This window comes from Cololabis saira, chromosome 18 (assembly GCF_033807715.1).
Source record: "Cololabis saira isolate AMF1-May2022 chromosome 18, fColSai1.1, whole genome shotgun sequence".
NCBI lineage: Eukaryota > Metazoa > Chordata > Actinopteri > Beloniformes > Belonidae > Cololabis > Cololabis saira.
Genome location: NC_084604.1, coordinates 9,874,915 through 9,947,003, shown reverse-complemented (window position 1 = coordinate 9,947,003; position 72,089 = coordinate 9,874,915).

Below are 72,089 nucleotides of genomic sequence, written 5' to 3'. Positions count from 1 at the left end.
GGAAAGTAAATTCGCTATCCCATTTTTAGAGATATTTAAACGAAGTCTTTGCTTTTTTGGCAGAAATGCCACCTCTCTCGTTAAAATCAATCCATCTCTTTGACTTGTTGTTAAGATAAGATAAGATAAGAAATCCTTTAATAGTCCCCCAGAGGGGAAATTTCAATATTTTTAACAATATTTTGTTACGAGTTTGTTTCCGTTGTTCCCTATAACCTTGCGAGAACTGCCCCCAGGCTACAGCAGGTGGCACTTCTCGGGAAGCCAGTGACAATTCAGTGAGGAGAGGCACAGGAATGCTTCTTAAAAAATTATATTATAAAAAGGCAAATTTATGGTAAAATACTAATATTGGAGGATGGCGGGAAGAGGGGTAAAATACAGTAGTTTCCTGGCCAAAACAGGAGACTTGACAGGTATGTACAAGAGTAGTACAAAGCACATGTATCTGTAGAAGGAAAATCTCAATTTACTATGATGCACCTTGATATAACAACAGCTATTGCACATATGCAAGAGAAGGCTTGGCAACAGTGCACATGTGTTAACCATCACTATCAGCTGACTTCAGTTTGCCTGCGATGAACCCTCCTCCAGGGCTGTCTACCCTGCATGCACACCAAAGTGCTGGGTGAGAGCGTGGGAACTGATAGCGTGATATTGCTTCCTTAAATAACAACTACTGAGACAGCAGTTAGTACTGCAGATTTACGGCTCTGCCAGAACCACATTTCACTGTGTTGTCTGCTGTCACATTTTAATTAAATTAAACAGTGTACAGTATATTTTAAAGATGACTGGATAATGGTGGATATAAATCTAAATAATCATGGCATAAAACCATTAGAAAGGCATTAGTTATTTAGAATATAAATGTAAACAGAAATTAGTTATCATTCCAAGTAGCAGAAATGAACACAGTTCAATTCTGAGGTATATTGACATTTCCGCTCTCTGCTATAATCTCATTGACCCAACTTCATTCCAAATGGAGGTATTTTACCGTAGAAAGTAAGATTGTACGGAAAATTATAAGCTAATCTAAAACCATCCATCTATTTAGTCTGCCAACTTAAAGGTGACTGGGGGGCCCAGGGGACATTGGGTACAGGCTGAACACACTGGACTATTCTCTTTTTTTTTTAAGATGCTGTTAGAAACTCTTTCAATGTGTAAGAAGTTGGTTGACATATGTCTGACTATGTTGCACATACAGTCAGGATTGATTTTTCTTTAAAAATTCTTAAAGGGGTTCAGAAATGGGTTGGAACCCAGTGGCAAAACGCAGCTGAAAACTCTGTTCTTTTCACGGTTTTAAGCATGTTTTGGTTTTCACTGAGCTCACAGACATAAGCCATTGATTAAAGGCATTAATTTGTGTGAACTCCTTGAAGATGTATCAAAGAAACTCAGTGACACATTATTAAACCATCTCTGATACCAGATAGGTTGTTTAATGTATGTAAACCAAAGACAGTAAAAACCAATAGATGAAGTATGAGGTCACATTACCAATTGGTCTCTCCAGTGCAGTTTTGAAGCCTATTTTGCTTCGAACAGGGTGCAGCCATGTTGCTCAGGAAGCCAATGAGAACACACCCACCGTATGTCAATCAAAGTTGGCTTTTGCTGCCAGCTCCTTCTGCGGAAAGAAAATGATCCCTAATGCATATATATATATATATATATATATATATATATATATATATATATATATATATATATATATATATATATATATATATATATATATATATATATATATATATATATATATATATATATATATGCAATTATCCACCTTTTTATGTAGTCCCAAAAGGTCTCCCGGCCCCCTGAAATTTCTAAGTTTGTTCAACATACATTCATAGGATACAGTTTCAGTCATTGTGCAGACCTGTTCTTTCGCCTGTGGAATTTATGATGCCTTCCAATGTCGTAGTATAACAAGCTGTTATTTTACCCACGGAAATTACAGAAAAGTCACATTTGGAATGAAATGGAATGAAAACTAAATAAATAAATAAATCAAAAACCAGAATGTATATTCTTACATATATGTTACTTTTCTTCGCATATCCCACGCTTTCTCCAAATAGTCAGCAAGTGCAAATATTTTATGATCAAAAATCCATTTGAGTCTCTCAGCATCGCTTACCCACATCAAATCCAGATTCTTACATCTATCAAATAATTTTTGACGCAGCTCATGATACAGAGGACAATAAAATAAAACTGGAACTCATTTTCAATGTCATTAATCTTACAGTAAGGACAAATCCTCTCTTCTTCTGGGACCCCTCGATAATGTCCTGTCTCAAGGTGCAGAGGCAAGATTCCACAACGGATTTAGGCACATAATGATCGTTGTCTTTTAGAGAGGGAGGCACAAACATACTTTTCACAGCTATAACAACTTTTTATAAAACAAAATATTCTTAATTTTGGTTTATACAATATGTCCTGTGACCATTTGATCCAAAAAGCCAAAAAGACATTCACAACGCTCCCATTCTGAAATGCATGCAATGCGCCAATCCTCATAAATATATCCTCTACTTCACTTGCCCATGCACCTTTTATTGTAACATCCCATTTTAATATTTTCTTAGCGATTCTATTCTCTGGCATCTTCACTATTCTGTTCCATAAAGCTAACATAGCACCTTTCCAACATACCTCACATGGTGTTGGGGGTCATATGTTGGGTAACCGAGTTTTATCCCCCAGCAAACAGAGCTCCAGGTTTGAAGGGATGTTGGATCCGAGCCAATTACTTAAAATATTTAAAATCTGAGTCCAGAACCAAAGATTATACTCATTGAAACATCGCTGAGCCATCCATAGATAGCTGGCATGCTAATTACCAGGAGCTGTTGATGCCTAAGAAGAGAAAATTACAAAGTTGACACAGCTAACAAATCATTATGGAAACAATATGACAACTCCTTTTTCTTTATCATTTTGTGTCATTTTGCATCAGTCTTTCATGTGTTCTGTCAACAAAGTCTGGAATGCAGATTGTTGTTGTTGAGCAACTGAGTTGTTGTCTGGTCATGTACCTGCCACTGATCAGTCACTCAGTGTGACCACTACGACTGAAAGACACTAGTTTACTAGGCATCAAGTGGCGTAATCTGCACAGCATTGTTTGAATCTGTATTACCTGTAAATAATGGAAGTTACTTCACTTCAAGCACCTTGTTAAGGGTTGTCTTATCTAGGAACCTGGTTAAGGGTCCTGTTGTGTTGCCTTATTGGGACAGGGCTTTAGTCCATATGAGGACGTGGTGCTGACAAAGTTGGTGATTACTCAAGGAAAGGTGATGTAGTGCACACACATATAGACCCTGTGGAGAGGCCAAATGGAAACTCCACTCAACACTATGTTCCTGAAACTGAATGAGCTGACATCTGGTTCATTTCAGGAGTGTATCCACCAAAGCTCAACCTGCTGCTGGTTATGTAATACTTACACACTCAGATTATGTAATAATCACCTTATTGCCACAAATGAATGGACATGTTATTCTGGCGAAAAAGTTTTAATATGCGAAGTATGGACCATGTGAACAGTGAAAATTGGATTAAATCACAATCAAGAAGTCCTTTGAATCACTGACAGGGGACTCAATAAAGCATACTACAATTATTAAATAACCTAGTCTGGAAATGTCTCAGGCTTCCCCAATGGTGGAATGAGCTACCAAACTCTGTCCAATCTGCAGGGTCCGTACCTACTTTTAAAAGCAAGCTAATGACTCAGCGTATTTAGTTAACTTCTCTGCTCATCTGAATGACTTAGGAGATTCGTCCAGCTCTTTGCAGGACTCAGCACCGGAAAAGTTGCATGCACTTATGCCAAGTTGATATTATGATGGGGAATTTAAGACCTAGTTTTGCTGAATAAAGGGACTGTTGTAGGAAGGGAAGTGGGGGGAGAACCTGTGTCCAACTGGACTCTGAGCAGTCTGACCAGCACTGATCCAGCTGTACCCTCTTATGTGGTTTCTTGCTTGTGTAGTTCTCTCAGATGTAAGTCGCTTTGGATGAAAGAGTCTACTAAATGACAGTAGTAGTAGAAGGCAGCACCCCTAGTTTTGTTGTTTTATCAACGTTTTAATGACTTATCTTTGAGTGCCTCTGAGCTACAAAGAGGAAATACAGGAACCTGGCTTTCTTAAACCTAAAAATAATTGAATCCTAACTAAGATCATTGCAAAAATGTGTGCATCATTCTGAGAGAGGTCAAAATACTTCCTTTGCTTGTAGAATCATTTTATCCTTAACACTGTGTGGTTTAATTTTGTGAAGATATTTTTGAGGTTTTTTCTATAACTGATGCAGATTATTCTGTGGCCGATGCCAATTATATATATATATATAAAAAAAAAGACCAACAATCGTCTAACTGATTCATTAGCCAACTGATTAAATTGGTCTAATATCATCACTGCATTATCTGTTTGTATCTTGATAAAGACACAAATAGATGGTCAGTTAACCTAGAATAAAAGACATGGGGGGGCCTAAAACTTCTGCACAATATTTTATGTGCCACAATTATATTATAAATGGATGCACATGTATCTCTTTCTGGAAATGACAGTGAAATGAAATTGCTTTATTATCAAATGCCAAATATTTTAATTTGAAGTCAAGTTATCAAAAATAGGTATCGCTTCAACCAGATCCGGGGAACCAGTCAATCCAGGAGATGATGTGAATAGTGAACAGCTCTATAGTGTAATAGAGCTGTTTTAGTCGGTGGAAATGCTGGGGCCTTAAAAGTTATTTTCGGGTTTGATTTCTTTTAACTATCAACATAAGAGCATGAAAATCATTGTTGAAGGGCCAATAGTACCCTTCTATTTCAGAAGTGCTATGATGACTGCTGGTGCAAGATTGAGGCTAATTATCTGACGGTAACTGCTGGTCTGCAAAGCCTCTGGAAATACTGAATCATCAATTGATGCACAGAGAGTAGATTCCTACAAATTTAACCTGTGCACTGTGTTTTACATAACAAACTGAGTACAATTAGCTAAAATTGACGAGACCCTGCACTCTAGAGACTGAAGTTATTTTCTCAAAGACTGAGATGAGACACACCGGCTGACAAAGTTGAATCTTTTTGGTGATTTAGCCCTTTCCTTCAGAGAGAATAACAAATTTGGAAGACTAGTATCAAGTGTTTTACTGTAAATGGGATCAATAACAGCATAAGATCATTGGCATAAGGCTGCATTTTATCCTTTAAGCTTGATTTTGTACCGGTAGTAATGTAGTGGATCTTATCAAGTCTCACAATTAGTGTGTCAAAGTGCAATTTTATTATTTTCCATGTTTTCTGATGTATCTACAATGTTATGATGAATCAAAATCTTAGACATGATAAAAAAAAACATGGTAAACTTATGTTAAATGCTCAATGTCCAGGGTGCTGAGACGATTTTATTCCCTAACACCGGTTCTCTGATACGTCACAGGGGGGAGAATTCCATTGTACGATCCTATTTTTCAAACAGTAAATGTTGGTGGATCTGCATTTACTTTAACCATTTACTTTTGTTTTCAAGATGTGGCCAAAGATGTGTGTTTTTGGCTGCAAGGGACAAATAGGTTGATCATGGTTCTGTGGATGTTGCTTTTCTGGGTCAACAATGGAACAAATGTATTTGGATTGGGGGTTTTTTCACATTTCACAGAGGGCCATTTACAATGTCTAGAAGCTCTAAGGCCATACAATGTGCAACACTTTTAAAAAACCCTGTTTTTTGAACCCTGAATTATACACATTTTAAAAGCCATTAGGTCTGCTTATTGGAAAGCCTCCAGAAATTCGAACAATCAAAACACACTTGAGCCAAATCTGCTAGTGATTCCTGGTCTTTTCCATTATGAAATAATTTAAGGCTTTTGGAGTTATGCTTGGTGCAAAGTTACATCTAAAAGCACCAGAAAAAATAAAGTGAGATGGGTGAAAAGGAGCAAAACATGGCCATTTCAAATGTTTTTCAGCTCGGCCTTACAGGTGCGGAGCTGACTGAATTTGAGGGTGTTGTCTAGGTGGAAATTTAACAGGAGAGCAGCTTCAGAGGTTAGGTAACATCTTCCTGCAAAACACAAAGTTCTGCCAACATTTAAACTTTGTGTTTTGGATTGTTCTTCATGTACAAAAAGTGATGCAAAAGCCACAATTTCTTTCTGAGTTTAGCTCCCAGCTGAGTCTTCGGTTTCACCATAAAAGGTAATTAAGGGACTGGGTTACTCTTTTATAGACTCAAATGTCTCGGCGGCTGTTTTGCTTAACAGACATCAATGTTGTGCTGTGTAGCCACACACAGTCTGTACCAAGGTTTATCCAGGATAATCCTTCTGTGGAATTCATGAACTTTGCTGCGGCCAAAACAGTAGCAAGGTAGTGGCCTTTTGGACCAGTACCAACTCTGGGACAGTACAAAAATGTAACTAAATTTAGCTCTGTGAAAAAGAAGTCACGCAGTCACACTGTTCTCTCAGGGTAAATTGGGACGTTCTAAGGTAAAAAATGAAGTGAATTTGTAAATACATACATTTTAAATACCCTATTATCTATTTACAGTGTCACAGATGCACTAATTATGGGTATATTAAAAAAAAAAGCTGAAATTAAAGCTGCAAGCAGCGATGAACAGGCCCTCGCACTCACGGCCACCGCCCCCCATAAGCATATCAAAAATGACACCACCCACGACTTCCTATGTCAAACCATTCAAAAGTTATAGCAGAAAAAAGGGACAGCCAATCAGAAGAAGGGGCGGGGCTAATTCAGGCCAATGAAGGTCAAGGACTCCATACAGAATCTGATGACACCACCCACGACTCTCTATGTCAAACCATTCAAAAGTTATAGCAGAAAATCGGGACAACCAATCAGAAGAAGGGGCGGGGCTAATTTTCGCCAATTATGGTCAAGGACTCTATACCGAGTCCCATGACACCACCCACGACTCTTTATGTCAAACCATTCAAAAGTTATAGCAGAAAATCGGGACAACCAATCAGAAGAAGGGGCGGGGCTAATTTTCGCCAATTATGGTCAAGGACTCTATACCGAGTCCCATGACACCACCCACGACTCTTTATGTCAAACCTTTCAAAAGTTATAGCAGAAAAAAGGGACAACCAATCAGAAGAAGGGGCGGGGCTAATTCAGGCCAATGAAGGTCAAGGACTCCATGAAGAATCTGATGACCCCACCCACGACTCCCTATGTCAAACCATTCCAAAGTTATAGCAGAAAATTGGGACACCCAATCAGAGGAAGGGGCGGGGCTAATTCAGGCCAATGAAGGTCAAGGACTCATTACAGAGTCCCATGACACCACCCACGACTTCCTATGTCAAACAATTAAAATGTTATAGCAGAAAAAAGGGACAACCAATGACAAGAAGGGGCGGGGCTAATTCAGGCCAATGAAGGTCAAGGACTCCATACAGAATCTGATGACACCACCCACGACTCTCTATGTCAAACCATTCCAAAGTTATAGCAGAAAATCGGGACAACCAATCAGAAGAAGGGGCGGGACTAATTCAGGCCAATGAAGGTCAAGGAGTCCATACAGAATCTGATGACACCAACCACGACTCTCTATGTTAAACCATTCCAAAGTTATAGCAGAAAATCGGGACAACCAATCAGAAGAAGGGGCGGGGCTAATTAAGGCCAACAAAGCTTAAGAACTTAGTACAAAGTCCCATGACACCACCCACGACTTCCTATGTCAAACCATTAATAAGTTATAGCAGAAAAAAGGGACAACCAATCAGAAGAAGAGGCGGGGCTAATTCTGGCCAATGAAGGTCAATGACTCCATAAAGAATCTGATGACACCACCCAGGACTCTCTATGTCAAACCTTTCCAATGTTATAGCAGAAAATCGGGACAACCAATCAGAAGAAGGGGCGGGGCTAATTAAGGCCAACGAAGCTTAAGGACTCATTACAGAGTCCCATGACACCACCCACAACTTCCTATGTCAAACCATTCAAAAGTTATGGCAGATAAAAGTATTCTAGGGGGCGCTGTTGAGCCGTTAGGCCACGCCCATTAATGCAAACCATGAAATATCAAATTTATCGCCACGTCTGACTTGCATGCAAAATTTGGTGACTTTTGGAGAACTATCAAATATGGACCAATCACATGAAGGGGGGGCGCACCTTTTGGCGTCTAGCGTCGCCATGGTAACACTTTTGAAAGAGAAAAGTAATGCGTGGTGTCGCAGGATGTAGACGCACATTTTGATGTATAACACACCTGGGTGCATGTTACGGTTCGGGCTGAATTAACTGCCGAAGGAATGGCAAAAATTTTGCCAAAATGACACAATTTATTCAAAATGGCCGACATCCTGTTCGGTTTCGGCCATGGCTCCGAGAGACTTTTCTTTAAGTTGTGCCATGATACAGGTGTGTAGCGATTTTCGTGCATGTACGTCAAACCGTATTGTGGGGCTTGAGGCACAAAGTTTTCCGGGGGGCGCTGTTGAGCCATTTTGCCACGCCCATTGATGCAAACCATGAAATATCAAATTTTTCGCCAGGCCTGCCTTGCATTCCAAATTTGGTGACTTTTGGGGAACTATCAAATATGGACCAATCAGATGAAGGGGGGGCGCGCTTTTTGGCGTCTAGTGTCGCCACAGTAACACTTTTGAAAGAGAAAAGTAATGCGTGTAGTCGCAGGATGGAGACGCACATTTTGATGTATAACACACCTGGGTGCACGTTACGGTTCGGGCCGTATTAATTCTCGAAGGAATGGCATATCTTGCTCCAAAATTACGTGATTAATTCAGAATGTTCAAAATGGTCGACTTCCTGTTCGGTTTCGGCCATGGCGCCAAGAGACTTTTCTTTAAGTTGCGATATGATACAGGTGTGTACCGATTTTCGTTCATGTACGTCAAACCGTATTATGGGGCTTGAGGCACAAAGTTTTTTCTGTCTGAAACAAACAGATGAAGGGTGGGCGCGCTTTTTGGCGTCTAGCGTCGCCACAGTAACGCTTTTGAAAGAGAAAAGTAATGCGTGGTGTCGCAGGATGGAGACGCACATTTTGATGTATAACACAACTGGGTGCACGTTACGGTTCGGGCCATATTAACTGCCGAAGGAATGGCATGAATTTAGCCAAAATGACACGATTAATTCAAAATGGCCGACATCCTGTTCGGTTTCGGCCATGACTCCAAGAGACTTTTCTTTAAGTTGCGACATGATACAGGTGTGTACCGATTTTCGTGCATGTACGTCAAACCGTATCGTGGGGCTTGAGGCACAAAGTTTTCCGGGGGGCGCTGTTGAGCCATTTTGCCACGCCCATTAATGCAAACCATTAAATATCAAATTTTTCGCCAGGCCTGGTTTGCGTGCAAAATTTGGTGACTTTTTGGGCACGTTTAGGGGGGCAAAAAGGCCCTCCTTTCGTCAGAAGAAAGAAAGAAAGAAAAATTCCTACAGATACAATAGGGCCTTCGCACTGAAGGTGCTCGGGCCCTAATAATAGAGCAAACGAGATAACACACAATACTGAGTGGACCTCGATAACTGCCATCACATATTTTATGATTTGCCCAAATCTATCTTTAGTCCAAACCATTTAGTTACCATATTGTGCTTTAAATTCCTATTGCTCATTTTTACAAGAAAAATTAGTAACTTTAACTCGGCATTGTGGTTAAAATTTATTTTGTTACTGAGTGTAAATCCCCAAGGAATGTGAGCTGGCAGATTTAACGCTTGCTTTTTTTCTTCTTTTGAATAAAAACTTATAAAAGCAGTTTTTAAACCAGCGCCCACTCTCAATGTGTGGATCTAACATTCCTTGTTGTGTGATTTCATTATAAACCAATTTAAGCTAATGAAAGCATATTTAGAACGAGTTGGAGGAATAAAAGAAATCCTGCTCTGTGACGGCTCCTGCACTGGTAGATGTTTTGGTTTTGATGGAAATCGCTCTGAGAGTGTTGAAAAGGCACACATTCCATCCCATTTTTCGTAGGCAGCCTCATTGAGGGCTGTCATGATTTGTTTTATGCCTTTTGTCATTAGTTTTATCAACATTGGCCCTGCCACTGAAATATGTTGTGCTTCTGCGATCTCATTTGCAGATATAATCTAGACTAAAGTGACCCCGCATCTACAGGCCTGCTGCATCATACCAACCACAGCCTGGCATCCCAGGCTAATGTGGGAGCCGTCATTTTTGCTCCTGGGTTAAATGCAAAATTATTAAGATGCTGTAGATTTCTTATTTCTACTGTAGCAACGACAGCAACAAGCAAAGTCAGTCCTTCAGTAAAGTGTGTTGTGGTATGAAATGAGCGACTATGAATACATTTATAGTGCAATGAAGTAACAGGTGGTTTTATTCAACAACTGGTTAGCTTGGACCGCTCTCCTCTGAGGGATCCACATCCCAACCCCACAAGCCGCAAAATCTACGAAGCCACTTCAAGTTCCACTTAAACCAACAGGAGTTGCACAATAAACCTCCAGTAGCACTTTGTCCTCACAGTCTAAAAAGGCTATTTCATTGTGTACTAAGAAAAAATTGCAGTATTTGTCTGGTTAACAGATGTGTATTTGAAAGAAAAATGTTTAAACCATCTAATATTTTCATTTTTAATCACACAATGAATCATGTTCTGTTCTGCATGCAAACCTCAGTACGTTCTGCTCGCCGTGTTTGCTCCCTTTGATGGACTGTTTTCTGAAAGAAAGATGAAAGAGTCCCAAGTGTAGCAGGAAAACATAATTCTAATGTGGTTTTAAATATTTATGTTCTGTGCTGGCACAACTGCGGGAGGTTGTAACAGCTAAGTGCTTTCAGTTACAGTAAATTACGAGCGGGCAGAAATAGCGTGAGTCTGTGCCGTGTCTTGTGGCCTGTCTTGTTAGCCTTCATTTATCCAGCCTATACAAAAAGATTTCGTTTTATCTAACGTGATTTTAAGTTGTTTTACTGGGATTAACCCTCTTAAGTACGGTACTAATAACTAATTTTGAGTCGTGTGTGCAGACACATCTGACAGCGTTTTTGATTTGTGCTGATCAGACATTCACAGATGGTTAATGAATGCAAGACAAGCGCAAACAAGCTTGTAAAATTCAAAGTTTGAGCTTTTACAGTGAATCAGGATGGATTAAAAGTTGTGATATAAACCACGGCAGTGATCCCAGGGTCATCTTTTACAAAACCTGTTTGATTGAATTGTTGAGCAGTTTGTGCATTTGTTATAAGTCTAAGCATTTAGTGGAACAGTGATTCATTTACCCCTGGGTCCAAAAGCATTTGGAGATTTTTATGATTTTTGCCTTTACACACCAACACAGTGAATGTGGACTAAAACAATCCAAATGAGATTGAAGTGTAGCCGTTCAGCTTTAATTTAAGCTGCGTCAAAAAAACAAAAACATGCCATTTAACATTTAGGAACTGGAGCAATTATAAGCAAAGTACCGGCATTATTGGGATTTCAAAATGATTTGTACAAAGTGACAACAGTAAATACTGAAGCTGGTAGCCAATGGACATCACCGAAATCAGAGGGTTTTTTAACTGTGTACTGTAGATAATTTTCCAGACCTTCATTGCAGTCAGCTGCTGGTTTGTGGGCCTCTTTAGTAAAGAACGCTCTGTTGGGCTAAAAATCATCATATTTTATTTATTTTTTTTTTTTTACTTTAAAATTCTTGAGCCGCTTTTTTCAGTATGTTTAGGGCAGGGATATGCAATTGGCGGCCCGCGGGCCACATGCGGCCCGCCAGGAGCTTTTATGTGGCCCCTGGTCATATTTCAAAAAAGGGGGTGTTTGTTGAAAAAGAAAAAAAAAAAGATTTTTTTTTTTTTTTATAATATTTTTATAACTGGCTACTATGGACTAAAATGGTTGTGCTCAATGCTTAATATAATATTCAAATAAGGAAATCTTGGTGGAAAGTGGTGCTTTGTCATTATGGCATGTTTTATTAAAAGTAGGTAATTATCAATTTCATTAAGTTTGCACAATGCATGGTTTCAAAATGAACTTGCATTCAAAATAATATTTCTTTATCTGAATATTATATTTAACATTCACAATTACTAAATCTGGAGACAATTAATACATAATTCATATGTAAACTAGATATATTCAAATGTATAATACAAATGTATTATATTTACATAAGTCTTCGTCTTTGAGTGCAAAATACATTTTGAAAACCCCCACATTTTCAAATTGTGCTGCCCTCTCTATACAGTCCTTTTGCAGATGTGGCCCCCGGCCGAATCTAGTTGAATACCCCTGGTTTAGGGTCATTATTCATCTGCACCGTAAAGCCCTGTTGTATCTGTTTTGCAGCAGTTGGGCAGGTGAGCAGAGACTATAACCCTAAACACCACTGAATTCCTCCGTCAACATCTGTCAGAAATCACGTCATCAATAAATACCAGGGAGCTTGATCCATACTCATAACAAGTCTGAACGAGCCTTATGAATCATGAGGCGTCTCCTACCTTCTAAATACTTTTTCCAAAGAGTAAGAGCATTCTGTGACTGTCCACATTAGTTGTCTTCTGATCTTCAGATGTTGTTGAGCTCACCAGTGCTTTAGTTCTTTACACAAATGTACCCAATTATTGATTTGGCTGCATGTAATGTTCTTTCTATCTCTGTTATGGATTTATGATGTTTATTTCATCGTAATGATTCCTTTACTTGCATTGAGAGCTCCTTGGACTTTGTCCCTCCATTCAAACAGCTGCCAAATAATTAATCAATACCTGACATCATCTCCTTTGATTTACTTCATTTGTCTAGAAGTAATGAGGGAATAAATGATAGGGTGACGCATTAATTATTTTCAGGTCATTGTCCAAATACTCTTGATCCCATGATGATTGATGTGTCTTTCTGTTGTTCACACATAAAATCAGATACTAATTGGCAGGCACAGATGACTTGCCAATTTCAATTTCACTTCCTAACAAAAGGTTTTTGTCCACATCTTACAAATCAGGTTTAAACTCATGCAGTATGAAGTCAGTGTAGAATTTTGCTTCTTTTTGGTATTATTCATCCTCTCGTCTACTTGTAGTGCAACCAAAGGTTTTAATATGCAAATGATTAAGTAAAGGAGCGTCTGCGTAACTCTGTGGCTAAACATTACAACTAAAAACCAGCTCATGCATGTGCGTACCATTCCAAAGCAATTCAGTTTATAAAAAGAAGGACCCATGTGTAATTTATAAATACGGCAAAAAAAGTGTCCACATTTTTGACTTTGTTTGTACTCACAGTTAATCTTAAAACTACAAAGAGTTACAAAGAAACTGAAACACATCCGGCTGTCAGTGTTTAAAGAAAACATTAATCCCCGTTAAAATTGTGTGAAAAAAGGCGCTTCACCCCGATATTTACACCTGGAAATGCAGTTCTCAGTGCTCATGGGACTGTAATACTGAGACGTAACAGAATTTGTCCTTGACACCCGTTTCTATCCATTTCTTTTTAAGTTATCCTGCTACACACGCACGCACGCACGCACGCACGCACGCACGCACGCACGCACGCACGCACGCACGCACGCACGCACGCACGCACGCACTTTCTGTTCTTGTTGCTTTGGCTAAATTCTGGTGCAGCTCTTCAGTAAAAAAAGAAATCTCAAAATCACAGAGCATTTGATCACTGTTGTCTGGTCGTAACAAGTAGCAGCATCTTCTTTGTAATTAAAAGCAGTGAATGCAAAGACAAAGACAAAGAGTTTACAATATCCAGCCCCGATGTACTGCAGTGATTGAAGCTAAGACAAAAATGCTACAAGATAATGTTTAACAGCTACAACTTCTTTGTGTCATTATGGTGTAGCATGTTTGTGAGCTTATCATGAATCATGGGTCTTAAAGGCAAAATACAAATCAGTTTATTTTAGCTTGGCGTCTTAACACTGTCCCTCAAAACAGTTACCTGATCCATTGTTTTTTCAATAATAAACTGCAGACCATTATGACAGGGTTTGCCAGATCTGACACCACCATTCCTATCACCGGAGCCCCTCAAGGCTGTGTTCTCAGTCACTTCCTCTACACACTATAAACAAATTACTATCAGCACCTCACCCATCAAAACATACTATACAAATTCCATTGACACTGCAATCCTGGCTCTCTTCAACAACCACAACTCCATCATTGCTTATCAAAACACAGTCTCTCCTTTTACCAAAAGGTGTATGGATAATTACCTCCATATCAGTAGAGAGAAAATGATGGAACCTATTTTCAACATACCCACCTTCAGTCTGAATCAGGTCTCCATCAACAGTAACACAATAGAACAGGCCAACAAATTCCAATACCATGGAGTCACCCATGGACTCATCTAACCTAACCTTTGACTGTCACATAACTGACATCCATAAACGCTAACAGCAAAGATTACATATTATCCATTCAGTCATTGCTCTTTCCATTGACCCCCCCCCCAGCTTCTTTTGCTACTGCTGTTTGTTTGTTTTTTTAGTTTAGTTTATTCTCAATCAAAATATCAAAATAGCTTTTACAAAATTAAAAATAAAATAAAAATGACAAGGAAACGAATACACTGTTCAAAGAAAACATCACAAAAGAGTTTCCAATATAATAACATCTAGACCGAAAAAGGTGTAGGCTGAAGCAAAGCTTATTGATTGCCTACCCTCAAAAGGATTATTTAAAGTAATGAAATAAAAGCAAGAAGTAAGAGATAAGACTGCCAGTAAAACAAATTGCCTCAATGGGGATAACAAAGTTTCCTTGAAAAATAAGAAAGAGAAAAAAAAAAAAAAAAAAAGAGGTGCTGTCTACATGTTTCCTTTATCCTTGAATAATCAAATCAAATCACCAATTAAACGAATACCCAAATCAACATAGTAAGCATCACCACTCATTACTTTGGTAAAATCATCCTTCTTTTCAATGTTTTATTAAATAAGGTTAAGGTTCTACATGATTTCAAATCTCTCTCCAACCTATTCTATACATCCACCGCTGCCACTGTAGCATCTCAGTTTGGTGTTGGTTCTGATTTTTGATTTCCTGTATCTGCTCTCCCCTATGAGGTTTTAATGGCTTTGTCTTAAATTAAACATATTTTGGATACAGTCTGGCAGCATGTTCTTGTTGATTTTGAACATAATCCGTGCAGTTTTGAAGTCGGTTGGTTCATTAATTGGTTGGTTGGGTGCTTGTTTCCAACTTTGTTTATGAGTCGCATTGCTTTTTTTGGAGTAAGAATATTGGTTTCGTGATTGTCTTAAATGTGTGTCCCCATACTTCTATACAGTATGTTATATATGGTTTTATTAAAGATTGATACAGGAGTTTTAGTGAGTTTAATGTTCATAATTACAACAACATAGTTTTAATGTTCTTATCAATAGTGATTTGTACATTTTGATTAGGTCGATTTCCAAAAATAATACATTTAGTTTTACTAATATTTAATGATAACACAAACCACCTTTTTATTTTTTTAAGTTCAGTTTCTAATGTACTTAGGAACTTTTCTAGGTGTTTACCTGAACAAAAAAGGTTTGCATCATCAGCAAATAAAATACAATTTAATTTACAGGAAACATTGCAAATATCATTAATATACAGTATGAAGAGCTTTGGGCCTAATACTGAGCCTTGTGGTACTCCGCATGTCACCATCCTTTGCTCAGACTTTTCATTATTTATCTGAACATATTGATAACGGTCTTCTAAATAATTTTTAATCCATGCCTTTGCGACTCCCCGAAACCCATATCTTTTAAGCTTATTTAATAATATTGTGTGATCAAGGGTGTCAAAAACCTTCTTTAAATCAATGAAAACCCCAACTGTATATTCATTATTACCAGTATTTGTTGAAATATTGTCAATCAGTTCCATTACTGCCGTTGTGGTAGAACGATTTGTTCTAAAACCATATTGCTGGTCACTCAGAAGGTGATGTTTTTCTATGAAATTCTCCAGTCTGTGTGCAAATAATGTCTCAAGTATTTTAGAAAATTGAGTAAGTAGAGAAATTGGTCGATAATTAGAGAAGTTGTGTCTATTTCCATTTTTAAAGATAGAGATGACCTTTGCAATTTTCCTTTTTTTGGGAAATATGCCTTTTTGAAGTGACTGATTACAGATATATGTTAATAGTTTTGCAATGGAAGAAATTATATTTTTTATTAAGTTCATATCGATGTCATTATGATCAGTTGACTTTTTATTTTTTTAATTATTTACTACTTCAATCAATTCATTCTCATCCACTTTAGTCAAAATATAGAATTTGGGTTAATATCAATATTCTTTTCACTGACATCTTTAATTTTTGGGTCAGAAATTTGCATCGCCAAATTGTGACCAACATTTATAAAATAATCATTAAATTCATTAACAATATCCTTAAGTGTATTTAGGTTTTGTTTATTGTTAGCAACAAAATAATTTGGTCATACTTGTTTTTGCTTTTATTTATGATGTTATTTAATTAGGGGTGTAACGGTACACAAAAATCTCGGTTCGGTACGTACCTCGGTTTGGAGGTCACGGTTCGGTTCATAAGAAAACAAAATGCAAAATATAAACGTGCTAGTTGTTTATTACACACACACAAAATAACATTGGCTCTACGTGTGCCAGCTAGGACCCCGCGGACGCATGGTGTGTCGTCGGGCGGTTTTTTCCTTCATGCTTCCCTGCAGCGTCACATGCAAACACACGTACCTGGCAGAAACATTTCTTTATATAATGTTGTCTGTCGCCCGCCGCCCGCGATATTTTTTCTTTTTTTGGCCGGCGCCATAGTTGGCTGGCTACAAACTCTATACACCCCATAATGTATAATAATATGCCCGCGCTCTCAGCAGCGGTACTCGCATCGTTAAGGCTGATTTATGGTGCCGCGTTACACCAACGCAGAGCCTACGGCGTAGGGTACGCAGCGAGCGGCCGTACGGTGCACGTCGCTGCGTACCCTACGGCGTAGGCTCTACGTCGATTTAACGCCGAACCAAAATTCAGGCTTTACTAGGCAACGAAGCAGGTTGACTCACGTTGCAGAAAAGCGCTGCAGAGGCGCTCATAAACGTAAATGATCATTGTTTTTTTGTTTTTTTTTTAGGCCCCACCAGGCCTAAACAATGGTAGGGGAAACACTGGACTTGTCACAATTATGTGCTTAGCTCTTTAGTTCTTCATTAGTTAGTGTTTTTTTCTTTAATCTTAATACTTTCTCGGTGTGAGCGCAACTGCAGCAGCGCTCTGCTCCACAACGTGCGGTCCTCTACTTAATATGTCTGTGTGGAAACTCGAACACGCTATACCGAACGGTTCAATACAAATACATGTACCGTTACACCCCTATATTTAATACTTTCCATGTCCTTTGCATGTTGCTTTTATGTCATTCTAACAGTTTATTATAAAAATTCTTCTTACTAGCTTGCATGATTGTGGTTAATTTTTTTTTTTTATATTTGTTTTCTGCATCCTTAGTTCTATGTTTTAGAAATTGCTTGTACCATGCATTTTTGTTTTTACAGGCATTGTCTTACCCTTTGGTGATCCAGGGCTTCTCAGCATATTTATAAATTCTCTGTCGTTGTAAAGGACCATGTTTGTCAAATAACAACATAAAGATATTGATGAATTCATCACTGTATATGTGGCAGTGTGCATTATCCTGGTTTCTCAGGTGCCATTGTCACAGCAATTTTGTTCTTAATTAGTGGCACCTGGTGGTGATTACTTTTTTGGCAGTATTTGCCTCTGTTTTCCTCTCCTCTGATGCAACATGTGGTGTTGGGTGTGTGCTGTTTATCCATTCTAGCTAGGTGTTTACAGCTGACAAGTATCCTGCTGGCCATTCCAGACATGTTTGGCGCTCTGGGTCCTCCATGCCATTAATGTTAGAGAACCATAAATTGGAAAGCGCCTAGAGACAACATTTGTTGTATTAGATGCTATACAAATAAAATTGAATTGAATTGAATTAATGACTGCTTTGCTGGACACTGCTTAATGGGTTACATCACACATCCTAATCTCAAACAGGCTTGGTGTCAGTCCAACTTTCAGGGTGCCATCATCATTGGGCCTGTTACCCTTCCACTACTGATTACCCCTACTTGAATTGGGTGGTATAATTGATGCAGTGTTTCCCCTAGAATTTTTTTCAGGCCCGGTGGTACCCACCGAAAAAATCCTAAACAGACGAGGCGCGTGGGACGGCATATTGGACATGTGATATGCAGCAATATAACAAAGTTTTACATTAAAAATCATTGTAGGCCTATATTGCTGAATGATATCACTTCAATGAAATAATAAGATTTAGTCTAACCTTTAACCAAAGTGTCATGGGCCAGAAAGGTCTGACCCCATATGAGCATTGAGCATTTTTTCTAGATATTTCAGAGGGATCTCTATGAAAACCCTCTGGGATGATCCTCTTTTAACGGCTGCTTGTGCTGACGGCATATGTGACAAAACATCCCTATTCACAATTGAGATTATATCAGTTATAAATAATTTACACATTGTAGAAGATTTTTTTTCCCGTTTTGTTATAACAGAGTTACATGCATTTGACTGGGGGAAAAATGAACCTTTAGTGGTTCTACTGGAAAGAAAATCTATTGTCTGTGTTATTTTCGTCATTATTGCTTACCAAAAAAAGAAGCTCAATCAGAACAAAAATGTAAGCTAAACAACAAATTGGAAATTTACCATGGGGAGTGTGGTACAACAAAGGGCTGTATTTATGGTTATTAAGCAATTTGGGATCCCAGCCAGATGTTTAAATGCGTTGTTTTTTACTGGGTCACCAGTCGGACCGGTTCAGGCTCATACATGGCTGGCGCTAGGACCCCGCGGACGCCTGGTGTGTCGTCGGGCTGTGTTTTCCTTCATGCTTCCCTGCAGCGTATCATGCAAACACAAACACACGGACCTGCAGAAACATTTCTTTATATCACGTTGTCTGTCGCCCGCGATATTTTTTCTTTTTTTTTTGGCTAGCTACAAACTCTATACATCCCATAATATATAATAATATGGCCGCGTTCTCAGCAGCGTTACTAGGCAACGAAGCAGGTTGACTCCCGTTGCAGAACAGCGCTGCAGAGGCTCCTAAACGTAAATGATCATTGATTTATTTTTTTTTAGGCCTGGCGGGGGGTCTCGTTGGCCTGGCGGCCCCGCCAGGCCTATATAATGGTAGGGGAAACACTGTGATGGTTGACTAGACTAAGCTGGATAAGACAAATTGAGGCAATACCAACTTATGTTGGCGGGTGAACACTTGGTGTATATACTTTTACTGATCCTAGGGTGGTGTTTCCATTGGACAATGTTTTGAGGCCAATTCTCATGTAATGTCCTGTGAGCCTTTTTTTGTGTGTGTGTGTGTGTGTGTGTGTGTGTGTGTGTGTGTGTGTGTGTGTGTATGAATGTACAGTACAGACCAAAAGTTTGGACACACTTCCCCATTTGTTTGAATGAGAAGGTGTGTCCAAACTTTTGGTCTGTACTGTATCTCTCCAAGAACCTTGTCCTGCGAGACTGCTTATCAAAAGAAAGTTGATCTTGACTTAGAAGCTGGACAGATGCAGTATATCTTTAGTTTCACACAAATTATTGCAGCTGGTGCTAGCGCTGTTGCAAAAAATGATAAAACGAAAAACGAAGGTAGCAGATGATCATTTAAAAGGTTATGGTCTGGTCATATGACAAACTACATAACATCCAGTGACGCTGAAGACATATTTAGGTTTTAGGCATTTTTATTGGTAATGGAAACTCACTAATTGACTTAAATTCACTCGGCTTTGCCAGTAACTTAAATGTCTGCGTGGAACATTTACAGTATGAAATGTCTGACAATCCTTGACAACATATTTCCTGTTAGGACAATAAAGTATTTCTTTTTTAAATTTATTAAAGGGGACCTATTATGGCATCTAATCCCTATTTTAAACAGGCCTTAAATGTCTTTAACAAGCTTTTGATTGTTTTTGCTAAATAAATTAGAAATTCAGCCTCTGAGCCATGTCTTTATCATCCCAGTGTCTAACCGCATTCTCTATGCTGGATTCGCTATGATGGACAGAGAGCGTCCGATGTCACGCAGTGCTACGCGATAGTCGGATGCTCGCATGCAGTTACACGGCTTTATAGTTGTGGGCGTGGTTTGCATTTTGGTTACGTAACGAAAATGCGCAAATCTGAATGGCTCGTAGATCCACAACACACTGGACGGCTCATCCGGGCGGCTGTACAGACACTGCAGGATTTGGTTGCTTTCCTCCTTCTCTGAGTTGGCAGGCAGAGGGGAGACCACTTTATATATGTTAAAGGAGCTTGAGGCTCCTTTTAAGAAATGAGACTCTCTAGCGCCACCCTTCACCACGACGGCCGTTGGGGGTACTGCAGCCAACAGTGAAGCACGGGAGAACGGGGAGAACGCGCATGCAGCGTCATGTGACGTCACATCCGCAGCCCAGCGCGGGAAATTCGGGACCGAATTGCAGCACATTTTGCAGCACACAGCCTGTTCAAGGCAAAGGAGAGATACACTAGAGGGCTCATTCTTTTGGGTTTGGAACGCTTCATCTGACATTACTAGAAAACTTAAAATGTATACGGATTTTTTTCATAAATCTTGCCACAATCCGGCCTCAAGCTCCTTTAAAGCAAGAAAAAACATGTTTTTCATAATAGGTCCCCTTTAAATTTATTTGTAAAGCACAATAAAATAAGGCAATTAAAGGTGCTTATCATATTAAAAAGTTGGAAAGTAAAGAGAAAAAGACGAAAAAAATTACGAGCGTGCTTGAATTAAAAGTTATACTTAAACTGGAATTAAAATGTAGTACTAAAATTAACATTGTTTAAAATTTGATTCAGAATGGTTTAAATAATTCAGTCAAAGTCAGCCGGAACTGAGGGTGCAGCATTGCTGCAGTTTTCTGGAGGTTTGTTCCAGATCTGTGGAGTGTAAAAACTGAATGCTGCTTCTCCATGTTTGGTTCTGATTCTGGGGAGACAGAGTAGACCTGGGGTCCATTTCACAAAGCAGGTTTAGTGAAAACTCTGAGTCTGTTAACCCTGAAATGAGGGAAACTCTGAGTTTTCCGTTTCACAAAGGTAGGTAACTCAAACCAGAGAAAGAGAGGTAACTCTAGCCTGTTTCAGAAAGAGAGGTAACTTAAGCTCTCGGTCAGTTACCGTAGTAACAGACTCTCTGAACCTAACCTGGTCGGGACCAGGTTTATCTCAATGAACCTCGAGTTTCTCTGCGTCTCCGCCTCTTTCAGAGCCGCACACACATTTGATTTCCTCATTCATTCAGTCAGCAGGCGAGTTTTGGCGAAGTTCTGCCATCTGTCATTAAAAACAGAGTCAGTATATATATTAGAAGTCCATTGTCACCAACATGGCAAGTCTTTTTGATGAAGACACAATTGATGAAGGTGCAGCATTAATGCGCAGAGAATATTTGTCGGGAGATCAGACCGCGTAATACATGTATATTACAGTACATAGTCTCATTACAGGCAAAGCAATATATGTTAATCCATTATTTGTTATAATTTTGATGATTGAATTGTTTAATGATTTCATAATATATTCAAATTTTTTGAGATTTTTTATTTGGGGTTTTCATAAACTGTGAGCCATAGGCTAATCATCAAAATAATAACAAATAAAGGCTTGAAATATCTCACTTTGTATGTAGTGGGAAATAATATTTGTTTCACTTTAAGTTGAATTTACTACAAATGAAGTTTTGCAATATATTCAAATGTTCCGACCTCCACCTGTATATTATTACATGAATAAATAAGAGCATAATACAGGGGTCTCCAACTCCGGTCCTGGAGAGACCTATCCAGCATGTTTTAGGTGTCTCCCTGCATGAACACACCTGATTCTAATCAATGGTCGTCATTAACTCGTCATTAAGGTCTGGACAGTTCTGTTGTTGACACAGCTCCTTGTATCATGGTGTGCTGAAGCAGGGAAAGATGTAAAACATGCTGGATAGGTGCTCTCCAGGACCAGGGTTGGAGCCCCCTGCTGGCATAATATGTGTCTGTATGGGTTCAATACGGAACGCAACTTTTAATTCCCAATTACGGAATAATTCCGTATTTCAAGGGACGGGTGGCAAGCCTACATAAACCTGTCCAAGCCATCAAGGAGTTCCACAGGATTGCAGGTGAATGATGTACAGATCTGTTAAATTAATTTTATATTACATTCTGTGCTTTTTTTTTGAAAAACATGTTCAAATTCGCCGTATGCGCGCATTAAAATCTCTAATTCCATTCGGGTGAAAAAGGACACGGCGTGAAGTATGTGGATCCTCAGATGCAATGTTTCCTCAAAGGGATTTTGTAAATTGAAATGTTAAAGTTTAAAAAAAAAAAAGAAAAAGTATGTGGATCTTTTGTTGTCGCTGGTTGCCATGGTGAATCGTTGTATCAGGGCTCCATAGATGCTGGCTTTTGATAGTTGTGGCGCACGCGCTTAACTCCAGGTGAAACTTCTCAGAGTTTCCGATCTCAGAGTAGATCAACTAAGAGTTCAGGACTAGACTCAGAGTTTGTTGAACCTGCTTTGTGAAACGGACAGCTGAACCAGAAGACGTGAGGGGTCTGAATGGTTGATGTGGCAACAACAAATCTGTGTTTTGGTCCTAAACCATTCAATGATTTCTAAACTAACAGAAGTATTTTAAAGTCTCATTTCTGAAGTACAGGGAGCCAGTATAAGGACCTCAGAACTGGAGTGATGTTGACTAAAGGGATGAGATTACTATTTTAATGAGATCAGAGGCCATGACGGATAAAACTCTGTGTAAAAAAAAAAAAAGCTGTGGGTAAAATATTGAGACAGCAGGGGGATGTGTATAGCTGATCCCAAATATCCTCCAGGGGCCTGATGTACAAAACGTGTGGCGCACAAAAAACGTCCGTTCGCCACTTTCAACGCTCACGGTCGCATGTACAAAGAATGACACGACAGTCCCCACATCACCAGATAAGTTACACAAGAATGGAGCTGCAACAATCTCACAATCAACCACATGATCTGAACAAACAACTAAAGGCAGGAGCTCAACGAACCCGCAAATCCCGATGGAGCTTTGGCTCCGTTAGAGGAACCTGCTGATGGCAGGATCAGGAGCGAGTCTTCAGGGACCAGACTGACCTGCTGGTCCAGGACTAAGACTGGACCATCAGCTGGTTCAGGTACCAAGAGGATCCTCCTGGATCGCTGCCTGAACTGGACCAGCTGCTCCGGTTAAGACCAACATGATGCTTTCAGCTGGAGCTGCTGACAGGTCGGACATCTCTGTCACCATGACGACCGTATGGGACGAGGACTGGAGATTAAAGCCAGATCCTAAAACATCCCATAACTGTGTCTGGACAGAAAAACATTAAAATACATTTTGCAGCGAAAAACCGGTTCTCTAAAGTTGTCTTTTAAAAATAAAACTAAGATGTCACGGAAAGGTTGGTTGGTACGAACTGATGTAATTCAGCAATGATGAATAAAGTTTTTATTGAATGTTTAGGCAACTTTAAGAGTCTGATATCGAGTCAGCTGCAGGTGCTGCAGGATCCAGAAAGTGTTTCTCCGGTGATGGACCGGGATCTACCTCAACACTCCGAGTTAAATAAATTTTGCTCTTTATTTCTCACGTTTGCACCTCGATAATCCCGTGGCACAAGTTGTCTTTATTTCTGCAGCAGAGGAATCAGATCGTGATGCTTCATGTTTTAAATATAAATGTATATTGTTCACATTGTTATACTTATGAGAGAGGTGATCGCGGACATCCACAATGTGTAAAACTCAATAAACGTGTACATTGGTCTTAATCCGTTAGTATATAATACGCGTGACAATAAAGCGGAACAAGGAGCCGTTTTTCATCCACCAACTTAAGTTCTGGTGTCGGTTCTTAAATTACAAACAAGAAAAGCAGGGTGTAATGATGCACTGACGCTGCCCATAAACATTCACAAACCCGTACGATCATAATAAAACCAAAACTCTTCACGGAACGCAACGCACCTTTCGTTTCGTTCACCTTTTGTTTGGCTTTTCAACACTCTTTTTTTCACTTCTTACCAGTAGACCATTTCTCCACTGAGATTTCTTCTTACCAAGGACACTTTTCACCTTAATGGGGGCCAGGAAATCAATGATGATAAGTATGATTTTAGAATGGAAGTTGTCTGGTAGTTCACTTACTGAGTTACAGGACAGAGTGGGGGTGGAATAGAAGACTTGGTTAAAGGTTTCAGTTGAGGTTTACAAAAAAAAAGCTTTTTTAATTACTTCTCCTTAGCTACTTGAGTTACAGTGCTTTCAAATAAAACAAAAAAGTGGTCCGACAGGGACATATCAGTCACAAAGACTTTGAAAATGTTAAGACCCTTACTGATAATCAAGTCCAAAGTATGCCCCTATTTATGCATTGCCTGTTTCAGACATTGAATATTCTTGATATGCTGAGGAGACGGATCATGACGCCACCTTGGAAGGAGGAGGAGGTGGGGGAGTTCTTCGACTTTTGGTGGATGCACGTTTAGGGCGAGTGGCTGGATGATGGATGTTATGAGGAGAAAACATAAGATTTGAGGCGTGGTGTGAGTTGGAGTCCAATCCCAACAACATTTTTCATGTTGAACTGGGCTGAGCGGACAGAGTGAAGCTGTGGATGGGGTCCAGGGAGAAGGTTTTTTTTACATTTAGATAGTTGCTGAGCCTTTCTCTTTAACACTGTTGGCATACATCCAAATCCTCCAAACCCAGCAAACTACCAAAAATCCTGCTTTTATAGAGTTTCCTGTACTTGTTGATGATCAGTTAAGTTTATCTGATTAGAAGCACCTGGCCATAGCCTACTCTTTCTTAAGTCAGGACCAAAGGATATTTTTTTTCCTTATTCATATGAATGCAAAATATGAATAAGCCTTTTAGGCACTGATCATGCATTAGTCTTTTGGAACAATATGTGTGAGCTATTCCTATAGTAATCCATCGTCATTGCCAAGTTGTTTGTCTTCCCTTCTCTCCTTAAGCTTGGTCTGCCCCCCACTGCATGCCTTCATTATCTGATCTCCTTCTTTCTCTATCTTATGGCTGAGATGTTTTACAGAATAAAACTAAAGTATTTTGCATACTACAGATGAGTGGTTGGCTCACATCTGATCTGATTTTATTATTAGTAGTAGTGCTGGGCGGTATACCGGTTCATACCGAATACCAGTGTTTATTTTTCTTATGATATGAATTTTTCATATACCGTAATACCGGTGAGTATGTACAGTAGCGTACACAATGTTGGGAACGCCGCGCAGCGGAACGTAGTGCCGCTGGACACTGTTTATGAGGGGACTGATTAGCAGTTGCATTGTTTACAGTGGACACATATGGGTGAAGATGGCTGAAAACGAAAGTCCCACAACTGTTCCAGAACATGACACAAGGGAACTTGTTCCGAAAAGAGGAGCCGTGTCGGCTGTGTGGAAATTCTTTGGCTTTAAAAAAGACGACGTCAAACAAACAACAATCATCTGCAAGTGTTGCAAAGCTAAAGTTGTAGCCGCGGGAGGCAACACTAGCAACTTGCTCCACCACCTCAGCCGCAAACATGTGATAAAATATCAAGAATGCATGAAGCTGACATCTGCCTCCACCACGTCTACAGGTAACACTAGAAGTGCGGGAGAAAAGTCAAGTCAGACAACACTTAAAGACGTCTTTGCTAGGGGGACTGCCTATGATAATAAGAGCAAACGGTGGATTGAGATTACAAACGCGATCACGGTCCACCTAGCCAAAGACATGGTACCACTTAGTACCGTAGATAAACACGGCTTCAGGGAGTTGATCAAAACTCTGGATCCAAGATACGAGATACTGAGTCGAAAACATTTTAGCCAAACGGCAATCCCCAACTTATACGAAAAGCACAGAGCTAAGCTACAAGCAGACGTAGCTACCGCTCCCCACTTCTCCGCAACGACTGATTTGTGGTCCAGTCCCAGCATGGAGCCATACTTAACTCTGACCGTTCACTTTATAAGTGACGACTGGGTGTTGCGAAGCCATTGTCTGCAAACCAGTTATTTTCCTGAAGACCACACCGGGGAGTTACTCGCAGCAGGCCTGAAAGAGGCACTTGATTCCTGGGGGCTTTCAGAGCAGAGGCTAGTGGCCATCACAACTGACAGTGGAGCCAACAATTGGACAAGACTCCAGTGCTTTGGACACAGGCTTCATCTTGCCATAGGTAAGCAATAGTTATTTTATTAATATCAAACTATAATAATTAATAGCTGTCAAATTATATTAATAAATATTATGTGTGCGCCTCTTCCCAGTTTTCTGTTATCTATATTATTATTATCAATGCATGACTTTTCATGATGACATTTATTTTCAACTTACCATGTGTGGGTTTATTAGAATCTTTATTTTTTTTTGGGGGGGGGGGCATTAAAAATTTGTATTTTGGGGCTATACATGAATCTGTTGTAATCAATTTAACATGATTATTACCAAACTAATAACGTTGTTTTTACAGAGAGAGGTGTGAAAGATGACCGCATTCAACGCGCAGCTGGAGTCTGCAAAAAAATTGTGGCAGCCTTTTCATATTCTTGGAAAAAAGGAAGGACCTGGCCATGGCTCAGGATGAACTGGGTCTTCCAAAGCACATGCTCACTACTGAGACTCCCACCAGGTGGGGGTCATGTCAGATGATGATTCAGAGAGTACTTGAGCAGGAAAGAGCCATCAGTCAGGTTCTAAGAGCTGACAAAAAAATCCAGACACTTGGTCCTCAGTTGGCAAGATGTAGATGTCCTGGAGGCTGTCAACATGGTGTGTGGATGTTTTTTTCTTTTATTATGTGCTCTTCATTTTTACAGATATAGCTATGTTCAACATAGCTCTTTTTTCTCTTCCTTATTTACTCTGCAGAGGATTCACATTTTTAATTTTCATGTTACGGAAATGACAATAATCTCTCTCTCTCAGGTGTTGAGCCCACTCCAGGACTTCACAGATGCCTTGTCTGGAGAGCAATATGTCAGCGTGTCCTAGGTCAAGCCGGTAATTCATGAGGAAGACAACAATCCTCAACTGACCAAGGATGTCAAGAGAAACATTCTCGCCTACTTGAACGAGAAATTCTCAGATACAGACACAGATGACCTGCTCGATATTGCATCATTCCTTGATGCACGATTCAGAACCACCTACATAAGGAAAGAAAAGGTGAAACATGTCATTTCCAGAGCAGTGGAAGAAATCAAGGCACTTAAGGATCAACAGCAAGACCCTCTCCCAGGGCCTTCTGGTGCAGCAGCAGCAGGGCCTGCTCCGCCTGAGGAAAAAAGAAAAAAGACTTTGTCCAGCTTTTTCAAAAAGCAGAGCACCATCGGCATGGGCTGCAGCAGAGACATACTCTCAGCGGAGGAAAGCATCGAGATGGAGCTGAGAGCCTACTTGCAGACCACAGAGGTTGACAGTGATGCAGACCCTTTGGAGTGGTGGAGATGCCATCAGGCAATTTTCCCCCGTGTTGCAAAGCTAGCTCGCCAGTATTTATGCATACCTGCCACCAGTGCTCCATCTGAGAGAGTATTCAGCACTGGTGGCAACATTGTCACGTGCCACAGGGCTGCACTCAAACCAGATGCTGTGGACCGTCTGGTTTTCCTCGCACAAAATTTGTAGTGGTTGCCAGAGATGCCTTATTTATGGAGCTTGTCCATAAAGTTGAAACATGTCAATTAGGGTTGTGTTGAAAAAAATCGATTTTCCAATTCTTGATCGATTTGCATATTAATTCTTTAAGATCGATTCGCACTTTCAAAGATCGATTTAATTCATTAAAATTATTTTTTAGTACATTTCCCTCGGTGAACTTTAACCCCAGTCGCCATTCAAATCACGCATGCGCACGAAGTCTGACTATATCAAACAAACATGGCGTCGGACAGTGGAAACGTATGCAAAGTCACAGATTTGAAAACGCCCGAATCACTCAAGGCTCCCATCTGGCGCAATTTCGGTTTCAAAAAGCAAAAAGAGACAGATGCGCTTGACAAAAACAAAGCAATTTGCAAGTCATGCCAAATGGAGGTGAAGTATTGCGGAAATACGACCAACCTCAGGAACCACTTGTCGCAACATCACCCAGAGCTCATGTCCAAGCCGTCCACCGGGCTGCAGCAGATGAAGCTCAAGGAAACTCTACAACTACCAGTCAGTTCTGCACGATCTCTCAAAATAACCGAGGCGATTGCAGGCTTCATTTGTAAAGATATGCGGCCGTACTCCATTGTTTCAGACAGCTAATGAAAGTCGCGGAACCCCACTACGTTATGGTGTCTCGCAAACGTTTGTCTGAAGAAGTCATCCCAAACATGTATCGGTCAGTAAAAGAAAATGTGAAAAGTCAGCTTCAGTCAGCAGAGAGGGTGGGCATTATAAGTGATTCATTGACATCAGTGGCTACGCAGTCTTAAATGAGTGTGACAGCACACTTCATAGACGATGAGTGGAACCTTGTCTCGTATGTACTACAAACCACAGAAATTGAAGTTTACCATCGTTCTGCCAGTGTAGCTGAAATGTTGATGGCTGCAATAGAAGAGTGGGGGCTGATGAGCAAAAACCACGCCATTGTGACGGACAATGCCGCAAATATGGTGCGCGCCATTGAGATCATGGGGCTAACTCACGTCGGATGCTTTGCACATAATTAATCTTGCCTCGCAAGCCGGTCTAAAACTCCCGAATATTGCACGCCTGCTTGCCAGAGTGAGGCACATTGCAAAGTTTTTTCATCGCAGCACCACAGCCACCCCCTCAAGGAAAAGCAGAAGCTACTGGAGCTGAAAGCGCACAAACTCACAATTGATGTCGTGACTTGGTGGAATAGTGCTCTGGAAATGTTTGAACGCTTTCTCGAGCAGCAACCTGCAATATCTGCCGCGCTGCTCTCTCCCGAAGTCTGCCGCAATGAAAAAGATTTGTGCAGCCTGAAGGAGGACATCACGGATGCAGAAGATGTGGTCAGAACTCTAAGGCCAATGAAGACAGCAACTCAAGTCGTGTCAGAGGAAAAGTCCCCAACTCTCTCAGTGATCGCACCCCTGCATTCCCTGTTGCTGAAGGAGATGACCAGCCTCCCAGACGACTCCAAAGTTGTAAAGGACATGAAGGATGAGATCAAGAAAAACCTGAGCATGAGGTAAGCCTGTGCTATGAATGTGGGAGAGGGAAACAGCTGCATTGCTTGTGTGTGTATAACTGTACATTAAGGGAAACATAATTAAAGAAAACATTATTATCCTATTGTGATGGCATAGATTGATTTTTAATGTGTGAAATTTAAATTTCAGGTATGTGAAACAGAAGGACTTGCTGCATGTCGCCTCAGCTATTGATCCACGCTTCAAAGCCCTCCCATTCCTCAGTGAGGAGGAGCAAGAAAGGACCTTTTCCAGGCTCTAGACTGAAGCAATCAGTGAGGTGGAGGAAGAAGCATCTAATGTAAGTAATGAGAAGAATTTAATTGAATAATTTTTGTGCTATTTGTATACTGCTGTAGTCTATATTCCACCTTACTCAGTATTTTGCTATGTATGTCCTGTAAGTGTCTGCTAAATGTAATGTAAAAGAACCCCTGTGGAATAAATATCAAGCAACTCCTCTCACTGTGACACACATACAGCTCTGTATATAATGCACTTTTTCTCTCTACTCTGTCACACAGCAAGATCATGCTGATGGAGAGGAGGAGGATGTAGGACCCCAACCCACTGCACCTGACCCCATGCCATCCAGTGCCTTGGAGTGTCTACTTGGGGCAGCCTACAAACCAAGAGAGGATGCAGCAGCACAGAAATCACGAGCAGATGAGGCAGAAGATGAGATCAGAAGGTACAGGGCGAGGAGAACTGCTCGACTGCAGGACAATCCTCTGGCCTGGTGGACGGAGAATAAGAATGAGTATCCTCTTTTGGCTCGTATGGCAAACTGATATCGCTGTGTCCCTGGGACCAGTGTGGCATCCGAGAGGGTTTTTTCAACCGCAGGTGATGATATCACTGCAAAAAGAAGCTGCCTTACTCCTGGGCATGCAAATGAACTCCTTTTCCTTCAGAAGAATTCTATTCCCAAGTGATGGCAGTTGACAGGACAGTTTACTCAGTCCGTCTCAAGTCAAGTTTAAGCTCCAGTCTGAGTTTACAGTATTTTTGTGTGCACTTTAACAGGCAACAGTTTTCAATTTTCTGTTTACATGTTTGCACTTTAAAGACAAGTGAATGTTTTATACTTTGTGTATTTAAAGATTTTACACAAAACTGTGAGACACTTATGTTTCATAAGGTGCTGTACCTTTGGTTCTTATATAGAAGTATAATGTCAATTGGGTTACTTTGAAGCCAGTAACCAGCACTCTGTTTGTTTACATTTACATTGGCTGAGAACTTTTTTCATATTGATAATTAAAATAAACTTGCATTTGGTTCCAACAGCAACAGCTTTTGGGTGAATTCTTAATAATGCACCGGAGTCGAGCCGCTGCTCCTTCACATTGAGAGGAGTCAGCTGAGGTGGCTTGGGCATCTGTACCGGATGCCTCCTGGACGCCTCCCTAGGGAGGTGTTCCAGGCATGTCCCTCCGGGAGGAGACCCCGGGGAAGACCCAGGACACGCTGGAGATACTATGTCTCTCGGCTGGCCTGGGAACGCCTCGGACTCCCCCCGGAAGAGCTGGAGGAAGTGTCTGGGGTGAAGGAAGTCTGGGCATCCCTGCTGAGACTGCTGCCCCCGCGACCCGGGAACGGATAAGCGGAAGAAGATGAGTTGAGTTGAGAATGCACCAGGTTAGTTAATTTGCTGTTGAATGTAAATATAATACTAGTTTTAATATGTTAATGCTTAACTACACAGTCATGTAATTCAGGAAACAGCTCAGAAATGTTTTTAATAACACTAACCCGAATTGAGATCGGATCGAATCGATTCTTGGAATTTGAATCGATACCCAGCTCTAATGTCAATATTGTGTTTCTATGCTACAGGATAATCCTGCAAGCCAAATTGCACTTTTTTTATTTTAAAACTTGAATATTGTGCCTGGGCTTGAGCAATATTATTATGCAAGTTGCATACTTTTAGTTTAGTATCATTTGTTTACCTCAAGAGAAGACCATATTGATGCAAGTTTCCTTCATTAATGATCACTGTTTTTTATTCATTTTCAAAACTTGAATAATGTGCCTGGGCTTGAGCAATATTATTATTAATGCAAGTTGCATATTTTTAGTTTACCATGTATTTGTTTACCTCAACATTAATGTTCACTGGTTGTTTACATTGTGTAGTTCATTTTTACAAAATGTTTTTTTCAAGTTGTTTGCAAATTTTGATAAATAAAAGGGTTCTGTATTTTGACTACAACTGTCATGCATTCTGATTCCTTCAATTCATTAGAATCATAAGTGCCGCCACCTCATTGTAAACGGCATCATTTTGTGAGGCCATGCAAACCTGTATTTATACTAGTGTGGACATTAATGTTTTTCTACAATAATTCCTCCTCATGACAGTAAAATAGGCCATTCTAAGCCAATTTACTGCAGCAATTTCTTTCCAAATCATTAGAAAATGTGGTTAACACCCAGTTGTGCATGAAAAAAAAAATACCGTGATATACCGTGAAACCGATATAATTTTGAAAAATACCGTGATATAAATTTTTGGTCATACCACCCAAGCACTAATTAGTAGACAGAATGGTTTTTGGGGGCAAAAAGATGTAAACAGAATTAAAGCTGCAAGCAGCGATGAACGGGCCCTTGCACCCTTGTGCACGTTCAGGCGTGCTGCAGTGGAAGCGCTTGTATGACTTGCATGTAGATTCTTCAGGCCTGGACATTTAGCGGATAACACCACCCACGACTCTCCATATCAAACCATTCAAAAGTTATGGCAGAAAGTAGAAACTATCAGATATCGACCAATCAGATGAAGGGGCGGGGCGAATTTGCACCAATTACAGTATGTTCAAGGACTCAAAACCATGTCAGATGACACCACCCACGAGTCTTTATGTGAAACCATTCAAAAGTTATTGCAGAAAATAGGAACTATCACATATCGACCAATCAGAAGACGGGGCGGGGCTAATTTGCACCAATTAAGATGAAGGAGTAAAAACAGAGTCCGATGACACCAGAAAAGAAAATAGGATCTATCAAATATCGACCAATCAGAAAAAGGGGCAGGGCTAATTCATGCCAATGAATGTCAAGTACTCAAAACCGAGTCCGATGACACCACCTACGACTATTTATGTCAAACCATTCAAAAGTTATGGCAGAAAGTAGGAACTATCAAATATGGACCAATCAGATGAAGGGGGGGGGGGGGCGCGCTTTTTGGCGTCTATAGTCGCCACGGTAACGCTTTTGACTGAGAAAAGCCCATCTTTCATCGTCGCAGGACCGAGACGCACATTTTGATGTATAACACACCTGGGTGCACGTTACGGTTCGGCCGAAGAATTGGCCGAAGAAATGGCATAAATTGCGCCAAAATTGCAGACTTCCTGTTCGGTTTCGCCATGGCGCCAGGAGACTTTTCTTTAAGTTGTGAGGGGGCGTTGTTGAGCCATTAGGCCACGCCCATTAATGCAAACTTTAAATATCAAATTTCTTCGCCAGGCCTGGCTTGCGTGCAAAATTTGGTGACTTTTGGGGCATGTTTAGGGGGGTAAAAAGGCCCTCATTTCGTCGGAAAAATAAAAATAACGAGAAAAAAAAAATCCTACAGATACAATAGGGAATTATTATACATGTATCTGTCTCAATTAGAAGACAGACTTCATGAAAGATTTCTTTTTCAATTTTTAACCAAGTGTAAATCTGTTTACATTTATAAATGACTTGCCCAGGGAAATGGGCTAACTCTATAATTTCAAACTGCAGCCACTTTCTTTTGAGAATGTCATTAATTTCCAGCCACTGTTGGTCTTGGTCAGATTTTGTTTTTGGGGTGTATAGTTTGGCTTTGGCTGAGAACAGCTGTACACCTCAAAGTCTTTTTACTTCTGGTCACAGAGCAGCCGAAGGAGCATGAGAGATATTCTCACATGGCCAATGAAACAAACGGAAACCATTTGATTTCCTGCCACTGGCCATTATAAATGGATCCTACTGAGCTGTTAAACTCTAGAGTCGGTGGTGAGCTTTATGCCAACTGGAGTTGGACTTGGATATCTCTGTCAGCATTCAAAGAGCATGTTTTCCATCTGTGTGAGTGTATACATGTCTGTCTGCTCAGCAAAGGTACATGTACCGGTAATCCAGTGCTTGCACGGACATCAGCGGACATGACAATGATTACGTTAGACACATGTGAGGGTGGAGGTCAGGAGAGGGGTTGACAGGTTAAGTAAAATACTCTGAGATTTACCTCCTCAATGCAAAGAAATGGAAGTACTAAGCAGTCATCTGACATAGGCTGGCTTTGAGATGTAGTTAATTTCTAATGAAAATAAAACTGTACCTTACCATGGCTCTGGGGTGCTAAACAATTCCCATTTCCCAACTCCTACTTGGAGACTCTTTCCAATTCCGCTTGAATGCACTCATCCACTTCCTTTTTCTCACGCTGTCAAAATTCCTCATATACACCAGCAATGTCAACACATCTAGCCAGGGACTTTTCTGGCTGAACTCCTTGACCCAAACAGTCCTCAGAGGTTGCTCTTTAACGGTGAGATATTTCACTTTGCCTGTCAAACCCACTGCTGTGAAGTTTAACACGTTCCCATTATCTCTTTATTTATCAGGTGTACCACTGACAGGTGAATGAGTAATACTCCTTATGACAACCATAGACTATGAAAAGAAGTCGAAAAACCAATCTTTTATGTCACCCATAAATCAATGAAAAGTGTCCACTTTTTGGAGCTACGGAGCATGCCATCTTGACAGGAAATTACTGATTAATAAAAAAATAAATTGGGAAATTGCAGAATGAACAAGTCTGGGAGTCAGGTGGAACACATCCACCTTGCCTTAGTTACAAAAAACTTGATACTTAAGCTTAGATCATGCTATCCAATTATTCTTGTGAATCCGTTTTCATCTATTGTCGTTTCTAATGTTGCAACCAAAATAACATCTGACACAAAGACTGCCAGGCCTGAAGCAAGGAGACCTGGAGTTCCAGTTGTACTCAGCCGTGAGCAACATTACATTGAAAAAACAATTTAAAAGACAGCTATGCAGTTGTCTAAACAGTTTTGATTTGGGTGAACGGTGAGAAACCCGTTTAAAAACCTTTGGAAACAGGGCTTTTCAGCGTGGCTGCCCCCCCCCCCCCCCCTAACGCTGGGCAATAATCGTTTATTAGATCTCGATCTCCATTCAGACACTAATGCGATCTCATTTTTAATAAGATCGAATCACTGCGATTCTGTGACGTCACGCTGCATTATTTATTTATGTTCCTTCCTTCTGAATCATCCCAGGCAAAAACTAAAAGTTGTGTGGTTGTGTTCTGTGTCCGTTTCCTCTTCTAGTCATGATCATGTGCAAACACCCCATTGCTATGGCAACACGTACTCATTTACTGCACGTGTGTGTGGTAGAGCCCTGCGCGGGACTGTTTTCTTCATCCCGCCCGCTCCCGCTGCATTTCTGACCATTACCGCCCGCACCCGCAACGTGTATATTCCGCTCCCGCCCGCTCCCGCAGTGTTTTCATCCACTCCCGCCCGCTCCCGCCCGCTCCCGCAAAACTCGCCTTTTGCGCACGCATAGATTATGTGATTGTGGTTATAGCAACGAGAGTAGGTTGTGAGTGGCTCAAATAAGACTAATAAATAACATAAAATAAACAATGTTAATGAATGAAACGAATTACTGTAATTTAACAAATTAATCGCTTGGCCATTATATTGCTGTGGAGGAAGAGAATGCTGCTGACCGACTGCGGTCCCAATCCCGTGCGTCTCTCTTCCAACATGCGCCCACAGACACTAAATGCAGTTTCTCCAAATATCTGACTGGCCTTGCTTTTCTCTTTGCTTTGTAAAGACCTTATTTTAGGTTCTTTTTCATGTCATTTATTTCCATCTGGTTGCTAGACTACATCCCGATCCCGCAGGGGTTTTTTTTGTCCGCCCGCTCCCGCCCGCAGCAAAATTCAAACCGCCCGATCCCGCGAGATTTGCGTTTGGTCCCGCGACAAGTGAAGACAAGTTTACATTTTGAGATAGCAAAGCTTGTGTTCAAGTTTACATTTTGATATAGCAAAGCTGCAACAGTGCAACTTATGTTCAGCAGCACTGACACTGAGGCAGCATTACAGTCAGCTTTTGTTACTTACCGGTATTCATTTTCGCTTACCAAAGAGACTTGAGTAGTTGGTCAAGTAGTGAGTGAGAGCACTTTAATTTGATGTTTGATTTTATGTATTATATACTATGTGAGCAGCACTGACTGAGTAATGTGACTGTTTAATGAAGCCACAGTAGTTGGCTTGCAGTTTGTTGTTGTTCATTTATGTTTCTTCCACTGTTGTTGCCTGCTACCTTGCAAGTAGTTGAATGAAAAAATAAATTTTTCATGGAAAAATGAAAATCGTTTCAGAATCGTATCGTAGATCTAGATCAGGGGTCGGCAACCTCAGGCACGCGTGCCATGATTGGCACGCGGCGGCATAATCATTGGCACACTAAATCAGCCTTTATTCACCGCACTACCCGCCCGTGCGCTCATGAAAGAAACTCCTAAAATAAAGAGTAAAAAGACAAGTAAAAGATGGGGGATTACTTGTAATTTTCCTACGTTTGTAGTTTCTAAACAGAAAACAAGCTTGATATTGTGATATTTAAATGTTCTTCTATTTTCATCCTGCCGCTCGCATTGAAAGCCGGGGGAAAGCGCTGTAGGAAACAGTCATGATGAGGAACGGCTGATCCAGTTAGTGGAAATGAGAAGTTATCTCTATGATTCCTCCTCATTTCAGCACAAAAACCTCAATAAAGTGGCAGAAAGAAATACTATCCTATTATCATATAGGTCCCGGAACATCGGGAGGGAGAGAAAAGGTCCTGTAAGTGGGGAAAAAAACGTCGATTTAACGCAGTACCATAAATCAGCCTTCACAGACAGACAGCCAGGACGCGGCAGCAGCAGAAATGAAGAGGAGCCGGCAGCTCAGTTTAAAATACATTTTTGCAGCGGGACAAAAAGTGTTGCAGGTAGGCTGTGCAGAGATGAGTATGGGCTTGCCACCCGCCCCTTGAAATACGGAATTGTTACGTAATTGGGAATTAAAAGTTGCGTTCCGTATTGAACCAATACGGAACCCCTTTGCGCTCCGTTGCCTAGTTAAGCCTCATTTATGGTTCCGCGTTAAATCGACGCCGTAGGGTACGCGGCGACCCGCAATGTATGGCGTAGGTTCTGCGTTGGTCTGACGCAGAACCATAAATCAGCCTTTACCTCTCACTGCTGCTAACTGCACAGACACGCGCGACTTTAAACAAAAAAAAAAGTCAAGTCAAGATGTCTCCAGGCTCCAGACACCCCACCTCGTCCTAAAGAGGAAACAGGTCTCTCTGAGGTGTGTCAGGCAGCATGCTGCAGGAACCTCCATAAACGTAATATAACATCCCAGAGGAACCAGGCATCTGTTGCACAGTTCCTCATACCTGAAACATCCCCTGAGCTTGATATGGTGTGATATGGGACATATATTATGCTCTTATTTATTGGTCATAATATACAAGTGAAGGTCGGAAAATAAGAATATATTGCTAAACTTAATTAGTTTCAGTAAATTCAACTAAAGGTGAAACAAATATATTATTTCCCACTACATGCAAAGTGAGATATTTCAAGCCTTTATTTGTTATAATTTTAATGATTATGGCCCACAGCTTATGAAAACCCCAAATAAAAAATCTCAAAACATTTGAATATTTTATGAAATCAATAAAGAATTAAATAATCAAAATTATAACAAATAGTTCAGTGGAGCTCCTCGCACTGAACTTTGAGCAGACCTGTTCGGAGTTCCACACCACAGTTCTGAAAGACAAGGAGCTGCTTGTCTTTTGTCGTTTTGTCAATTAATTTAGGTGTGAAAGGGGGATTCTGGCCATTGTAGAAGTTTAAGATATGATTATCTTGATTTCAAGATTTATTCATGCATGAAGCATTAGCCATGATGATGAACGTGTTATTATGTTATCAAAATGCATCATTCTTTGCAAAAATTCAGATTTTTTGTGTGTATTCTTGCATTGATAAAAGATGTGATTATGGAGCTTTGAGACCACCAGAATGCACCATTTTGAGTCTATTTTTCAAAATTTTTCGGGGGGGCATGCCCCCGGACCCCCCTAGAGGGTTCGGGCGCGTTGCGCCCTCACTCGTCCGCGTCAAGAATTTTCCTCTTTTTTTAGGACAAGCTGTTCTGATGCCTGTAAAATATGCTTGCATGTGGCCTGTATAGAATATAATTCCAGGTGTGTTGGAAATGTTTTTGTATTTTGTGTCATACCGTAATGTAACTTTGTTTTAGCCTACTGTTGATTATGGCACATTCATTGACAAGAAATTTTCACACTGGCACTCCAGGTCAAAAAGGTTGCCGACCCCTGATCTAGATTCTTGTGGAGAAAATCGAGATTCTCATTTTGGTCAGAATCGCCCAGCACTACCCCCCCCCCAAATATGTTCATCAAAATAAACAAAGTGAAAGCTGGGCCCAGATCACTAAATAGAAAACAAAATACACCCCCGGGTTGAGTCAGTCACTGTGGTATGAATCCCCCCTACGGAAATGTGGGTTCTGATGTCCTCCTCTCAGAGTATGCAGAAGAACGGTAAGTGCAATTTTATCCTACCACCTAGCAGGATCACCAAAGTTCAGGCAGTCCAGAGGAAATCAAACTCTCCAAATCAGCTGACATCCGAGGGTCCTGGTACAGTTGGCTCGCCACCTCTGGACTGGACCAGCAGCAGAATCATACATCCAAAAAAACCATACCTGCATAACAGTCAGAGCAATTTTCAAAATATATCTAACTTTTGATTTAAACATAAAGTCATAAAACAAACCAAAAGTGATGCAAAAGGTTTTCTTACCAAAGGAATAAGTAAACAGGTTCTCCTGACGTCACAGAATGGCGACGGCGCACCGCCAACACACTACAGAACAAAATGCCTTTTTTTCAGTGCATTGTATTGTGCATTTTAGTTTCATTTGGTGCACAAAGGCACATACACACACTCTACAACATACATATAACCAGTGTCACTTAAACAGCGTCATGTACATCTAATTAAGAGCACTGCTCACAACACAGCGGCCGGTAGTGATGGGACGAGCGACACTGGTGCATCAGCACTGTGCCGAGAGCTCAAGAGGGAAACCTCGTATCGGTGCGTGTATTGCTTTAAGAAAGAATCACGTGACCGATACAGGAACTGTATCGTTTGGATGTGCCGCGCCAAAGTGTGTTTATCAGGAAACAAACTGTATCAACATGTCGTGGGTTTGTCAGATGGAGTTTTGCTTGATCATGGATCATTCTAGGAAGTTTTCCCCGGTGTGGAATAATTTTGATCTCGTGACGCCAAACAAGGTAAATCTTTTTCTCCTTCATATACTATTTTTTACGGTGGCGCATTGGTTTCAAAGTTTATTTAGACGGGACAATGCATATTAATTAATACTACATTAAGTAGACCCTCCAGAAAAACGCGGGCAAAAGTCCTTGATTCTGCGGGCTAAAATCCTTGATTCTGCGGGCTAAAATCATTGATTCTGAGGACTAAAATCATTGATTATGCGATTAAATGTGCAAGTTTTTTATGTGCTTTTATGCGGTGAAATTGCGGAATATGCTGGAAGTTGCGGAATATGCGGGAAGTCGTGGAATATGCGGAAAGTTGCAAAATATGCTAAATATGCAGGAAGTTGCGGATTCGGTGCCGAGCTCTTCCCTCTTAAATTCAGCGGGCTGTCTCGTCTGATCTGAGGTCGTAGGAGAAAAAAAAAGGAGAGCGAGGGTGGAGAGGAGAGGGGCGGTGGCAGCCCGGAGGCCGGCCGTCTCTCTCCCTCCAGCCCGCGGCTCAGTGCTCGGGTGATTGCCGGGCGCACCGGCGCGACGAGGGGGACGAGCCAGAGCTCTGTCACCCCACGCGTCCGCCGCCAAGATCCCCCAGTGGATGGGAGTGTGCGTCCGCCCTCGCAGGCGCAGTGGTGCGCGGTCAGCGCGGAGACCTGAGCCCACCGGTAGCAGCACCCACCGCGCAAGCGGGGGGCTCGACGGAGACGGCACTCCCTTTACCTCTCACCCCCGCGGGTGAGAGCTGCTGTTTGAGGGGGGGCGGTTTCTGCGAGGGGTGCGGAGGTCCCCGGGCGGGTCCCGCACGTCGCGACCGGGCGTCCCGACATGTCACTCACAACACTCCCCCCTTTTTCCAAACTTTATGCGAAAATGCGCGGCGATGATGCGGTGAAATCAAGCGAGCCCCGCATAATTTGCATATTCAGCGCGGACATATGCAATTATCGCGGGAAATATTAACCCCAGTAAAAGGGATTTTTCTGCACCAGACATTGAAATCCACGGAAGGTCTGTAAATTCACAGACAGCCGTGAAATCCGCGTAAATTTCCGCGACCACGGAATCGCGGATTCCTGGAGGGTCTAATTAAGCAGTGTAAATACACCGGGTTTAGCAGTTTCCACCCGCAGTCCCCACAAACAACCAGACACACTCACACCTACGGGCAATTTAGAATGATCAATTTACCCAGCATGCATGTTTTTGGACTGTGGGAGGAAACCGGAGTACCCGGAGGAAACCCACGCAAGCAGGGGGAGAACATGCAAACTCCACACAGAAAGACCCTGCTGGGAGTGTTAACCACTAAGCCACCATGCACTCACTTTATTAGTTTATCAAGTGAATGACCTGTGATACATATGATAGTCAGTTAAAGAGCCTTACAGTTGCTTTATTCATGTTATCATGTAATTATGAGATCCTGATCTCGTAATCATGAGATAGGGTGTCTATTTTTTTAACAAGTGAATGCAATGTTCTGGTAAGAGGTTTGAATTGTTTTCAGATAAATTAACTTTTTATGTTATTGTAGGTGAAGTGTTGGCTCTGCTCCACAGAGCTATCTTATATCAATAAGAGCACTTCATCAATGCTGAGGCATTATAGAGCTCGGCATGGCAATGTAGAATTGGCAGTAGTCGGGGATCCACATGCCCAAAAGCTCTTGAAAATGGGTTGAACCTGTGATGTCATGCTATACTTTTTTTGTGTGTTTTTTCTATTAATTTGGTCATTAAGGTCCACAGAATGAGAGGCCTGCTCTGCCGGAAACATTGCGAAAAAAAGTTATGGCCATTTTTGTATACTGAAGCCTGTATTTTTTGACTGGGTGACGCGAACTAGGTTTATTTTCTTTAAGTGCTCAATAAGTTGGTTAGGCTGTCAATAAATGATTCCCAGATACACAGAACACATATGTGAACAACACCAAGTCAAAAAATACACTCACAAAGCCTTTTCTAATGATTTTTAGTAATTTTTTGTACAAAAAATACAACCGTTTTTTGCATTTTTCCCAATACTTTCATCTTCACTTCAATAGTAATCAACTTTGCCATGGGTTATGACATCAGCTAATGTCTCATTATTTTCATCAATCTTAAAAGTCATTCCACAAAAAATATTATTAAAATCAAGCCTAAATCAAAGGAACTGTGTTGACTTTATTACCCTTATGCTCAAAATTCTAAGAGCAAAAGAAAAAATAAAAATAAAACAAAAAAATAGAGGCAATAGATATTTTAAGCTGTTACTGGAATCTAGCAGTCTCCTTTCTGCACAGACAATGATTGCACATGTGTTAATAATAATAATAATCACACCTGTACAGCATCTAAGTTAATCAGGGAGTTTTGTCACTATATCAAGAGAGGTTTGCTGGACTCATTTTCTCCACTGCATTTGAACACATGGACACAGTGGATATTTTGGATGGATATAGCACATCCCAGGTAAACCTTTTATTCTTATTGTGTAATTGTTTCTTAACTTTCATAGCAGTAGCTTGAATTCTATGAAAGGGCTTGGCAACTATGTTGCATTACCTAGCTTGTTTGGTATGTGTATGTTAGCTAGCTTTGTTGACATGTTTACTAGCTACAGTGTTTTATAACTGATACATTTAAAATGTTTCAAGTTTAATTTATTTTATGTGTGATTTCTATGATTTGTATGTACTCTATGGACCCCCTGATTGTCTGAAATGAAGTTTGAATTGAATTTCACCAGCACCCCACCCCTGAGGTTTTCAGCTCAACATGGAGAGAGACCATGGTTTTAAAATTAACAATAATTCCAACCTATTCTGAAGCAAGGTTTGTACTTTATTTTTATTTTTATATACAGTACATGATTAATAATTTGAAGTAAATCACTGCACCACCTGTTTGCCAGCTATCTAGGCATGCACATTGGTCCAAGACTAACTTTCAAATGTAATCAGAACACTTGCTTAATTGCTATTGGGTTTCTTTCTTCACAATGCAGTAAAATAAGTAGTATCCTCCCTCCATGCACCCATTGTTTATTTATTTATTACTGAAACATGTTTTTTTTCTTGGATTTTCTGCTGCAGATCCTGCAGTCTTAAACATGGAGCCCGAGTTCTCAATAAAGCAGCTGAAGGGAAAGCAGCCCAATACCAACTATACTGCATGCCTAATATGTCAGAAGATAGACAGTAATGCTGGTCCTCTTCAGAAACTGACCGATAAAGGCTATCCTGCACTTCTATATGCTGTAGCCAACAGAAATGATGATGTCTCATTCCGACTTGAAAAGGAGTTGGATCCTGAGTGTGCCTTTCTGGAAAGGAATCCTGTATGCCACACAAAGTGTCGCAACAAATACACAAATCGCAAAACAGTTGATCAGAGAAAAAAACAATTTGCAAAGCAAGAAGCCACTTCATCTGAAGCAGGGCCCTCCGCTGAGGCAGACAGCAGTGCTAAAAAAACACGGTCTTCAGTGCCTCAGCCTTTCAAATACAAGGAAGAATGCTTCATTTGTGGAAGAGCCCGAAGTACCAAGGGGGATAGATCCCTCCTTTTGATTGCAACTTATAATAGACAAAATTCCATCTGGAAAAAAGCAAACCAACTTGAAGATGAGGATATGCTATGCAAGATACGTGGTCCTGATGTAAACACGTGCACCGATATGATTGCTAATGACTTCCGGTATCACAGGGATTGCATGAGTGTCTACCTGACAAGACGGGTTCACACGCAGGAAAAAACAAGTACTGGCACAATTCCTTATGATGCTGCACTGACCCAACTAATATCTCGCATTGATGAGCCACTTTTCAAAGATGGTGCCATATTCTTTGTTACAGCTTTGAGGGATGAATTTCGTAAATACTTGGCAAATCATGGAGCAGACAATGTTAAATCATACCAATCTAACTCCTTGGTAGCCCGCCTTAAAAGGCACTATGAAGTAGATGGCAACTGTAAGATAATGGTTGTACCACAGAAAGGATGCTCTAGCCTAGTTTGCTCTGCAGAACTGAGCATTGGCTGCATGCTCACCAAGTTAAAAGAACTAAAGGAGACAGCCCAAGAGGCAGATTATGCAGAAGAAAGTGATGATGAGGTAACACCTGATGATTCCATAGTCTCCTCCTACAATACTGCAAAGAGAATACGGATGGAGCTCCAGGCCCAATGTAAGGCAGAAAAGCAGGCAATGAAGGTTGCAAAAGAAGCCAGATCATCTTCAGCCAGTGAAAGTGAGACTGATTACACGTCAATGCAAATGGAGATATCATACTTGGAGGCATCTAGGAGAGTGAGCAGCAACCTCTACAACCACCTGGCATGGTTGATAACAGATGCATCCCCAGAAGTGGGTGAGGACGGCCGGGTGAAAGTCAGTCCCAAGCAGCATGAACAAGTTCTTAACCTTGCCCAGGATGTCTGCCATACAGTTGCAGGCATCCCAACACCAAAGCACGTTGGGACCGCATTGCACATCCTCAAGGAAACCAGAAGCAAGGCAACTGTCACACTTCTAAACAGATTTGGGAACAGCATCAGCTACCAGGATGCCCAGCGATATATTACAACAATGGCAAAGTCAGTTGATGAGCAGAGAGGTCAGGATGGCACCTTTATACCAACAAACCTTAAGGTTGGACGCTTCACACAATTTGCATTTGATAACCTTGATTTCCAAGAGTACACAAAGGATGGACGAACATTACATGGCACAACACATGTCATATTCCAGTACAAGGATCCTAATGAAGATCCCACGCCAAAGCCTTGTTTACCGTTGCTGAAAACCCGCCAAGCATCCCTGGGCCCTTCTCAGCCATTTCAAACCAAGGATAGCCACCTGAGTCTCAAAGATCGTCAAAAGAGTCGTTCTCTGGTTGGAGTTGAAACAGAGCCTAAGCTACCCATGTGTCTAGCTGAACCTCTTAACCACCTGAGCATGTTGTGGCATTTGGTGCATATCTGCCCTACTGTTCTCTTGGAGGATCTGAAACCAAGCTGCACCGCTCCAACATGGAGTTCATTCCAGGCATTTCTCATCCCAGCTGCTACCCCTGCAACTGTGATTGGCTATGGGCCTTTCTTTCCCAAGTCTCCAACAGACCCAGATGTGGTTGAACAGTCAGTCCAATACTGCATGGATGTGTCCAGAAAACAAGGCCAAGAGTTCACCACCATTACATGTGACCAAGCAATCTATGAAGTGGTTCTGGGTCTGCAAAAGAAGAACCCTCAGATGTATGCAAAAGTTATCTTGCGCATGGGTGGATTTCATATTGCTCAAAATTTCCTTAAAGCAATTGGGCATTTCATGCAGGCAACTGGAATCGAAGACATCATGGTAGAAGCTGATGTTTGTCTCCGTGGAACAGCAAACAAGATCATCAGTGGGAAAGACTACTATGCAATGCTGCGTGCCCACAATATGGTACATGCAGCCATGTTTGCCCTACACTGGGAAGCATTTTCCAAATGGTTGATCATTGAAGAGAAGGACCCGGAGTGCATATCTGCACTTACCATCAATGTCCAGCTACTCCTAGACGCCCTGTCAGAAAAGGATGAGGAGAAGGCATCTGCTGCATGTGCTGATGCAACTGACCAGCTGAAAGAGCTGTCGTGTTTGATGGCAGAGTTTGATGACACATGTACTTCACCTACCTCAAAGCTCTGGATAATGTACATGGACATGGTGATGATTCTGAAGCGATTCATCCATGCTGAGCGTGCAGGCCTGTGGGAGGAACACCTGGCTGAAGTAGAAAGGATGCTACCATACCTTGTAGCTGCTGGCCACTACAAGTATGTATCTTGCTTGCCTCACTATTTGGAAGCCATGAGAAGCCTACCTACACTGGCTCCGGAGGTCCATAGAGAATTCAAGAATGGGAACTTTACTGTGCATCAAACTGAAGGTCGTTTCAATGGTGTCTGGACAGACATGGCACTTGAGAAAACATACAACCGTGATGCCAAAACAAAACTCTTCACGGGCATCAGTCAGCAGCCAGCAGCCATGGAGAAATACTTGCGAGCTCTTCCATGTCTGACAGCGGTATCAGAGCAGACAAAAGCTATGGTACACCTGGACACCAAACACCATGAAGACTCCAAAAGCCAAGGACAAAAGGACACAGAAAGTGTTCTGAAAATAACAGATGTAGTCAAAAACCAGATGATCAATCCCTTCATGTGTGAAGAACAGGAGCTGCTTAACATTTCAACAGGCCACAAATCTGCATCTGCAGACTTGGTGTACGCCCGTCAAAAAGGATTGGACGCACTGGCTGCAGCAAGAAAAACAGACAGTGAGAAAATAGCCCCAATGAAACTTGCCACATTTGCAGCAAAGACAAAAAAGACAATGTCCATGGCTCTCAAAGCCAAGAAGGTCTACCAGGAAGAGAGTGCTGTTGTCCGAAACCTGTACTTTGTGCAGGACTTGGATGAAGACAAGAAGGTAGAAGTCTTTGGTCATGAGTGGACAAGTTGCCCAGCCTCCCTGTTTGAGCCAGATCCATCCCTTGACCAAGGTTATGCCATGCGTAAAGGGAATAAGGCAGACTACTTGGCTGCGATCAAGACATCCCTTGGCAGCTCATGGTGTGAAGTGGACAGATTGCCCACATTCGACAAGCCTGTTGTAATGGTAGTTGATGCCATGGCATTCATCCAGCGTCACCAACATCTTGGTAGCAGCACCTTCCATGAACTGCAAGCAAAGTATCTGAAGCATCTCCTTAGTGGTATCACCGACAACTGTGACTGCATCCACTTTGTTGGTGATCGATATGATGTCTCTCCAGCTGAAAGTCTGAAAGGAGAGGAACGAGAGAAGAGAATGAAGACTTGCCCCAGCAAGATGAAGGAGTACAAGCCACATGATACACTTGCCTTACCGGAATGGAAAGGATTTGTTCAAAATCCACTGAATAAAGCGAACCTGCTGAACTATATGGGAGAAACATGGGCTGCTCAGCACAAATTACTTCCTCCTGGATGTACACTTATTCTCGGTGGACTTTTCTGTGATCCTGGTCGCACTGTTCTGTTAGAAGCAGATTTTCAGGTTGAGCTTCCAGAACTGTCCTGTGAGAAGCACGAGGAGGCAGATACCAGGATGTTTGCCCATATTGCATACTCAGCACAACATCTGCACCACGAACGGGCTGTGGTTGTGGCTACTGACACAGATGTAATCATGATGTGCATATATTACATCACACACATGGATGGCCTACAGGAGCTATGGGTAAAGAAGATGGATACCTACCTACCTGCTCATGCAATTGTGGATGCCCTCGCAGTGAAGTACAGTGTTGAAGCTTCAGATCTTTCATCCATACTCCTCAGCACCTATATACTTACCGGATGTGACACAGTGAGTTACTTTTACAGAAGAGGGAAAAGGCGTGCCTACAAAGCCACTGTTGATCAACTGAAGGATCTTCTGCCTCTGGGCCAATACGGTGACTCTGGGGAAAGTCTGAATGTTACCGAAGATGTTGTGACAGCAGCCAGACGATACATGGCTTCACTGTATGACAGGAGTGACTTCAGTGGTAACTTGGATGCACTGCGGGCCCATCTTTTTGGCAACGTCAAAGGAGACATGCGTTGCCTTCCACCTACTGAAGATGCCTTCCAATTACACCTTCTCAGAGCTCTGCATCAGTTGGTTATATGTAAGAGGACACACATGTCTCAGCCAAATTACCCTGTGGCAACAAACTTTGGCAGAGAGCTTGTCAGTGGTAAGCTAGTGGCAAAAATGATGCTGAAGGATGCAAAACCTGCACATTGCAAGCGCAGCAAATACTGCCACTGTAAGAAAAGCAAGTGTGCCCGAGGATGCTCCTGTGCAAGAGCCGGTGTCAAGTGTGTTATTGCGTGTCTCTGCACTGGGGACCCGAACAAATGTTCACGAGTTGAACTCACGCTCGAAGACAGTGAGAGTGAGTGAGTTAATCCGTTGTTTTTATTTTCCTGATCATTTTAATTTTTGTGATATTAGAAGTATCTTTATTTTATTCAGCCAATGTTTTTCCTTTTTTACTAATACATAACAAATCTACTGTGCACAACTGTTTATTTTCCTATAAAAATATATATATGTTTTGAATTTGTTTTTTTGGGGGCGTACAGTTTTTTTCAACAACAAAAAAAGTATCTGGGAATTTTGAGCATAAGGGTAATAAAGTCACCACAGTTTCTTTAATATAGGCTTGATTTTAATAATATTTTTTGTGGAATGACTATTAAGATTGTTGACAATAATGAGACATTGGCTGATGTCATAACCCATGGCAAAGTTGATTACTATTGAAGTAAAGATGAAAGTATTTGGAAAAATGCAAAAAACGGTTGTATTTTTTGTACAAAAAATGACTAAAAATCATTAGAAAAGGCTTTGTGAGTGTATTTCTTGACTTGGTGTTGTTCACATATGTGTTCTGTGTATCTGGGAATCATTTTTTGACAGCCTAACCAACCTATTGAGCACTTAAAGAAAATAAACCTAGTTCGCGTCACACAGTCAAAAAATACAGGCTTCAGTATACAAAAATGGCCATAACTTTTTTTCGCAATGTTTCCGGCAGAGCAGGCCTCTCATTCTGTGGACCTTAATGGCCAAATTAATAGAAAAAACACACAAAAAAAGTATAGCATGACATCACAGGTCCTCTCAAATTTTCAGTGACTGGATCCCCGACTACAGATACTCGTGAGAGTACCCCAGGTATGTTGAAATTCTCTCTAAAAATTGTTCTAAAAAAAAAAAACATGCATGCAAACAGACAGGCTCCAGGCCTGGTATCGAACCTCCAACCGTCTTGCTGTGAGGCGACAGTGCTAACCACTACACCACCATGTCGTCTTATGTCTATTTGATATTGTTTGTAAAAATTACAGTCCTTTTATTAAGCTTTTGACAAAACAGTTCCTTTTGGCTTGCAGTTCCTAACAAGCAAGCAGTGGATGAGGCAGTGGTCAATATGATCATCAAAGACTGTCAGCCACTCAGCTTTGTTGAAAATTAGGGATTCAGGGAGCTCCTGAAGCTTATTGTACCCTGGTATGCTCTACCAAGCAGGAAGGTATGTTTAAGAATTTGTATTATATGTTTGTACTAACTATATAACTGTATTTTATTGGTGTAACAGTATTTGTATGGTTATTTTCAGACCATCAAGGACTTGGTGAGCCAGAGATATGAGGAGGAAAAGGAGAAAACCAAAAAGGACCTCCAGAGTGCTGTTGCTGTTACTTTAACAGCTGATATGTGGACATCTATGAATATGGAGGCATATCTAGCTGTTACTGGCCACTATGTGGACAAAGAAAGCCATGAACTCCATTCATCAGTCTTGGCAGTGCAGCATTTTCCTGAGAAGCACACTGCAGAAAACATTGCCACGGTTAAAAGCCTCATGGAGGAGTGGGGCATAGCAGGAAAGGTCAGGTGTCTTGTCACTGATACAGCAGCAAACATGACTGCATGTGCTCGAATGCTGCAAATACGGCATTCCATTTGTATAGCCCATTCCCTGAATTTAATTGTGAGAAAATCATGTGATCAAATCCCAACAATAACTGAAATACGCAACAAAACACAACACATTGTGACATACTTTCGATCGAGCGTGACTGCTAAAGAGAAGCTCACTCAAATACAGCAACAGCTGGGAACACAGGGCCATAAATTGATAAACAAGGTGCCAACACGATGGAACAGTACCTACCAAATGTTTGAAAGAATGACTGAGCAGAAGGAGTTAGTCTGGGTGTCACTGGCCTCATTAAAACCTGACATCACTCCACTGACTCCAGAAGAATGTCAGATCATTGAAGAGATGCTCAGGGTTCTTGCTCCTTTTGACCAAGCTACAAGAGAACTGTGAGGAAAAAAGGATCTCTGGGTCGAAGGTCATTCGCATGATGAGAATGCTCCACATTGAGCCTCAACGTCAGGCCACAACAGTGACAAAAACAGCCGCTCAGCAACTGGCTGAAAACCTAAGGAAGCGGCTAACTGACTATTTGCGGCATGGAATCTCTCAGTGTGATGACTCTGGCAACTCTGTTAGATCCCAGATTTAAAAAGAATGGATTTGTTATTTAGCAAAAGGCAGGTGAAGCGGTGAAGAGACTGCAGTCAGAATGTGCAGAAGAAATGAGGAGCCAAGAGCCTGAGCCAAGAGAAGAAGAGCCTAGCTCAGGGGTGGGCAATCCTGGCCGGTGTCCCTGCAGGTTTTAGATGTTTCCCTGCTTCCCACCATGATACAAGTGACTGTGTCATCAACAGAATTGTGCAGCCCTGGATGACAAGCTGATGACGATGATTAATTAGAATCAGGTGTGTTGAAGGGAAACATCTAAAACATGCAGGGACACCGGCCCTCGAGGACCAGGATTGCCCACCCCTGACCTAGCACTTCACATGGGTCAGAACCCAGTTCAGGTATGAAAATACATTTCTGTGGCACTTTGTGATATATCATGTGATAATAAAGTAATGATTAACTATTTTTTTAGGGCACAATCTCTGGAAAACTTTAGATATGGAGGTTGCAGAGACCCAGAAGACAAGGAACGCAACAGCTGACTCCATTATTGAAGTCCAACGCTACCTGGCACAAACAAACACTCAAATATACTCACATCTTCATCAACTTGCACTTAAAACTCTCTGCTCACCATCATCATCTGTACCATGCAAAAGAGTATTTTCCAAGGCTGGGGAGCTGGTGTGTAAGAGGAGAAATTGCCTTGGAGCAAAGACACATCAAAAACTTTTGTTTCTCAATAAAAATTCATGAACTAATCACTTTTTTGTCTTTCATTTCATATGATTTAACAGTTAAGTTGACAAATGTGCACATACGTTAAGAAATTGTAACTCTGAATTTTTACTCTAATTTGTTATATATTACATACCAACTCAGTTTTAGCATTTAGTGTGTCAATATACACTCCTTGAGGTATCATCGTCCCATCACTAGCGGCCGGCATTAAAGGTTTACAGCCATCAATTACTCATTTTAGAAACGGTTAAACTCACCCAGAAGAGTCCAAATAACCACAAAATATCTTCACAGAACAGGGTTCGCTTCACGCAGTACGTGCACATGCAGCGATTCAAACTGGTTGGAGATCATTTGCACACATCGTACTGACTTTTAAACTGCATGTGAACACCTTAAGTCAGTCAAGTAATCTGATCAGACTGGATTCATCAACCCGCTTGCAGCACCTAGATAAGCCAGTCGCAACCGCCTTGTTAATGCCATGTGTACGGAGACATGGATATTACAGTCTGCGCATGCTCGAGAATTTCCCCCGGGTGGGGTTTTCCCCCGGGGGAGGGGATTCACCAGGAAGTGAAAGGAGACGACGCAAAGCTGCTCAGTAGTAGCTCCCTGGGGTGTCGTGTGACTGCTTCAGGGGTGTCGTCAAAATATTTCCTATTCTGACATTTCATATATAAATACTGTATTTTCGCGACCATACGGGCGCCGTGTGAAAAGGCATAGCCTCAGTCTTATGTGTCATATTTCTGTATTTAAAACACACACGGCGCACCGACCGAAACGGCACACACACAAGAACACACACACACACAAGCACAGGAGTGTGCGTATTTAAAAATACAGCGGGAGCAAAACTTTGTTTGATTGTAGGCTACTTTATTTCAGTTTTTACATTAATCAAACCCATTAAGTCTCATCCTCTGTTTCTGCATTAAAGAGCTCCGCTAAATCAGCTGTGCCAGTCCGAATTCCTCGCTGTCAGAGTCACGTTCCGTGCCGTGCGGTGCCTCGGAAATGCACGCTTTTGCAAAAGCTCGCAAAATAATCCCAGCAGACACGTTAGCCCACGCATCAACAATCAATCTGCAAACTGTGGCATAAAAAAAACAAAATACGCCGTACCCTACGCCGTAGGCTGCGTCTATTTAACGCGGACCTAATGCCGCGTTCCATTTATCCTCGGAAGTGGGGATTTCCCAGTCCCCAGTCGGAATTTTCAACTGGAACGCCCCTCGAAGTGGGGTTTCCCACTGGGAAAGTGGGAGAGTCTTCACCACCTCCGAGTTACCATTCCAAGATGGCTGCCATTCTCAGTTCCCACTTCCGATTTCCGAGGTAAATGGAACGCGGCATAAACTCCGAGGCCGGCAGACAGAAATCTCTAAATTTCGGAGCAAATTTCTTAACAGGCGTAGCTACAACTGTTTGATTTCATCTATTAAACTAACATCTTCCTAAATGATTTATTTCAGCCGGCGTGATTCTCAACAGAGCAGCGTCCCAGAGAGAGTTTCTCTCCCGGGGCTGACGCAGCAGCTTGACCCGGCGGACACGTCTCTTCTCGGGCTGTGAGCTGAGGTTGCTCCCCGGGGGCGGCGGCTCTTCTCATCTCCGAAAACATCGGGTCAAATTTCTTAACAGGCGTTATTTGGATAAACTGAGCCCCGGTTGTGGATCTTAAGGTTACCTTTATACCTGGAAAAAATATTAAAACTTAATAAAGTGCCATATTAACAGCGCTACAGCTGAAATTAAAACCGCTTTTGGCTCTCTGCTTCCTGATCAGGTTAGGGATGAAAACGAGGGGGAGTAGGAGAAATGGGACAGGCACCTGGGCCAAGTGCCCTAGATCTCAAGTGCCCTAAAATCTCCCCCTTCTTTTTTAGGGGTTAGGGAAGAAAAGAAGTGCGAGTGGAGAAAAGAAGGGCGAGTGAAGGAGAATTGGGATTGGCCCTTAGAATGCACTTTTTCTTGTTGTTAAGCGGAGGTCAACCGGAAGTGGCTCTTTGTTGAAATGGTTACCATGGTTACCTCGGGTACAGCGCCACCTAGCGTCACGGAGTCAGCCATGCTCTGGTTACAGTGGTTTATTCAATCTGATTCAGTCTGATCTCAGAACAGCATGTGTAGTCAGATAAGTTGATCCAATCTTCTGCATGTCATTATCTGATCAGATCTCCAACCACCTTGAATCGCTGCATGTGCACGTACTGACGGTCTATCGGACAATTTTCTAAACAAAGAAAAATGTCACCTCCGTGTTTCTTTTCTCTTGTCTTTTTTTCCAAACCGTCTTTTTCCAACTCAGACACCGGAAAGGGGCGGAGTTTGCCTACCTTTCACTTCCAGGAATTTCAAAATAAGATGCATGTGTTTCCTTTTTAATAAAACTCACAATGCATGAATTTTTTCCACATGCTCAAGAACATTTTTATCCTTTTTAACGTAACATAGTAAATATTCATATGAACAGGGTTACACTAAGGTCCCCTCCCTGTTTTTGTTTTGTTTGTTTGCCCCCCTTTGTTAAGTGACCTTGGATATCATGAAATGCGCTATATAAGTAAAAGTTTATTATTATTATTATTATCATTATTATTATTATTATTATTATTAATTCCACCACTTTCCATTCTGACTGTAAACAGTGGATTTCTTTCTTTCTTTTTCTTAATGCTTCCTCAGCTGAATTAATCTCTGTATCCACCCTACAACATAAAAATGTCAAAGCCAATAAATCCATCACACATTATATATCACACATGTTGCTAAAGAGGCAGTGCATACTTAGAGCTGCACGGGTCCCATATACTTGGTTCTTTGGATTCAAGTTGTTCTGAAGTGGTTGTTAATGTTATACCGTAGATGATCAGTGTGCATGAAGATGCACATACAGTACAACCATCCAAGGATGTGTGTATGATGTGATTTGCATTCTCTCCAAATTATCAACCGTTGGTGACAATAATGCCACCCAGACCATAGACAAGCACCAATAAACACAAGACAGAATAAGATTTTCAGCATGTAAACAGGCTGACTCCAAAGATGTGTTCATGAAGATGATAATGTGTGTTTATTAGACCTGTGTCAGAATAACATGTGGAACCTTAATAAATTAAGCAGGGTTGACTGAAAGGAAATTCCTTGAAAGAAAACATAATACACTCAAAATGATAGGCGGGAACACCTGTTCCTGTGAGGGTTTTTGATATATTGAAAAGAAAATTGAATCATGGCAACAAGAAAAAAATATGTTATGCAAAGATATTTGATGAAACTGCTTTTCAGAGCTTTTCTTGGAAATGTAGACATTTTATGAGAACCAATCTGAACACTTGTTCCAAGCACACTCCGTCCCATCAAAACACATCTTCAATCAGCTCATATGTGTCCCTCTTGCCGTTCTCACTGGGCCTTTATGGATATTTTTCCTCAACACAAAACCCACATTTTTCCAACTAAAGCTCTTTTTTGAAGAGATGGTCTCCACTGTTTTTGCAAAGAAATTCCTAGATACACGGATGTTTCCACTGTTCAGGCAAACCAAACAACCCCTCTCACGTGCGGGGTCACAGGCCTTCTGCATTTCAGCACGTTATATAATTTGGCCTGGGACCTGGGGAAAATAGATTTAAATAAAATCCTCTAATATTATGAATCCAAGAAAAGTGGAGAAACATATGTTTTAATTTCATCGTTGTAACCCACCACTCTCTTTTTACTGCGGTAGAAGTAGAAAAATATTCTTACAGGTGGTCACAAGAGGATTTGACTCTGGGTTTCCCAACACCAGTTGATGCAGCAAGCAGAGACCACCTTCGCTTTGAAGAGCCTTTTGATTAAAAAATGAATAAAAATAATGGGGCTTTTAAGCAGCTTCATTCCCCTTCAAGCATAACAATATCAGAGGTAAAAGCGCCATTAAAAACACTGATTTGTGTCATCATAACACACCAAAAAGACTGAAACTTCCTCCTTTTTTTATTCACCTTGAAATGAGAGAATGTTAACATTAATAGTTGCTTAAAGGGGACCTATTATGAAAAATATGTTTTTTCTTGCTTTAACATATATAAAGTGGTCTCCCCTCAGCCTGCCAACTCAGAGAAGGAGGAAAGCAACCAAATTCTGCAGTGTCTGTACAGCCGCCCGGATGAGCCGTCCAGTGTGATGTGGATCTACGAGCCGTTCAGATTCTGCTCCCTTTCGTTACGTAACGAAAATGCGATTTACATAGGTTGGCCTCCGATGCGTGAAATCACGCCCACAACTAACTCCACCGGCCGGAGCTTCCGCTATTTTTTCGTAGCGGTGTATCGCGTCATTCAGGCAGCCAATCAGCACAGTGCCTCATTATAGTGCCACTATACTCGATAGATAATGAGGTTAGAGAATGGGAAGATAGACATGGCTCAGAGGCTGAATTTATAATTTATTTAGCAAAAACAATCAAAAGCTTGTTTTTAAGACATTCAATAGGTATTAGATGCCATAATAGGTCCCCTTTGCTTAAGCTTTTTGTGATTGTCTTGAAGATTTAAATAGACATCGTCTAAACTAACAGTTTAAACTAATGCTGACCTACACTAACAAAAAAAAAAATCCCTCAGTTTGCCAAATCCAGCCAGACATTGCCATCAATGTTAAATTTACCTGCATCAAGTTTAAGCAAACAGAGAAATCTGATGCTTGTGTTTTTTAGCTAGTCAGAGTGCAATTGGTTCCATAGGTTTCTAAATGATGTCTTAAACAATCTATGACGGTATAGTTTGTAGGCTAAACTGTTATAACAGAACCACTAACACCTGTGGATTCACTATGAATGACTTTAACTAAACTTATTTCACATTCATTCATGAACATGTAATGATTGCTCAAGATAATTTAAGAATTGTATGGGCGCCCTTTTATCTTTAATTCTAGGTCTCATTCATGTGACATTGCTTCAGTGAGTTTGTCCACCGCCGCAACATTAATTTTGTTTCCAGAATTGCAGTGATGATGGGATATTGATGGGCGATGGGAGAATCCTCTCCAGCAGATATCAAAGTTTCTCTGACTCTCTGATGGCCAAACCTGGCATTTGTCAATCAATCTATTAATGGAAAAACCTGGTCATTTTGACAGCACATATTTTGTTATCTGAAGTGAACACCAAACTAGCAACTCTGACATCACACAATCCTGTCACTTTGTTTACAACATTCTAGATCTGACAGTGTCAGTGTTCAGAGTTTCAGGGCACTCTGACATCCTAGTCTGCAATAAGAGCAGAATCCAGCCTTCCTTATCCTTATATCAACTCAGTTTTGCATAAATAATCATGCAAAGGGTAGGCAAAGCTCTATGACTCAACAGAGACCCACTCAGGTGGAGTCCATCCAAGCTCTCTTTCAGTAAAAGGAGGAGTACAACCTGAAAGGGTTTGCACTTCATCAGTGGGCCACATGTGGACAACCACTTTCTGCATCCATTAGGGTTGCATAACAAGTTCCCAGCAGAAACATAATCATTGCAACTTTTCCATAAGTAGCCTTGTGTTTATATTAAAATCCTGGTGGATTTTAATATAAACAGTTTAATATATTTTATTTTGTCTTGGCCAGGTAATCAATGCCTTTTGAGAATCTCAGAGTTGGTGCAAAATTAAATTCTTCATGCTTGCATACTTTTTGTATTCTGAGACACAAACTGATCATTGCAGGGACTTTTGGGGCATCTGGACTCGCCTTTTTACTGGCCTGCATCCATAATCTTCTCCTCTCTGCAAAAGATTGTGATCCCCTCAGAATATTAACCAATTTCCACCATTTTCTTTCAGGTAGTGCTACTCTTATCTTGTCTTGACTGCTGCTTCCTGTCACATAGTCGCACCCCTGTGAAGACACTGAACAGAAAACCTGTCTGTAGAAATGCAGAAACCCCAAGAGTTATTCATTTTCACAGTTTTCCCCTTCCTGCAATCTGGTATATGCAGATGACCCTACACGTGTCATCTGAGACAGGGGCTGATAGACAAAGGCAAGGTAACAGAGATAAAGCGAGACGGTACAGGTTCATTAGAAAATCCATTCCAGGCATAACTGGGTCTGCTGAGTGTCAGTGGTTTGCCTTATGTAATCTAGCACCTGGGATCCTTCAAGCATATATGACGTGTGGGATGTGACCAGGTGCTGCAAGGGCACTGCCTCATGTAGCTACAGTAAGTTGCTCAAATTCTAAGACCTTCATGAGAAAGCATTATTCAATTAGTCCAGTTTTCTTGGGTTTCTCTCCAATCCTTACAATAATAACATTTAGAAAAACCAGCTCTCACCTGAAACCACACTGTTGACCCCTGTTGGGTGGTTAAATTGTGTGTGGGGTCGGGGGGGTGAAAAGGCTTTTTCTTGTATTTAATTAGCTGTATATCATTTCTCTGAGTCTCTTCTCAAAGAAGCTGTTTCTTGTTGGTTTTATTTGAGGCTATGATGACAATCCCAGATAGCCTGGTAACAATAAATCAAGCAAGGAATTTATATTCTTTCTAAACATGTTCAAGAATCAGATTGTTGAAAAATGTTTGAAGTGGTTATATTTTTCCTTTTCTCCACACCACGTATAAGGGCCACGCCACATCATGATGTAAACTCAACAGCTATTAAACAGCAAATGTTTGTTTCTGTCAAACTCCTCCACAAACTGAGAGGCTCCTTACATTTCAATATGTGGCTTCTGTGGTGGGCTAATGTGCCTAATAGCAGAGAGGGAAATGGCTTCGTAACCACAGAAACCCATAGACACTCGCATGCACATAAAAGCATCATTGCGTTGCTCTGTCAGTCTGTGGCTCTCTTCCTCTTTCTGTTATTAATTGCAAGAGTAAGGGCTGGCCTGGTCTCATCACTACAAGATCTAAGATTACAACGGAAGTGTCACAGACTTCCAGCTCAGTCAAGACGAAACGTTTGGCTGAAATGTTTCACCAGCTGCATAACTTGGAAGAAAAAAAAAAAAAAACCATGAGTGATGATCTAAGGGAATGAAGGAAATACTGGTTCCAACAGCATACACTTCCCAGCCAAACAGCTCTATCTGACAGGATTTGGGGCAAAAACTCTTGCTTGTGATTGTATTATGAAGCTGGATGTGAGAGGAGTTAATGCGTTTAAATGGATGGATACTTTTTTATGGCTATAAAATCAGAGACAACTATACAACCACATGCACGCACGCACGCACGCACGCACGCACGCACAGATCGTTTAATACCCACATCTATGCAAATGTACACTGGTGTTGCAACATTTTGTGTCCTCTGCAACAGCTGGACCTGCATCTTCCCAGAAATGTAACTATACAGAGGACCTCTTATTATTCCGATGACACAGTATTCCAGCATATTCCCACTGGGGTGATATCCTGTTGGTCCAACAGCCCAACAGGATATCACGGGGGCTTAATATCACAAGCCCCCTTGCTCCAGCGTTCTGTTGGGTCAGATATAGCCCACAGTAACCTATTTTTTTCAGGGATAACACTTCTTAAATTCAGCACAGCTTAAAAATTATTGAACTGTGCTTCTAACGCACAACTGGAAAAGAAATTTGCAGGATGGCACAATTTGTGCTAAAGGTAAATAACTTATAAGTGTTTACTTACCAGGATTATTACACAGTCCTTTTATTACTTACATTGAATACTTTTCATTTTTAGTGGATGATAAGAGATCAATTTTATTTTGAACAAAATTAATTTATTGTTGGCTGTACTGACTCCAGAGATTGCACATCAAAATTGTACCACACTTTTGGTCTGGTCTAAGATTTAACAGTTGTTGTTTTTTTTTTATTATTGCTGATGTAACCAATGTATAACTAAGTTAGTTAATTTTCACCAAAAGTCAATTTTATTTTGGTAAGAAGCTTTTATTTTGTTAATTTCCTTTGTTTTGTTGTGACACGAGGTCACTTCCTGCTTTTTCGCGCACTTTTCTTCAGACGGCTTTTTGCCTTTCTGAAGAGAGGTAAAGCATGTGCGCTCTGGTAAAAAAAAAGTTGATAAAGAGGATGTTAAAGATACATAAACCTGTGCTTTGTGTTTGTTATGGTGTATTATATTATTGTAGCATGTTTTTCATTTAGTTGTGTGTGTTTTACTTTGTATAGCACTGCTGAGTATTGCTGGTGAGATCGGTGGTTTAAGCGAAGCTAGCCGCCATTTCAGATCGATTCTCATCCAGCTTTTTGTGGCTCTCTCTTAAAGGTGTTCGTCAGAGAGACTGATAAAAACGCGTGCTGTACTGTTTTTTTTATCCTGTTGCACAGGTATGTGTTTTCTTTTTGATGTTTGTACTATGTTTGAGTTAACAAAAAAAAACTAAAAATTGCTGCTGGTGGGCTCTGTGACTATTTTAATGGGATGTATTTTGTGTAATTTAAATTTATAAAGATGAGACAGCTTTTTGCCTTTCTGAAGAGAGGTGTTCGTCAGAGAGACTGATAAAAACGTGTGCTGTTTTTTTATCCTGTTGCACAGAAATATTTTTAAAAAAAACCCGCCCAGCAGACCAGTTTGGCGCCTCATTCTTCACCCAGACACAACGCAGAGTGACATAGACCGGTTACACTTACGTACGATTTTCAAAACGGGGCACTTGTTTTCAACACACTACATATGGCGCTTTTACATTAGTATCTACTCAGCCCGACTCGACTCGACTCGCCTTGCCATACGTCTCTTTTCAATACCCAGATCAGAAGTAGGTGGGTTGGAGTGTAGCTGCTGTGACGTATTCGATTGTGCGATTGGGCCAACCCCCTGACCAATCGGTGGCGCGTAGTGTGATGACGTCAGATGCAGCTGACTCAGCCGCTTAGAACCTCGGCAGAGTAGATACAGAAAAAGTATCTACTCAGCACGCCTCGACCCCTAGTGGAAACGTGCAAAACCCAGCAGAAGCGAGTCGAGTAGGTACTAGTGGAAAAGCGCCAAATCAATTGGCACCAGGCGCGTCATCTCCGCCGGGGACGGTGGGGACGCGTCCCCACCACTTTGTCTGAGGAGCAGATTTGTCCCCACCAATGAGAGGGCCCCGTTTTGTGTGATACGTTCATATATAATCGTAAAATTTGTAGGTTATAATAACGATAAAATGTGCATTGTGCGGCCAGTGTAGGTTAATTCTTACTTTACAACTGTCCTGAACGCATCAGGGCTGTGAGCCAACCTGATTGGCTGGAACTTAACTTGTTTCGTTTTTTTACATTTGAACTAACTCGTCTTGTTGTAGGCTATGTGCGACTGCGGCATCTTGGAGGGAACTTTGAAAGAGGAAAAATGGAGAAGAAAAAGCACCAGTCTGGATCGTTAAAAAGAAAGGTAAAAGAGAGAAAGGAGAGGCTAGTTGCTTCCTGTCCGCCGCTCACCTCATATTTTGCAGCGGCGCCGGTGGCTGATGAGGAGGCTAGTGTTAGCTGTAGTGCAGAAAGAAGTTTCAGCCGCCTGAAGCTCATAAAAACCTGTTTACGTTCGTGCATGGATGAGGCCAGGCTGTAGAACCTCACTTTGCTGAGTGTTGAGCGGGACATTGACATCGATAAGGAGAAAGTGGTTGGCAAGTTCGCCGCCATGAAGGAGAGGAGGGTAAAACTTTAAGAAGACCACACAGCATGTACAAAGTTCTGAACCGTTACATTGTTTTCCACGTTACTTGGAATATTGTTGGAGCCGAGGATGATGTTCTGGAGTTCGGAGTCTGTGAATTGGTGCAGCGGCAACAAGCGCAGAGACAGCAATCGGTGAGTACATAAATAATGATCAGAATGTTGTTATTGCCTTGACCACCTTAATGTACCTTGTGTTGCTGTCAACTGTAATAGACCACCGAGTCTATTTTCTATTTGAATGCATATTGTGTGCAGTTGATACATTTTTAATAGGCTATGCGTTTTGTTGTGTTTAGACCGCCGTGTCTATTTTCTATTTATAGATCTCATTAATGGCTTATAGACAATTGTGTCTATATTCTATCTGAATAGATTGTGTAATTGTAGTTTACATTTTATGTTTTAAGTTATATTAAATGGTTCGGCTCAGACTCTGTGAGTCACTGTCACCCCAGCACCAAGGACAGCGATGCTGTCAGATTGACGGCTGTCAGGCTGCGTGTGTGTGTGTGTGTGTGTGAACTGGTTTGAGGCTTTCTGAGGCACCTAGGCTTGCTTGGCTCAGTAAACGTGAGCATTTGTGTTGTTTGCTGGGTATGATGAGGTGTCCGTTATCTTTAAGTTGTTGAATAGTAAAATAATTATCATAAGGGCCCATTGAGAATGCTCCGCCCCCTCTGTGCTGAAACCCACGCTCCGCCACTGAAGACCGCGCAGATGGCTTTTAATATGGGGACAATATCGCGTCAATACGCATCATCTAATGCAATGCCTATTATTTATCATGAAACCTCAATTCGGAAGTAATGGGCCTAGCTCGTACCCAGCACTTTTCAAACCTTACTCAGGTTTATGGTAAATGTCCCCAGCACTTCTGAAATCAAACTGACGCCCATGATTGGCACAACCACACACCCAACTAGCAAGACACTACAGATCCTTTTCAAAATTAAACACTTGTTAAAGCTATACACTTTTTAAAAACCACACATTGTTACCATATGAAACACACACGTTTCACATTACTATACCTAAACCTAAAACACTTTTAGCACTTCTACTTCCCTATGATTAGACTAGGCTACTATCAACAAATTACAAATATAATGTAAATTCACACTACACAAGACCAATGTTGCAGAATAAAGAATCTCATTTATTTCTCAACACGCCCAAAATGTTGACATGAAGATTCATAAAACTACTAACAAAACGTCACTTTACGTATTGTAAGTTAACTAAGATAGAATTAAATAATATAATTGATACAAAAATGCAGTTTCTGGTACAAAGGCTTCGTGTAGAGAACTTTGAGCATGCCAATAGATCAGGGATATATCTAGCCAATCAGTTAAAAGTAAACAAGGAAAAAACAACTATAACATCTATTAAGGATCAATCAGGGAATATTACCAATGACCCTTGTTCAATAAACTCTTTCTTCAGAGATTTTTACTGTAAATTATACTCATCACAAATTGATCCACCAGACCAAACCATTGATCAGTTTCTTGGAAATATCAACCTGCCAAAGTTACATCATGAGCAGGTTAGGAATTTAGATTCACCTCTCTCAATGATAGAAATCCATGAAGCTCTCCAGCATATGACCAATAATAAAGCTCCAGGCCCAGATGGCTTTACAGCTGAATTCTCTAAAGAATTTTGGATCATATTAGCACCAACATTTCATAAAATGGTGTGCAATGAATGAATTTTATGACGTTTTACTTAAGTTATGTTTTGAAATTATGCTTGCTTAATAAATATTTCAATTTAATAAAAAATTGTTAGTGTAATTTTCTCAAAAAGGGAGACATGTTACACTATGTGGCAGGGTGGAGGATTGGGTGTGGTCTGCGGGGGAGCAGCACACAGGTGGCGCAGGCCTGGTTCGGCTGATTGGGCACACCTGTGCCCAATCAATCTCTCCACCTGCCTGGCTATTTAAGGAGCGGCTGCACACCAGAAAAGGGTTCTGCTCGGAGGAATGACAGAGAGCGGCCGAGTGCCAATACACGTCTGTATTTCGGTGAAAATAAATATTCACAATTTCTCCACGAAACCCTGTGTTCTCTTTCCCTGTCTGGCGACCCCAGTAGCACGAGCGTGCTACACACTAACTTAACATAATTAAGTAAGTAGAACTTTTTTCAAAACCCTGAGTATACAATCACAAATCAATTTAATTACTTTGAACGTTTTTAGTTGGTGGTCTTTATAACTATTCCTTTACACAATGTGTTTTAATTGGTTTATGACTGTTTATGCCAGACATTTTATAAACTGTGTAGAAGGGACAAGAAATAAAACTCCAAAAACATCTGAGGAAATTTTAAAATACAGTCTTATCTTTATAACTTTACCACAAATATAAAGTTATATATTCTCACATGAAAAAATCTTCTCCACTCTGTTAAACAAAAATAAAGTTAACTTTATATTTACTCCTCCTGCATCCTCTATTACTCTCCCTTGTTGACGCAAAATGCATTCTGGGATACTTGGCCGTCTCAAGTCTACAAAAGCCTCTGCTGGATTCGCATCCTCAATAAAATTAGTGGAGCCAAAACACATCCGGGTATTTTTTCTGTACTTGCGTTGTTGAGGTTGGAAAAGTACAACGGCTGCAGGTGATGATGTTTCACAAGAATGCATATTGAGAAACTTTGACTTCAATGTTGTTTTACTTTTTCACTGTTTCAAGTTTCAAGTTTCCCTCCAAACAGTCTCAAGGTGCAAACATTTGTAGCACCTGAACGAGTATAAAGTATAACATTTTGAATATTTCAATTTGAGTATTTTGGCTTATTTATTTTAATCCATCAGAACACCAAACATGATGCTGATTTCAAAATATTCTCAGCATTCAAAGCAGCATTAGGAAACTGTGAAACTTGCAGATGTGTTTCCCACTTTTGCAGCAGTTTTGTAGTCCTTTTTTTGCAGGTCAGAATTCAGATCTCCTCGTCTTCTGTGTGGGCTTCTTGTGCCACTTCCATGAGGGCCGGGCTCAGTTTGCTGAACTTCCCCTACCAATGCTGCTGAAACTGCTGTTGCTGTTGTGTACAACTTAAGGAGTCATGAGGTGCAGGTACGAATCTTTTTATCGTATAAAGACCCTCTAAACCTTCGGATGACATCTATGTTGTTTTACTATTTCACCGCTTCAAGTTTCCCTCCAACGCACCTTCAAAGACCAGTAGGTCACCGTCTCAGATTTGTATAGTTTGAAGTTCAAGAGCACCTGAATCAAAGTATAAGAATTTTAAATATTTACATTTTTGAGTATTTTGGCATATAATAGTAAAAGTCAACATTTCAGACTAAAAGAATATTGTTTAAGGTAGTTTTACTGCTGTTAAATGACTAATTTGACCCTAACAATATGGAAGTATATAGATTTTAATTATGACGGTGCATTATGCAAAAGGAAGAAAGCAAATGTACAGATTTCTTAAAGGTTGATTGTTTAATGTTTAATTTAAACATTACATTCTTTTTATGCATAAAATAGTTTCTTTAGGGAGAAAACCGGAGCACCCGGAGAAAAACCCATCTGGTTGTGAGACTGCAGTGGAGGGAATTCCTCCTTAACCTCACTTTCTGGTCTTCTTTTTCTTCTTCTTCTTGGGTTGTGTTGGTTGTTTCCCAGAACCCCCTTCTGGTAGTGAAGCTTGCACTTGTCCATGATAAAGTTCTCTGTACCTGGTTCTAATGTTCCTCTGGGTCAGGAAGCTCATCAAGGACATTGAGGTGCAGGTTGGATTCTTGCTTTGGTGCAGAGATCTTTTCTGGTGCAAAATCCTCTGTCTGTGTGGAAAGTGTGTGTGTGTTTTTTTTTTACATGTATTTGGACTTTGTCCTTTGCAGAAGACTCAGGTGAACCTGCACTTACGTCAGGCTTGATTTCTGCCGTCATCAGGGCAGACTTGACTTTCACACTGAGCTCTGCCACCTTCCACTCAATATCCTTTGTCATCTCTTCCTGTTCTCTCAGTTTAGAGACCAGTTCAAGTTTGTTGTTGGCCTTCTGTTTGAGCTGTTTCTTCAGGTTTTCCAGCTCAGTGAGGGCTAGCATGTGGGCCTCTGCATCTCTGGACTCTGCTTTGGAAGACTGATGCAAATCCTCAATTGTGTCTTCGCATTGCTGAAGCTCCTTTTCAAAAGCTATTATGACTTTGCATTCCTCCTCTAAAGTCAGTTCCACCTCAGACAGCTTCTTCCAGTACCATTCACAGTCTTGTTCTGCAGCAATTCTTCTCTCTTTTTCCTGCCTAAGAAAGAGGTTCTTTTTCTGCAGCTTTTTCCTCATGATGTCCAGTTCTTCCTTGCTGTAGTTTCATCTGCTTGTAATCTTTTTCTGCTGGTCTCCTTTTATATTTCTGGATAATGAAACCTTCCTGGCTGTCCTCTAAGTTGGGGGTCTAAGATGACTCCATGATGTGGGAAGTCATATTAGGACCACAGACTTGGACGCTGCTTTCCAACTGTCTATCTTCTGTGTGAGGAGTCACAGTCACTTTCTAACGGTGAATCCTCTGAGCGAGGGGTTACAGAGGCAGCAGAGGCCAGGGATTTGTCCTCATTCAACTGGTTGTTTTCTGAGCTGTGTCTTGGAGCTACTTGATCGATGGAGGGCTCTTCATCAATTACTTCAGTACCGCCACAATCAGAGTAAATCATTAGCCCCTTTCACACAGCCAGTTCGAGGCGGGAACGTTGCGCCTTTAAGCCGCCTCGCTCTTCTGTGTGAAAGTCACGGAGGCGGAATGGGGGGGCCAAGTGGCCCCACCAATAAGCCGGCAGCGGAGGTAGTCACAGAGCCGTCACAGAGACGAAACGGGTTCTGTGTGAATGACACAGCCGGCATGCCGCTGACATGACGGTCGGACTGACGCTGTCGTCACGCCTCTGATTGCGGAACGCCGGCATGCTGTGTGAATTTACAGACGGGAGCGGCGTTATGCCGGCGTTGTATGGTTCTGTGTGAACCAACAAAGGCGGCGTATTGGCAGGACTTCTTTACACCAATATTGCGGAATCTCTGTGTGAAAGGGGCTATTGTTCCATCAAAGTCATCTCCCAATTCTACTGCTTCTTCTACCATGTCGCTCCACAGACAGGATTCAGAAGATGCCTCAAAGTCACTCATTTTGCTAGTTGTTGTCTTTTCAGGGCTTGTAGAAGCAACTCAAAAACTTTGTCTCACGTGATGTGAAAAGTGTGTTGATTCGTCCAGAGCTGTCAGAACTCTGAAGAGGTTCTGGTTGGTGAGGACCCCCCTTTTGTACATAAACGAATATTCGAGCCTGCTTCATGTTACAGATCCTCTCAAACTGGGGTTGCAGGTGAGAGATTGCCACTCTGAGTTCATTCTCAATGTCCAGCTTTGACCTGTATTTGGTCTTGATTGAGGCCACTGCAGAAAACCCTATCTTGTAGGATGTGGCAAAAGGTAGAAGACTGGCCCGGGCTCTCCTGCCTAGCAGTGGGTAATGCTTCTCCACTCCAATCCAAAATGCAGCCAGTGTGTTTGACTTAAAGTGCAGCCTCAGTGTTGAGTCAGATATTAAGTTCTGTTTTTCCATCCATTATCTATACCCGCTTTGTCCTTTTCAGGGTCACGGGGGTCTGCTGGAGCCTATCCCAGCTCATTTCAGGTGAGAGGCAAGGGGTACACCCTGGACAGGTCACCAGTCCATCGCAGTCTGTTTTTCTGATGTATCAAATACTTATGTCATGCAATAAAATGCAAATTAATTACTTAAAAATCATACAATGTGATTTTCTGGATTTTTTTTTAGATTCTGTCACTCACAGTTGAAGAGTACCTATGATAAAAATTACAGACTTCTACATGCTTTTCAAGTGGGAAAACCTGCAAAATCGGCAGTGTATCAAATACTTGTTCTCCCCACTGTACATATTACAGTACAGTAAAAGGTTATGAGACAGTATGCAGGATCACACTGCTTAAGTGAATACATACTGTACCTGTGCATAATCATGCCGCAGTCGTTTAACCCTTTCGAATTGCGCTCGAAAGGCACTCGATAAATTTGTTTCATTTGAATAGGATTTCTTTTTAGGATGCGTGCCAGTGTTGATGAGACCTGATTGAGATCGTTGAAAATGGCGTGGTTATTGACAATGTTAGCTTGGAGCTGCTTGAGTGTTATGGCATTTTTGGCCAAAACCATGTTTGCTATCTCCCTCTCTTGCTGCTCTGTGAACATAGTAGGCCTTCAACCCTTGTCGATCCTGACCCTAAATCCTATGTAGAAAAAAAACTTTATGCAATATTACAGTAATTTCCCAGGAAAAGGTAACAGATGTGCATAGAATACAGTACTGTAAGAAGTAACTGAAACCTTGCAGATGTTTTTGATATATTTTTACAATAGCTATTTTCCAGTCAAAATTTTCTTAAAACCCTTGCCACTGTATGTTGGCTTAGATTTGGCTGTACTCGCAGTCCAGCCTCCCCCAAGAGCAGGCCGTGGTTGACAACGTGGTCAACCAGTTTTGCGCAAATCTCATTTGTCAGATTCGGTCCTCTTTGAGCATCTTCTTGTCTACCTCTACCTCCAGCATGGCCTTCATCTCTTCCTCTGTTGATTCCTCGTCATCCTCCTCGTCTTACTCTCTCTGACTCTTTCCATTGTGCTTTTTCCACCTGCTGCTTTTTATAGTGCTATACACCTGATTAGTGTGTCTACAATTAAGCAAACGAGTGTTTGCACACCTAATGCCTGTGTTGAACCAAGTGGTTGGACGATGTGGTAATTTGACAGTCAGTTGGAGTCATGCTCGTCGGGATACTACAGTCACATATACCTTCACTAAAACTTGAACCTCCAACTCCTCAAACAAATCACATCAGGAAGTTGGTTGACACAACAGGACAATGTAAAAACATCCATCACAAACTGGAGAAAATACATCTTTTGAGCTAGCTATTAAAGGCACTTTAGTAGATAGCATCGCCACAACATAAATTAAAGTATTTGAGTGGTGATTGGAATTAGCAGCTGTGTGACCTCATTCTATTGAAACAATCATTTACTGAGGTATTCTTGGTGCCATCAATGGACTGAAGAGCTATCCACAGTGTACCCTGCCGTTCACCTGAAGACAGCAAGGATAAGGCATGTGTCCACTAGAAGGAGTTCAGGGTAAATTTGCTGAACAGCAACCTCTAACAGGGCCGACCGTCTCATCGGCCCCTTCAGCCGGCATGTTTTCACTACACTGTAGCGCCACACAAGCATCTTTGACAGAAAAATAGTGCTGCCGACCAACAGGTAGCAGTAATGTGCATTTTTTGCAGTTCGCAAACAGCCAGCAGAAGAATGAAGAGAAGAAGAAACGCTTAAACAATGGATGCTACTTGCATCCGCGGTCATAGCAATTGAGATCAACAGAAACCCCTCGCCGCACCTCTATATTGGTGTAATATGGCAACAAGACATAAATCGACTAGTCGGTCCATCCATTGTTTCTTTTTCATGTATTCTAACTGCATCAAATGTACTCGTAGCAAATTGTCTCTCGTCAAAATGCTAAAATGATTTGGGGTCACATGATTTAATTTCACGTGAGAGGGCTGAACGTAATTTCCTGCTTTTAGAATACCCAACCAGCAGAGACCACCCCCCAGGTAGCCCTTCCAGGCTGAAAAACATCCCTCTCCTACTACAGGGCAGTTTTTTGTCCCTGTAAAGGTTCCTGAAGCCCACATTACAGGGCCGTTCCTGGTAATGGAAACCTGCGCGCAGCCCGGCCCCAAAAAAATCTTCTTGGAATTCCCACTAGTGGAAATGCACATATCATCTCCAGAAGAGCCCTTTTGAACGTCCTTTGCAGACTATAGTGTTGGATGGATGGTTTTCTTGTTGCAATCTGGAATTACATTTGTTGGTTTTGTACATGATTTTCTTGTCTGCATTTTTCAGTGATGGTGTGAATGTAACTGAAAGGCCATGACAAGCTCTTTGTAGATCCCAAAATGCTTGGAAAGTGTTGAAACAAAGCAGAAATTACACTGCCCCACCTCTTTTCAAACACCCCCCCCCCACCCCCCTCTTTCTCTCAGCTTAAAAGTGAAGGAGCCACAGCTGTCATCTCTAAGCACAACCTGCCATTGTGGTCCAAATTTTCCCAAGGATTACTGTCATTGGCCGCTTCCTTTTGGCCAATCTTTGCATCACTCACAATACCTTTGATTACAGTTGTTGGCAGGTCACTGTGAGGGTAATCGCTATTTGCTTTCTAATCCTTATCATATTTGTGAGAAAGAGCTCAGTGGATCCTCTCACCACCCATCACTCTTCTCACATCTTTTCTCTTTCTTTTGTTTCTATGTTCTCTCTTCCAGGCTGGTCATCTGCACAACGGCTCAATTTTCCTGCCTGTCCCGGTTCAGTTTAACACTTGAAAAGGCCATTAAGTGGTTTAATGACACAAAGAGGTGTGAATGATTTCAAAGAGAGGTGGCACCTCTGAGACTAAATGCATTTGATTAATCACAGATTTAAGGTATTAAAATCTCTTTGATGACAATATTAAAGTTGAATCAAAGGTAAACTGTATTCTCTCACAGACTGTGATGGGATCAAAAGTGTTATGGTCATGGGACAAAAAATGAATCTAATGATAAACCTCTGATCTCATTCCGGGGCTTCAGGTCCTGTGAAAACAGACATTTCTTGTGTGTGTGTGTGTGTGTGTGTGTGTGTGTGTGTGTGTGTGTGTGTGTGTGTGTGTGTGTGTGTGTGTGTGTGTGTGTGTGTGTGTGTGTGTGTGTGTGTGTGTGTGTGAGAGAGTGTGTGCGAGTGTGTGCGCACGCGCGTTTGCGCGCGTGTGTGCGTGTGCATAAATATTTTTTGAATGTTCTGTTTACCCTAAAATTATAATAACTGCATTAACACAGGAGCAGACAATTATTTTCGCTTTAAACAAATGGTGGTAAAATGTATTATTATTATTACTCTTATTACTACTACTACTACTACTACTACAACAACAACAATCTGTTAAAGACCTTTGAGCTCTCTGATGGCTGAGTGGGACAGTAGACTTTTTTTCACCGCAGGGACTGCGGGATAGTAAACCATCTGAGCTCATGGACAAAATGTTGGAGCTGCTTTGGGAAAACAAGCCCGATTTTCTCTTTGTCCTTCGGCAATTATGTGCCCAGGTCTGAGTCGCTTTGCCTAACACAAGCATAAGTATACATTAGTATACATACATGCAGTAAGAGAAAGTCAAATTATTAATAATAATAATAATAATAATTTATTGCACTTATATAGCGCCTTTCAAGGAACCCAAGGTCTTTACAGGAAAAGAAAATGGGAAAAGAACAAACAAAACAAAAACACAACTGCGACAAAACAACAGGGGAGGGAAGCACTTAATGGGGAAAGGCCAGGGTGAAAAGGTGAGTTTTGAGTTGTGCTTTGAAACTGTCCAGAGAAGGGGAGTCACGGATTACGGCAGGGAGAGAGTTCCAGAGGGTAGGGGCAGCAACACTGAAGGCTCTGTCCCCAAAGGTCTTCAGTCTGGTCCGGGGGATGGAGAGCAGACCAGCATCTGAAGACCGCAGGTTCCGGGAGGGAGTGTGGTGATGAAGGAGGTCAGACAGGTACTGGGGGGCCAGAGTGTGAAGGGATTTGTAGATGAGTAGCAGGAGTTTGTACCGTATGCGGAACTTGGCGGGTAGCCAGTGGAGGTGGATGAGGGTGGGGGTGAAGTGCTGCCAGGGCTTGGTGTGGGTGAGAACCCTGGCAGCTGAGTTCTGCACGTACTGGAGCCTGTCCAGGGTTTTACTTGGAACCCCGGACAGGACTCCATTACAATAGTCCAGTCGGGAGGTGATGAAGACGTGGATGAGTGTTTCTGCCACAGAGTCAGAGAGTGAGGGACAGAGACGTGTGATATTTCTGAGGTGGTAGAAGGCAGATTTGGTGACAGATTTAATGTGTGACTGGAAGGAGAGGGTGGAGTCCAAGATGACGCCCAGATTACGGACCTCGGAGGATGGTGTGATGGAGCAGCCGTCCACCCTGATGAGAAGATCTCCAACCTTCCGGAGCAGTGGCTTGGGGGCCACAACCATGAGCTCTGTCTTATCGCTGTTGAGTTTGAGAAAGTTGGTTGTCATCCAGGATTTTATGGCAGAGAGGCAGTTAACCAGAGACTGTGGAGGTAGCTGGGAGGATGGTGAGGTGCTGAGATAGAGCTGGGTATCATCAGCATAGCAGTGGAAACTGTGATCATGATGGCGTATGATCTGGCCGAGGGGGAGCAGGTAAGTGGTGAAGAGAGTTGGACCGAGCACAGAGCCTTGAGGGACACCATGGTTGACTGGGGCAGGGTGGGAGGAGGAGGCAAGGATGGTGACAAACTGAGTTCTGTTGGTGAGGTAGGATTGGAACCATGATAATGCAGAGGCAGAGATACCATGGAGAACAGACAGGCGTTAAAGGAGGATGGAGTGGGAGATGGTGTCGAAGGCAGCGGAGAGGTCGAGGAGGATAAGGATGCAGATGTTACCAGAGTCTGCAGCAGTGAGGAGGTCGTTTGTGATTTTGATCAGGGCGGTCTCAGTACCGTGGTGGGTTCAGTAAGCTGACCGGAGGGGTTCATAGAGCTCATGGTTGGACAGATGCTGATGGAGCTGGGCCGCCACTGCTCGTTCTGAGGAAAGGAAGGTTGGAGATCGACCAGAAGTTGTTGAGGTCATCAGGGTCCAAACGAGGCTTCTTCAGAATTACAAAAAATAAATACAAAATTGTAATGAGAATTATTAATTAAATTTAAAAAAAAACTAAAACAAAAAGGCACAGGCACATCAGTCAGGTAATAGATAATTGCAATAGAGATAGCAACAGACATCCCAAGTTAAAGCGGCATACACTCTCATCACAACAGAAATAACATATCTGCAGGTCTCACTAAGCTGCTTCAGTCACATCAGTCAGGGGTGAGTGGGAGATCCGTCTTCTTAACGAATTGAAGGAATGGGCCCCATAATTTCCCAAATTTACTGGAGCAGCCAGTTAAGGACAGTCTGATTTTCTCCAATTTAAGAAAATAAAGGGTATCTCTAATCCAGCAGGCATGACAGGGTGGTATTGCTGATTTCCAATTAATTACAATTAATCTTCTGGCTAGCAGGGTAGCAAAAGCCAGTACATCCTTTTTAGACTTAGTGAGGGAAGTGGGAGCAACCCCAAATAGTGCACTCAGAGCATCTGGCTCTATTTTTCCCCAACTACCTCTGACAGGGTATTAAAATCTTAGTCCAATAATTATATAGGGAAGGACAGTTCCAGAACATGTGTATTAAGTTCGCAGGACATTGCTGACACCTATCACAAGACGGAGTTACACTATCATGAATCTTAGCCAGTCAGGCCTTAGTATAGTAGGTACGGTGTACAACTTTGCACTGAATAAGACGGTGTCTTGCACAAATAGAAGATTTATGTACCCGTTTCAAGATCTCTGTCCAGACTTCCTCTGATAATGCGACCCCCAGTCCTCTTCCCAGAGTGACTTTATTAAGCCATGGGGCTCCGAATGTAAAAGATTAATTTGGTTATAGATATATGAGATAGAGCCTTTAAGAGTAGGGATTGGTGTCAGGAAACTATCCAAAGCTGAGTCCGAGGGTAAATTAAAAAAGCTAGGAAATGAGTCATGAACAAACCTGCGGACTTGTAAATATCTGAAGAAATGATGCTTAGGAAGTGAGAAATGATCTGTAAGTTGCTGAAAAGAAGCAAAGAAATTATCAATATACAAGTCTTTAAAGTTATGAATACCAAAATGTGCCCACTTTAAGCACACACTGTCCATGAGGGAAGGAGGAAAAGCATGGTTAGCTGCTGGTGGTGCATAAATAGAGAGTCTGTAGGCCAAAGTAGCGCTTAAACTGGACCCAGATCCTCAGTGAGGTCTTAACAATCATTCTCAACAACATTTTTGGTGTAGGGGAAAGAGGTGGATTGGATAGGGGAGTGCACTAAGGCTTTCAGGGAGACCAGATTGGCTGAGCCTCCATAACCAGCCATGCTGGGGGATGATCAAAAGCCTCATATTGAAGCCAGTACTTAAGAATCCTAATATTGGTGGCCCAATAGTAGAATCTTAAATTAGGCAGGACCAGCCCTCCGAGTGGCTTCGGCCTTTGCAAATATTGTTTGCGCAGCCTAGGGACTTTCTTATTCCAAATGAATCCTGAAATCAAGCTATCTAGTTTACGGAAAAAAGACTGAGGGAGGAAGAGTGGTATGCATTAAAACAAGTAGGAGAGCCTTGGAAGTATATTCATTTTAACAGAGTTGACACGTGCAATCAAAGACAGATTAAGCAGAGACCATCGTTCAAAGTCTTTCTGGACTCGGGTCAATAGGGGGGGCGAAGTTAGCTTTGTAGAAGTCTTCAAATTTGTGTGTGACATGAACCCCAAGATATACAAAACTATCATGGGCCACTTTAAAAGGGACATTTTTCAGGGGATATATTTTAGCAGTGGGGTTGATGGCAAATATCTCACTTTTGTTCAAATTGCGTTACAACGCATTTTAACCCGTTTAGCTGTTGTTTTTTAAAGAATTCACCAACACCGCGTCCGCGAGACATCCCGACAACAGAAAAAAGCGTTGGGAACGCGGCGCGGCGGAACGTAGCGCCGCTGGACACTGTTTGTGTGGGGACTGTTCATGGAGCAGAGCCGGCAGGGAAAAGTCAACAGTGCGGCGTGTCCGCGCGTAACTTAAATCTACCATGGTCTCAGCGTTAGGGCTCGGCCAATTGAGGCTTTAATAATATATGGGCTTTATACATTT